A 72,089-nucleotide genomic window follows, 5' to 3' on the forward strand; every position below is an offset into this window, starting at 1 on the left:
AATTCAGATTCCACAATTAGAATAAGAGAAACCCAAAGCACATTCGGATTTCACAACAAAACAAGAGGAACTCTATGAAACTTCGGTTTTTACCGTAAGAACCCTAATTCATGAATTCAGAAACAAAAAGAAAACAAATTAGGGGAAATTTCAGAAACCCTAATTCAATTGCACGATTTGAACAATGAAACGAAAAAAAAAGAAACAAGGAAACAAATGAAATAAGGAAATTAACAAGCTCTAGAATAGTTTTCGGATTTCACAAGGAAACAAGGACAAAGAAATCAAAACACGACTAGATGATGATTTTTTTTTCTAATATAGAAACACGAATTGAAAGAAGAAACACAAAGTAAAGGATAGGCCAAACCGGATGATCCTAAGCTCTGATACCAACTGATACGAACCACACCAACATTGTGATGAAACCCGACACCAAATATGGAACAGCCACCAAGAACATACGAGATTGGAATGGAACCGCGACCCAATGCTTAGCCAAGCACGAACCTTGGTATGAGGAAGACGCCACAAACGGGGATGGAATCTGTTTGATAAGTCAGGATGAACGCCACAAGGAATCTCCTTGATAAGTTCAAAAGTTTCTTCAAGAACTCAAGAAGAAATAAACTCACAATTTCATTCAATATAATCTGCCCTTTCACATTGTTTTGGCAGTCCTTATAAGGACGAAAATTACATGAAAACAAGACCCTTGGTCTTCCTAATGAAAGCACCATAAACAAGACCTTTCGGCTCACACAACTCTTCAGCTCACACAAGTATAACAACAATAGCGTAAATAAATTAAAATGACAAATACAATAAGACTCATGAAGCTCCTAAACTCAGTCAACTTTGATGAGTAAGACAAGTCTTTGTTCTCCTTCAATGTTGACCACGGTCTCCTCTTGTTTTAGGACTTTGTGGACTAGGCTGTTAAGTTCTTCCTTGAATCTCTTGGCTCGTGCCCTCGTCACTGGACCAACTGGAACTTGACTTGATACTTGGGTCTTGGTGTCCTCATCACAAGGCTCCTGCTATCTCCGATAATAAATATGGCAACCTGGTCACAAATAAACGTATAAAGGGTTCCCGAGTCTCTGTGGATCCACGGGGATGCAATGTGCTAGAATTACCACGAGCTGGATATCCCCTCCAAGCTTGTGTTTCAACAGCTATCTAAAATTATGAGCTCACGCTTCACAACCATTGCATCATTAGCTCGTGATAAACTCAAGATGCCTTACACCATGTATGACCACTATGAATCTCGAGTTATCCACGTGGATAATAAGCAGATATCATTCTCCTTGTCCATTTCTCTGTATATTTATCTGTCAGCTATACCTGAGTTGAGTGCATGGACTCGGGCTAAAGTCAAGGCACAAAAAACTTCACCAATGAATAGTAACAAAAGGACAAATTAACTTGACCAAAATTTGTTGCTTTTATATGGTTAATAATATACTCTATTTCATCTATATGACAAATTTAATAGGCATCCCAAATATATGTCATTTTGTATAATTTTGACTATAATACCCCTTTCATTAAACTTCCCACTCTCTCTCACATTAATATGCACCCATGATTAATTTTTGTGTTCTACATCAAAAATTTAATGCTTCAAACATGCTAAATGTGTAGATCTCGAAAAAAAATATTAAGATTAACAAAAATCAACTAAAACGGATATTTAAGTAACAAGTTATGGCTCACCAAAATTTTCGTCAAATTTCAGCGGAGAGCATCGATGTACCATCGATTTTGCATCATTTTGGCCAAAAATCAAGTTTTCATGTTTGCATCGCAAGAGCATTGAAACAACATCAATTTTGTATCGAAAAAGCATCGTTTTGGAAAAAAAAAACCAACTTTTCAAGATTGTATCGATTTTTCATTGAATTTGCATCAATTTTGCATTGAAGTTGCTTAGTTTTGGCAAAAAAATTAATTTTCGTGGATGCATTGCAATTGCATCGAAGAAGCATCGAAATAACATCGTTTTCATTATTATTTTTTTGTACAAAAACGATGTTATTTCGATGTTTCTTCAATGCAATTGCGATATATCCACAAAAATTAAATTTTTTTGCCAAAATTGTGCAAATTCGCTACAAAACCTATGGAAAATCGATGCAATCTTGAAAACTTATTTTTTTTTTCAAAACGATGCTTTATCAACGCAACATGATGATTTTTCGATGCTCTTGCGATACAATCTTGGAAACTTAATTTTTTGCCAAAATGATGCAAAATCGATGGTATAGCGATGCTACATCAATGTTCTGCGCTGAAATTTGACGAAAATTTTGGTGAGCGATAACGTTTTGCATAAATATCCCTTTTGGTTTATTTTTTTTAATCTTAGCATTTTTTTTCAAGGTCTACATGTTTAGCATATTGGAAGAAACACAAAAATTAATCATGGGTGCACATTAATGGGAGAAGTGTTTATGAAAGGGGTATTTTTGTCCAAAACATAGTTGTGGGCACATTAATAGAAGAAGTGTTTAAGTTGGCATATAAAAAAAATTTCCTATGTTATGATGCGTACAACCTAAAATTTTCCTATATATGTTTGATTGTTTTTTTCTATTTCGAAAAAATAAAAAAGTATATATACATATATTTATATATAAGTATAAAACGTACCAAAAAAAAGAGATAATATATATATTTATTAGTTTTTTTTCGGTTATATATATAAACATATATACTTAACATTAAATTCAAAAAAGCTTAGTTAATTCTAATTTTATTCTCTTTTTAGTTGATTCTAATTTTATTTTCTTTTTCTTATTTTTTTTAATTTAGTGAATATTTCTAAAATTTAAAAAACAAAACAAAACAAAAATTATAAGATTGTTATTTTATTTTTATTTCATTTGAAATGACTATTTTTTTTAAATGTACTTGATAAATAATTGTTAAGTAGTTTGATTCAATTTTTTTTTTTAGTTTATTTTTATGTTCATATATTATGATTGTTTTGTTGCTTTAGGTTTCCTGGTTCAGACCTTTCTATTTTTTTTTTTGCCTTAGTTTTTCTTAGAATTTACGTCTTCCTTAAAAGAAAAAAATTGCATAAAAGTATTCATAAAATTTAGATAATAAAATGCTTAGTATTATTATGAACAACTGTGTAATATTACAAATTGTAAATATCGATATTGTTCTGTCTAGAAAGATTGGTTGTTAAATAAGGCTTCTTATAGCGTTACCCTCCACACATACCTGGGAACCTCGGGGAGTTCTGTCTAAGGCAATTGTGGGTCTAAAGCAGTACCTTGGTAACCTTCCCAACTAGCTTGGGAATATTTTGTGTGTATACCATTGCGCTATTACATTTTTAAACTTATTACTATAAGAAAGACAAGCTTGTTCTATCATAATAAGCAAATCTACTTTGTTAAAAGGTTATTTAATCGAAAAGGTTTGAATCGTGATCCTCCATACTTACTCAGTAATCTCAGGGAGTTCTAGAAAGACATTGGAGATCAACCTAAAACCTATAAATCTACTTGGGAACAAGTTTAAAAATAAATAAAATTAAAATCAAACTCAAAATAATAATTTTTTTTATCATTTCCGAGAGTGGATGAATCGTCACGAAACTTCTAGTGAAACTTCTTCCAATACATCCACTACTCCTTCTGGAACTCCTTCCATCATTCCTTCTTCTCCGCACACCTTAGTTGGGGATAATCCATTCGCAATGGCTCACAATGATGAAATCCAACCAAGAACTCTCAATGAATACCTCCTCCTACTCGGACTTCCACTCCTTCATGAATTATATTCCCTCCTAATATGCCCACATTTTGAATTTAAACCCGACATGATTAAACTCTTGCCAACATTTCATGGAATGGAAAATGAATGCCCATACGTTCATATTAGAAAATTTGAGGAGATATTTGTCACGTTTTATAACCGAGCTGAAAACATCGATTCTATGCGGTTAAAATATTTTCCCTCTTCTTGAAGGACAAAGCTAAAAACTGGTTATACTCTTTGAGACCTAGGTATATTGGAACATTAGAGGAAATGACCAAATCTTTCTTTCTAAAACATTTCCCTAGCCAAAAGACAAACAGTCTAAAATGACATATTTCCACACTTTCCCAAAAAGGCAATGAAATGTTCTATCAAGTCTGAGAAATATTCAAAGATCTGTTAAATCTGTGCCCCCAACATGGATGAGAAAAAGGGTTTAGTTAGTTATTTCTATCAAGGCCTCAAGTCGTGAACGAAAATAGGTAGAAGTGTTATGCAATGGTGAATTCCTCGAAAAAGAGCCAAATGACACTCTTGAATATCTCAAAGAAACTACAAAAAAATCCCATACCTGAACTGGTCCAAGTGCTACTAAAAGCACCAATAGACATAAACCATCCGAGATCTATCAACTTTGAGAGGAGGATAGTGTTAAGGCCTAACTCGTGATGAGGACACCAAGACTAAAGATCCAAGTCTAGTTCCAGTTGGTCTGGTGACGAGGGCGCGAGCCAAAAGACTCAGTTTAGGAGCTTGATGAGTGTTTTGCGTTTTGACATCTTGTATTTTTTGTTTAGTCTTTGTTTTTTTTTTTGTGAAAAGTCAAACACTTGACTTGTGTGAGTCCAAGAGTCCTTTTTGTCTTTAATTTTCGGTTTTTATTAGGAAGACAAAGGGTTGTCTTTAAATTTCAGTTTTCATTAGGAAGACAAAGGGTTGTCTTTATTTTTCGGTTTCATTAGGAAGACAAAAGGCTTGTCTTTAATATTTCGGTTTTTAGGAAGACAAAGGGGCTTGTATTGATGTAATTTTCGGCTATATAAGGCCTTGAAAACATTTGGAAAAATCAGATTATGTTGAATGAAAATTTGTGAGTTTTCTTCTTGAGTTCTTGAAGAGACTATCCGAACTTATCAAGGGTATCCCTTGTGGCGTTCAATCCGACTTATCAAACGGATTCCCATCCCCGTTTGTGGCGTCTTCCTCATACCAAGGTTCGTGCTTTGCTAAGCATTGGGTCGCGGTTCTTCATTCCATTTCGTGTGCTCTTGGTGGCTGTGCCATATTTGGTGTCGGGTTTCATCACAGTGTTGGTGTGGTTCGTATCAACTCGAGGCTTTGAAAATGCAGTTTGAGGTCTTAATGACAAAAAGTGGTCCAAAACCGCACATGATTGCTCAAGCAGAACCACAAGAACCTTTTTTTTTTGTTTGTGGAGGTACAAAGCATTTATCTATTGACTGCTTATCTTATAATGAAATGAGGGGGGTTTATGAGGAGAAATGCAATGCCTTAGGGGCATATAACAAGCCATTCTCCCATACGTACAACCCTGGTTGGAGAAACCACCCAAATTTCAGTTGGTGAGATTCCAATCAAGCTCATTTTTCTGGAAGCCAATGGAGAAACGAGGAACAAGCTCAACCATCAAAGGCATATTCTGAGCCTCAATACAATGATCAACCATAAAGGAATTCTCTTGAGAACACCTTTCATGAATTCTGAAAAAATTAAATGAATTGTCAATTTTCAAAATTGAATGGATCCTTGGCTAATTGTGAAAAAGGAAAATTTCATTCTTAGCCTCAATTTAATGCACAATGGCTGCATATAGCCCAATCCCCCAACTCCAATGATCAAAATGTTATAGAGGTAAATGCCAGCATAACTAGGAGTGGTAAAACTTTGGAGGATCTTTCCATAAAAACCGCTACTTGAATCACTCCAACTACTATTCCTGCAAGTGCACCACCCGACCCAATCTTCCAACTCAAACAATCAAAATGTTAAAGAGGTCAATCCTAGCACAACTAGAAGTGGTGAAACTTTGGAATATCCTTTCATAAAAACCACTACTTGAATAGCTCCAACTGTTCTTCTTGTAAGTACACCACCCCATGCTTCTACAAAAGTGCCATATCCCAAAGCTTTGAGACCTGTTGGGAAAATTCTTGAAAACCGAGCTAAAATCCTTGAGCACTTGACACAAGTGAAGATTAATCTACCTTTGCTTCACATCACAAAACAAGTGTCGACTTATGCCCAAATCATCTAGAATATATGCACTACAAAAAGAAAGCATCATGCCAAGAAAATTTCTTTCTTGACTAAACAAGTGATTGTGGTTATTGAATGAAAGTCATGCAAAAATAAAAAGATCCTAGTTGTCCCACCATTTCTTGCTAGGTTGGGACTCATGAAGTCAGCCAAACTTTAATTGATCTTGGCACGAGGGTAAATCTCATGCCTTATTCTATGTACTCGCAACTCGGTCTTGGAGAAATGAAGCTAACATTTCTTGTGCTCCAGCTAGCTGACCGCGCCATCGAAAAGCCTCAGGATATTATTGAGGATGTTGTAGTTCAAATTGAAAAATTCTATTACCCCGTAGATTTCCTTTTACTTGATACCGAGTCTGTGGTAAATATATACAGTCAAAAATTCCTATTATCATCAAAAGACCATTCCTTGCTACTGCAAATGCTTTACTTAACTGTTGGAACGGTCTGATGAAGATATCGTTTGCAAATATGACTCTGGAGGTAAATATTTTCCACATTGATAAACAAACTCGAGAGGATGACGAGTGTTATTGTAGCGTCCCAAAACTCCTAATGAGGTTTGGTACCTTAATTAGTATGTCGGGAGGGCACGATGGGTATTTATGTGAGTTATATTATTATATAATTGAGTATGCATGATTATGTGTATTAAATGTGTTTAAAGACCCGCTTTTGATAAAAAAAGATGGGCAATTTTGTAATTTTGACCTGTAGAGGGTATAATTGTAATTATTATGTGCTATGTGCATTATGAACACATTATTATGTGGTTATGTGTTATTTTCGGCATGAGTGGATCCTTTCGAGAGATTTTAGTGGAAAAGTCACAACAGAGACAAATACCCCGACACGGGTCGAGCTGGGTATTTTTGGAATTTTTCTTATTTTTGAGAGTATTAGTAAAATAAATTTTATTGTTGGAATAATTATGTTTGATGAATCATAGTAGATAATTTAGAGATTTATGGTGTAATTAGAGTTTTAAGGAAAGTGACCAAAATGCCCTTGGGTATGGTTAACAGGATAATTGAGTGGGAAGTGAAAATGGTCTTTTGACCCAAAAATTAGAGAAAAACTGACTATGTTTAGGAGTTCAGAAACACTTCACGTTTTAGGCTCTTTCTCCTTAATCCTCTTCTTCTAGTTTTTCTTCATAGCCACTTAAAAGCTTGAAGCACAGTTCAATTTTTCAAATTTAGAGATTGGTAGAGAGAATCCAAGGGTTCAAAGGAGTTTAAAGCAGCAAGGGGCTTTTGAACCCATCTAACATTTGAAAATTTAGTGAGGTACAACTTCTCTACATTAATTTTCAAGTTCAACATGTGTTCTTGGTGATTTAGGGGTTTTGGTGTTCAATATCGAAATTGGTGTGTTTAGGCTGTGTAAATGTTTATGTTAATGATAAAAACTACTTAAACTACTGAATTGAAGCTCAAATTGGGATTGAAAACATGATTTGGACTTGAATTTTTGGAGTGGGGAAATTTTTTGGTTTAGAACCCTAAACTTTTAATGATTGGTTTTGATGTATAATTTGAGGTGTAGTTGATGTCTAGATGTTGTATGTTAGCTGTATAATTGATTTTGAGGTCCAATTGTACCTATAATTTGTTGAAGATTGAGTTTTGGGGTCGTATTTTGTTTGAGAATCACAGGAAAAATATAAATTTCTAGGTTGCGATTGGCATTTCTGGGACCTGGCGCGACCGTGCTAGGGTCTGGCGTGACCACGCTAGTGCCCTACAAACCCCAAAGTTTATGAGGATGCAACACCGCCCAAGGGCTGGTGGGACTGTGCCAGGTGCCCCAAAGTGGGGTTTTCTGAATTTTGTGAGTTAGGTTCGGGATTCTTAGAATCTGATTTGGGGAGCCACTTGGGGGCTTGTGGGACGATTCCATTACCCTGTTGGACTAAAATTAGAGGTCCAGAGGGCTAGCATTTGGTGTTTGAAACCACATTTGGATTTAGTTCCTAATGAAAGAATCATTGATGTTATAACTAGGGTTTCCAAGGGACTCGGGAGAGGATCGCACTCGAGATAAGAAAACTGGCATATGCACATAGAGTAGGGCATCGACCCAATTATGTTTGAATCTGTTTATGACTGTATATCGAAATTGATTAGGGTTGAGTACCCATTTATGCATATTGATGTTTGCCATGCTTATTTATATTGAACTATGCGTGATTCATCTGCATGGGCCATATTTAGAGATAGTCATACAGAATGTAGGTCATGATGTCAGGGCCACTATGTGAGTGTTGTACACACTCGCCCGACATAGGCCATAAGCTCGGTGCCCCAGTGATGCGCTGTAATGACCCAAAATCACTAATAAGGCTTAAGGGCCTTGATTAGTGTGTCAGGAGGGAATAATTGGATTATGTGTGATTTAAATGATTAAATGCATGATTATGTGATAAGAATGCTTATATGATTATTTGGATATATGAGTTGCATGATTATGTGTATTAGTATGCATGTAGGCCCTGATTAATTATAAGAGCATATTCGTAATTTTGGCTCATTGAAGGCATAAATGTAATATTTGCGATAAATTGTTGAGATCAAATACACTTAGAATGTTTAAGGGCTTAGGTTTTAATGGGAGGGCAAAATGGTCATTTAATTAAAAAATGGATAAGTGATATTTTGCCTTTATAGACTTAGTGGAATGTTTAGAAAGTAATAGGAGCTGAAAGGAAAGAAAAGAAGAAGGAAAGAAGAGGAAAAACAGAACATTGAGCTTACCCTTTCTCTCCCATTCGGTTTCCTCATTCTTCATCATCTCTTGAGAATTTTTGAAGCTTTAACTCAAGGAAAGCTTGGGGTTGGGATCCTTGGTGAAGCTAAAGGATATAGCAGGAGTTAATTACTCAATTGAGGTAAGGTTTAAAGGTTTCTGTTGAGTTTTCTGAACATGTTAGAATTGAATTCTGAACTTGAGTTTTGGATGGAAGTTAAGGGGATTAAGCTTGAAGAATTGAGGAGCTTAAGGCTGGAAGGATACTAAGGGAAACGTAGGGTCAAATTCCCCATCAAAGGTAAGAAATTCTGAGCTTGATCATCTAAGTTGCTGGGTTAGTTCTGGTTTCTATTGATGAGTTCTTGAGTTTTGAGTTCAAATCTTATTTTCTTTGTTTGATGGTGCATGTGGCTAAGTTTTATGTTGTTGGGCTATGTGGGATGAGATGTAGGGGATGGTAAGCTCAATTTGGTGTGTGGTTGAGGTTTGGAGGGGTTTTACAGAGTTTTGGCTCGAGGAAAATCGAAGGAGAAAATCAAAGTGCTGAAGGTGTTGTAAGTAGCGCTGTAGCGCTAGCCTTAGGGCACTATAGTGCTAGGCTTGGGTTTTCTGGGGGATTTTGCTTCTTTTTGTAGTGCTGTAGCACCCACTTTGTGACAGTGTAGCGCTACCCTGCCTTCAGAAGTGGATTTTTGGGTAATTTCTTAGGGTTTTCGCCCGGGGGCTCGGGGTTTGATTCCACCACCTCGTTTGGTGGAATTAGGGCTTCCCGAGGGCTCGGGATTGGTTCCGAGGTTAGGTTACAAAATTGAAGTTTAGCGATGGTTCTAATTTATTGCTGTGACTAGGTGTACGCTAGAGATCGGACGGGATCGTGCTTGAAGGTCGGCTTCGCTAATCAAAGTTATCAGAATCAAAGGTAAGAAACTGTACCCGGTTATGTGAATATGTTGGGACTAAGAGCTCCCTATATTTGTATGTAGTGTCATGACATGGTATTATGCCATGGGGACATGTGATAAATGGCCTAAGAGTCCCATAATCAATATTTACGCACAGGGCGCCGCTCAGCCACTGGTAGTTGAGGTTAAATATATAATCATTGAGCTCGGCCTAAGCGAGTCGGAGTCAGTGGGATAATCAGAGGGTGCGCCCTAAGGGCGTCGACCCTGGACTTTGGTGTGATATGTTTATTATTGTCTAAACTGTTGAGTGCGACGAGTTTGTTATCATGAATAACTGATTGTTGGCATGTAGATTGATATCACTGTTTATGTGAGTTGTATGACTTGTTGTATATCTGATTGATGATTCGTAAATTGTCTATGCTATGTATTATAATTTTATTGCTGGGCCTTGGCTCACGGGTGCAACGTGGTGCAGGTAAAGGCAAGGGAAAAGTGGACCAGTCCTGAGTTGGAGAGCTTGAGGCTGAATGTACAAAGTTAGCTGATCGGGCAAGGAGTGGTACAGGACGGGAAAAGCCTAAATGTCTATTTTGCCCTTGGAATGGCCAGTACATGTTTATAACCTGGAATTTTTGTAAACTGTCTTTTAAACTCTATTTCTTTTGGGATCCCATGTACAAAATGTTTATCTAAATGAAATGCATCTTTTATGACCAAACTCTTTTAACCTTAGTTCAATTATAGTTTCAGTAACACGTTTCTAATTAAATGACTTGATTAGCAAGTCTTGCACCTTTATAAACACATAGTGTAACAGTCTTGGCTACCCAGGGGCGTTACATGCGCCTTGCTTGGTGCAAGCCTTGTAAATGGTTATGTCTTTGTAACGAGCATGTTTATAATATGTGATACATGTTAATTTTGGTTCACGTGTAATATGGTTATTATTGTTGATATTATGCCTTGATTGAGTTTTCTTGTTGGGCCTTGGCTCACAGGTGCTGTATGGTGTAGGTAAGGGCAAGGGGAAAGTGAATCCCAGGTAGACCATTTATAATATCAATGAAAAGTTTAAACCTTTTGACCAAAAAATTTAGCACTAAAACCTTTATTTTACATTAATTACACTTTTGAGTCCAAATGACGCACTTAACGAGTTAAGCACTATTTTAAACACACGATGTAATGGTCCTGGATTAGTAGGGCGTTATAGTCACTAAACATTTATGATTAACACTCTAATTCCTGAGAAGATTCTACTGTGAAGCAATTTTGATAATCTTGATGAAATCCTCCTTCTGTATTACAATTTTTTATCATAAAAACTCACAAAATAGAGGGAGAAAGTTTTGGAAGCCTCACTTTGAAAAGCTAGCTCATGAGAGGGCACATCAAAAACTTTAGCCGAAGATGTTCCAACTGTTTAATTTAGTCAACTACCTGAGGGTTTAAAACATCTCTTCTTGGGAAACGGTGAAATCTTTCCAGTTATCATATCATATTATCTTCAAAATTCTCAAGAATTGCAGTTACTTGGGCTAATGCAAATGCATAAATTTGTGATAGGTTGGACACTTACTAATATCAAAGGTATATTAGCCCATTAATTTTCTCCCATTGAATCAATCTGGAGGATGAGTAATGTTGGTAACAACTTACCAAGTGCGCAGCGGAGTGCTCGGTGGTGGGGCCAGGGAATAACAAAAATTTATTATATTTAAAACAACTTTTAAATAACGAATCAATTAATATACATACATTAATTCACACACATAGAAGAAGAAGAAGAATGAACTTACCAGTTGAAGCCTATCAAGTGCCCTTGTTTACTTCTCATATAATTAAACAAACATCCAATCCAAAAGCTTTGATAGAAACTAAGACCAAGTTCTTCTGAATCGTTCTCTAATCCTCAAAATGTGTGTGGGCACACAGAGAAACTATGGGTGTTTTTTGTAATTCACAAGATGTTCTCAACACATAAGATCTTGGAGTAGGCTTTGAGAAAATAGATTTTCAGATTAGAGAAAATATTACAATACTTTTTTGTCTCTGTGAAAAATATGAGAAAAGCTGCTCGAAACTTTTTCTAACTTATTATTTATATTAATTAATTAAATCAAATATAAAACATTATAATTAGTAAGATAATACTCAAATAAATAAAACAGCCAAAGACTGAGTCATGCACTTAGTTACACACAAATGACAATGCACTATTATTGGCGTGTGCCCTTAAGGTGATGAAGAGCCATGAGAGGATTCACTAGCTTTAGGTAGACCTCGAGACCTCTCTTAACAACAAGAAGATCGCCAAGGGGCAAGCCCTGGAAGTGATCCAGAGCTGCTACCAACTTCAGAGAAAAGTCGAGGTGCTCCAACTGAAGGTCAAGGGAGCTAATGTACACCTCCCAAAGTCCATGGAGAAGATGTTTTATAAGGTCTGGTGCTTCAATCATGAGGATTGACTTCTCCTTCCTGGATGTTGAGTTGTGGGGGTGGTATCGTGCCAAATTCTAGGATTAGATAGCAAATGAGCCAACCGAAATGATGGACACGACCTCAAGAGCTGGCGGGAGAGGATGGGGAGGACGAGATTTCTTCTTGTGACTAAGTTGCTGGAGCTCAGGGTTGAGGACCTCATCCATTTGTATATTTTATATGTTTGTTTTTTTGTTGGGGATATCCTTTCATTCCTTGTAATTAGGCCTTGTAGTCCGAGATAATTTTCCTGAATAGCCCTGCTCGGGGTTATTTGTCCTCACTTTATATTAACCTAACTTTGATTTTAAACCCTTTTAAGTTTTTCTACACATGCATAGTTATAGGGGGTTGCTTTAGATTGTGGTATGTGCTTAATAGACGATCGATTACTTTTCAGGTTGTGGACCTAGTTATATCTAGGATTTTAATTGCCTAGTTGCATACTTGTTAATATTAAGGGCCTCGTACCTGGTTTAGTCCAGGGGGGTTTTTATTTTTGCTTCAAATTTTCTTAACTTAGTCCATATTCAGAATTATTTTGAAAACTGGGACATTACCAAGCCACAAAATTTCCAAATTATAAGTTGCATAATTTTTTCTAAATTTTTCATAAACATCTTACTCTCGGAGGGTATATGTGTTGGTATTAAAAGTGTAAATCAAAGATATGCAGTAGAAATTGGGTTTTAACTATTTTATTAATACCAACCAATATTATACATATATAGATAAATTAAATCACATACAAATAGATTAGAGATTAACTCTTGAAGCCTATCAAGTATCCACAAATGTTTTTGTATAAATCAACGATAGTCTAAAAAAGATTTTGAAATCTCACACATTGATCTTCCAGACCAGTCCTCAAACACATCAGGACGTTGTGGGTACGTAGGATTCAAAAGGTTGACTTATGAGTCTCTAGATGTACCCAACATATTAGATCTAGATAGGTTTGATTGAGAGAAGATGTATTGAATAGTTTTTCAAGTTTAGGAAAAACTATCACTTATTTTTTTTTTCAGAGAGAGAGTCTGACAGTCTATCAAAACCACTTCTTGTTCTTCTTGAAAAGTATCGATTCTTTTCATGTTTATAAATATAATTAACTAATTTAATTATTTTTATTTTATTTAAAATAAATCTGATAAATTATAAACTATTTAATTACTTAATTTTAATCTTATTTTAAAATAGAATAATTAAATAAACAAATTATTTGAAATTCAAAATTCATCCCAGGGATAGAAAATCCCTGTGTGGGGAGCCACACTCACTGTACAATGAGTGTGTCGACCACACTATTAGGGTTATGCCTAATTTTCTCATTTGTTTATTTAATTAATATTAAAGACAATACATTTATCCCAAAATAAATATCAATTAATTCAAAATTAACTTTATCTTAAAATATCAATTTTAAATAAATAAATAAATAAATATCTTATTCTATATAAGATAATTATTAATCGCTCTTTATATTAATAAAAACATAATTAATATTTATTTTAACCTATAGATTTTAAAAATAAAAACTATATTGTTAAATAATTAATTATTCAATAATTAATCAATTGCACATAATTATCTCATAATTATTTCTTTGCCCTGGAAAATTAATTTCTTTGCAATTAAGTCATTCTCTCTACAAATCTTTCTTTTGACATCCTTACCCTTGACAATGTAGGACAGAGGTGATCTGGAGACCATGAACCTATAATACGAAGCTCCAATAAACCAGATTATTAATTAAACTCTTTAATCTAATAATCTTATTTATTAAGTCCATGATTACTCCACTATAAATATAGAATTGCACAATAAGTATTTATAGAATTATGTTTACAGAGTTTTCTCTTGTATTCCATTAATATAATCGATAAATGTAGTTTTGTCATCCATTTATTGGTTCGTTAATTAGATATTGTCAAGATTACCGTTTTACCCTTCTAATTACCTCTTGATCCTTAAGTACCATTAATGCACTTGCGAATAATTAATCTATAATTATATTATAGATTTAAGCTCAATAACTATTCAGTTCTAGTATTAACCCTTAAGGGAACCAATTTTCTATCCGTTAGGAAATTATGGATTCCATTATTATAAATCTTGTTCCCAGCCATTCATGATATTGAATCTCCTAAACAAAAGTAATTAGCCTCATTATAGTAAGAAACCTTAACGAGTAAATCAAAAGATCCAATAAACACAAACATGAGTTCATGAATACTCAAGATTTAGATTGATCTACAAATGATCATCTTTTATGATAAGAATTAAAACTTTATGTCAAACGGCAAGTTTATAAAGATAATTAATTCTCATTGGTCCTGTCATATATAATCTCTATTATACACATCACGTTTACTAAGAAGTCTATCCACATCAGTATTCTGAATCTAGATCACTCGCATCCCGTATGCTTACTAAACAGCACTAGGAACCATTCATTAAAGACTCCTTACTTTACTATTTTACTAACTATACTCTATTCATTATATATGATCTTAATTCTCTCGTACTAATACAAGATCATATTCCCATGAATGAATAAGGAATTTTCTTGATATTATTATATAATTAATTCAAACCGTAATTATAACATTCAAATATAATAAAATTGTACTTTTATTTGAATAAATAAAATATCTTTACATGCTTTTAGGGCCTTAATCCTAACAATATCCTGCTTCCCCTCAAAGAAAGTGCAGCTTTTTCCTTAATCTCATGTGTTGACGCGGTTTTTCGCCAACAGTGAATTATGTAAATAGCTGGGATAGATTAGTGCTTAATGATAAACCGTAATAAGAAAAATGATACTTAAAAATGCTAGAACACTCGTTCCTTTTTACGTGGTTCGGAGGATAAAATCCCCCTAGTCCACGAGTCTATATTATTACTGTATATCCCCCTATATTTTGACAGAGTATTTGCATTACAGAGAAAAACCCAATCCCTCCCCCTATCCAAGGTCATGGTATTTATACAAAAATGATCCATGGGTAGGCGTTGGGGTCATCACGTGAATACCAATTCCTCATGTGACCTGTCTCGCACTGATGATGAATATTACAATTTATATTAAGGTAAGGTCTAATCATTAGGTGAAACTGAACATGGGTCGTCTGGCATAATCGGACATGTGATGTCTGATCATGCACGATTATATTACGTGTCCGAGAATTCAGGGATAAACGGACATGTGATGTTTGATCACGCACGTTTACATAACGTATCCAGATTTATAAAGATCCAAGGACATGACAAATAATTAGCGTACCCCAGGCTGAGCGTAGCATCAGCTCGTGTCTCAGATGCCATGCTTCATAAGTGTTCCTAGTTTGTGCCTATTTCTTTGTACTCATCAACTCGTGCTATTTACCTGGGGAATCGCACTGTCTTTACAGAGGAAAGGTGAACTTGTGGGTCATCTATTATAGTTTTGGGCTAGACAGCTGTATCCGAACTGTCTAAAAGACTCATGCTGAATTTCACGATGTACATTTGCCCTTCAAGTCCCTGCTCATGATCTATGACGTCATTTTCTGACTTACACGGCGGGGACTTTTAAACTTCTGTCGCTATTATCCATGTTTGTCCATTACTTGAGTTCTGGACACGTGGTACGCAGCAACTGGCATCTGTTCAGGTTTCGAGGTTTGCATTAATGGTCTGGCCACCTTTTTGCCGCCGTTTTGTCTTTCGAAACATCATCCTCGGATCTTGCACTAGTTTTATCGAACGGTCCACGTCGCTTTATGCCTTTTACGTATAAATAAGGTTGGAAATTTCCAGGATTCACCACATTTCATTCGAAATCTTTCCACATCTTCTCTCTTCTACATTTTCAACCCTTCTTCTTTCTCAGAGGAAACCGAAAACCATCTGTGGCAAAAAACCTCAGAAACCCAATCACTCAGGAGTCTTCTAGGAACTCTGCCCTGCAAAGTTTACTTCTCTCAACGGAAGAACATACTGTAAGTCTTTTGGTTTTGCCAAAAAAATTTCTTTTACTGGTTTCTGGGCTTTCTTCCCCCCCCCCCCCCCCCCCCCCCTACCCCCCCTTTTTATATATATATACCATGCCTATCCGCACTCCTCCGTAGTCCATATTAGATTATTTCCCAAATGTTTTTGGCACATAGGCTTCGACTTAGGTTTATTGAGTAGGCCTTAAAATATCCCTAGAATCGTGATGTTCATAAAACTGGGTAATTTCTGGGTAAACCTGGGCTACTTACGGGGGATTTTAGGAGATACCCACTCAAGATATAGAAGATGAAAAGTTTTTAGGGTTCGAGATTAGGTTGCTTAGGGGCTACGCTTCTTGGGTGGTTTTTCCCTAAACCGCTCCCCAAGGAGGGTAGTGGCCTGATTTTCTAACACACGGATCCCTAAACATCAGGGGTCTGTTGGGAAACCTAGGCGCGTAGTGTAGGTAGCGCGTGGCATCACACCACGGGCTGAGATTACCTCAGCTCGTGTGTTAAAATCCTCAACCTTCGTGTTTCCTTGCTTTTATAACAATTCTAGGTCGCCTACTAAGTGTTCCATCGCTCTTGTTCTCCAGGCGATCTGATGGCACCCAAGAAGAACCCTCCCAAGAAGAATGCAGCTGGCTCATCGTCCCAACAAGTCAACAAGGGAAAGGAGGTAGCTCTAGAGTCCCCAATTCCTCAATTTGGCCCCACGATGGAGAAGGAGGTCGTGGTCGGACCTAATGCATTTTTTGAGGCAGAGAGAATAGCCTCCAAGATCACGACCCAAGGAAGGTTCAACAAGATAATATTGTCACACAACATTAAGGTCGGGACTGGCGTCCTCATTGCCCGACCTTCATTTGAAGGGGAATGGAGCTACGCACCACTCCAGGACGAATTCGCGGCCTGGAGTGATGAGCACCTAAAGGCAGGGGCCTTCCTCCCTCTTGATCAATACTTCGCTGATTTCCTCAATTACGTGAAGTTGGCATCGTTTCAGCTCCCTCCGAATTCGTATCGACTGCTGGTGGGGTTGAAGTACCTCTTCCTAAAGCACGAGTTGGAGGTCCCCACCCCTGCGGGCATTCTCTACTTCTTCTATCTCAAAGCCAGCCCGGATCAACGAGGGTGAGGTGACGGGTTTTACTACTTGACCCGATTCCCGAACTCGTCAGCAGTCATCGAGCTACCCAGCCATCCAAAAGACTTTAAAGATCAATTCTTTATGTCGAACAGGTTTTGCAACTGCGAACACTGATACTTCAACCGTCCTCGTAAGTCTTCTTTCCTTTCTTAGCTCGTGTAATTATTTTCATCGTTTCTAGTCTTCTCACGTGTATATTAACTGAGTAGTATCTTCGTGCAGCCATCTTTGTGAGGACGACCAAATCTGTGACCCTTGGGGGTCAATACGATACTCTCTCGAGGCTCCCGCCTATTGAGAAGGATTATCACTAGCTGGTGTCTGATGACACAATGTTGGCATGTAAGCTTATTACTGAAGGCCAGACTTTGGCCTTGAGAAGAACTCGGGCTAACTTCCCAGTTATCTGTGAGCTAGCGCCTATCCCTGAAAGGGGTGCTGAAGCCGACGAGGGTGAAGAGGAAGAAGAAGACGAGGTGCCCCTCGTGCAGAAGAGGTGAGCTCCCGAGGCTGCTCGGGACCTTGATGTAGAGCGAGCTTCATCGGGGGCAGTAGCCGGCCCCTCTGGCCAAGGTAACTCGTATCCCTTTAGGGACTTAGATATGGTTGTCGTCGACCTTAGGGTAGTTAGGTTTAACCCAAACCAGGTCATACATCGCCACCCTAATGACCCTGACCGTAACATAACCCTACTTCAGTGTGTGGATCATTTAGTGTTACATCACGACATGGGCCATCCCAGGGGGACCGTAGTTGTAGACAATACCTTATCCTTTAGGTCGGTCTTTTTTGAAGAGTACGGAACCAACCTTAGGTCGTGGGCCTCCCTGCGCCAGGGTATCCTTACCCCTGGACTTAGGCAATACATAGAGGAGTCTAGCCCTCAGATAGAACCTGATCCCGAACCTCCCCTAATCCAAGAAATTGTAGACTTAGGCTATCCCTCTCCCGTAGCTGTTCCGAGGCTGGAGGTCGTGCAATAGACTCCTCTAGCTCGGAGGGTAGGATCTTTTGTTATATTTCATATACTTTCTTATGTAAACTGATGACTTTGTACGCATACTAACGTACTTCCCATTCTTTTTCAGGTGAGGAGATGGCGCAACAAGGGGTTCCTGACATCCGCTCGATTTTCTAGGAGGGAATATTCGGCTTGGGGCCACTCGTGAAGAAGCCCTGGCTTCCAGCGAAGAAAGTGACCCATGCGGTAGGAACGACCTCGAAATATCTGGTTAAGGGGAAAGGCTAGAGCTCAACAGATCCTACTGCTGCTGCGTAAGACAAAAGGGGTCCGCCTCAACTTCGTCCCCAGTTTCAATCCACCTCTGCTCGGGATCAGGCAGCACAAGCTGATCCCCCAGCGCCCCTCGTCCCCACCACCTTTGTACGTATTCCGTTTAATGCCTAGGTCCTAGAGAAGATCCCGGACACCTTTTGGGGGACTCTCTACAAGACGGCTAACCATACGGTGGAGCATTTTTACAAGGCCAATATGAAGGACCTGAGGGTGATCGAGGAGAGAAGCCCGGAGAACGTTATGGAGTCCGCACTGGGGATGAACCTTACAGTAAGCCAATTTTCCTTAGCTAAATATACTCTTTTGATTTTATTCCAACGTGTGTCTAACTTTATTCTTTACTTTTTTGCAGGCGGTCTTGGCTCAGCACTGAAGCATAGCTCGGGCAAGGGCCATGAATGATGAGCTTCGGGCCGAGCTTCAGGTTGCTCAGATAGCCTTGAATGCTGCCCAGACTGCCCTTTCCACTGCTCAACAAGGCGAGTTGGATGCCAAGGCTGCTCTTGTAGCATCTCAAGAGAGCAAGCAAGCTGCTCTGGCTGCTATCCAGGCTGAGCTCGCGGAGAAAAAAGCCAAGTAGTTGGAGGCCGAGACTGCTGTCAAGGAGGAGAAGGAGACCTCGCTAACCTCCATGAAGAGCATGTTGTACCATTGCTGGGCCTTCAACCAGGACAGCAAATTCTCCTTCCTGGCCTCTGAAGTGTGGGATCCCTATCTCGAGAAGTTCAAGGCTTGGATTCAACAAGAGCAGTCCAAGACTGGGGAAGCCTCCATCGCTGGCGAGCAGAAGATCGAGGAGGTGATGTCCTTGGAGCCCCTGGAGGGGTTTAATTTTCTTTTGCTTTTGTTTACCTTGTATATATCTTTTTTTGTAAACACTTGTCATTTTGGCTCGGTACGAGGTTATTCTCCTCAAGACAATTTATTTATAATTCCAGTATCTACTTTTTTATCTATTCCTTGATTTTTTCTTATGTTCATGACTTGTACATTCAAAATCTTAGGAAATGACTCTTAGGTCGAGATAGATACTTTAATTTTTGTTGTAACCAAAATTGATGTTGATTTATATCCTACCTGTTAAGTATCAGGCCTTGGACCCGGTTGTATCCGAAAATTTGAATATTCCAAACTTAGTTTTTGTTAGGTTTTATTGTTATCCCGAGCTTCTGAACTGTATCTTAAATTTTGCTAACTTCCAAGTTTCGAACCTGGTTGTATCCTGGATATTTAATTAAAACTTAGTTCGTGTTAGGTTTATCGACACCTCGCGTTTTTTAGAAAAAACACTGGTTAATCAATTTTACTAACTTCCAAATTTCGGACCTGGTTGTATCCAGGATATTTTTGGACCTGGTTATATCCAGGGTTTTTGATGATTTAAAACTTAGTTCATGCTAGATCTATTGACACCTCGCTATTTTTTAGAAAAAACACTAGTTAATCAATTTCTCTAGCTTCCATGTTTTAATCCTTCTCGGGTTATATGCCCCCCAAGTAATTAGAAAGTGAACTTTCTTGGTTGCTTTGGACAAACGCTATCATCCAAACTAACACATAGATGAAACTATATGAAAAGACAAGAAATACACAATGATTCTTTTATTTCTTAAATTAAACGACTTTTATAACTAAGCCTTACATAGACGGGGTACGCTAATGATCATTGATAATACTTCTTTAGGTGCATAGCATTCTAGGTTCGTGGGATTGTTTCTCCATTAAGCCGAGCCAATTTGAAGGTTCCCTCCTACACGAACTCCACTATTTGATAGGGCCCTTCCCAGCTCGGACCCAAAGCACCGTCTTTGGGGTCCTTGCTTGCCAAAAGACCCTTCGGAGTACTAGGTCGCCTAAACCAAAGATACGCCTCCTGACCTTTGAATTAAAATAACGAGTGATTTTTTGCTAGTAATGCGCGAACTGTAGCTTCGAATCCTCTTGTTTTTCATCAATTATATTGAGGGGCACTCTAAGCAACTCATCATTTTGAAGGTCTGGAGTTTGTGCGTGGCTATCTTTGTTTCGACGAGAAGGACGACCTCACTTCCGAAAGTCAGGGAGAAAGGGGTGTGCCCCGTAGAAGTTCGGTGGGAGGTCTGGTATGCCCACAGTACTTGTGGGAGCTGCTTAGGCCAGACTCCCTTGGCCTCATCTAACCTCTTCTTAAGGCTTGCTTTGAGGGTCTTATTCACAGCCTCGACTTGTCCATTGGCTTGCGGGTAGGCAACCGAAGAGAAACTTTTAATTATGCCTTGCCTTTCACAGAACTCGGTGAAGAGGTCGTTATCGAACTGAGTCCCATTCTCTGATACAATCTTTTTGGGCAGTCCGAATCAGCAAACAATACTCTTGACTACAAATTCGAGGACTCTTTTTGAGGTGATTTTCGCCAGGGGCTTGGCTTTGGCCCACTTCGTGAAATAATCAATGGCCACCACCGCATAGCGAAGTCCTCCTTTTCCCGTGGGCAGAGCTCCAATTAAATCGATTCCCCATACCGCGAATGCCATGGGGATGAGATCATTTTCAGCTCGACTGGTGGAGCTCAGGCGACTGTGGCAAACAGCTGGCACTTGTCACACTTTTGGACATAGGAGATGGAATCCTTTGATAAAGCGGGCCAATAATATCCCTGCCTTAATATTTTTAAGGCCAAGTTTTGCCCCCCAGCATGATCCCCACAAAAGCCTTCATGTACTTCTTGCAAAATAGTTTTGGCCTCCTCTGGCAGAACAAATCGTAGAAGAGGCAAGGAATGGCCACGTCGGTACAGCACCCCATCCACGATTGTATACCTTGGAGACTGATAGAGTATCCTCCTCGCGCCTTTCCGCTCATCAGGCAACTTCCCTGCTATAAGATACTCTATTATGGGAGTCATCCAGGTCGGTCTGGTGTCGATCATCTTGACTTCCATCGTGCTTTCGGCCACGCTTGGGCTTTCTAAGAATTCCACCAGTACTATGCTCAGAGTATCGGCTTCCTTGGAGGTAGCAAGGCTCGCCAAAGCATCAGAGTTGGAATTCTGCTCACGAGGGATTTGCTTGACTAGGCCATATTCAAATTCTGATAGCTCCTTCTTCACTTTGGCTAGGTAAGCCGCAATTTTGGCTCCCCACGCTTGGTATTCCCCAGACACTTGGTTTACCGTGAGCTAGGAATCGCTATAACACTGGACGACCCTGGCCTTCAGTTGCGTCGCCACTCTAAGCCTGGCCAATAAGGCTTCGTATTCGGCTTCATTGTTGGATGCCTCGAACCCAAACCATAGCGGAGTGGAACTGGTGCCCTTCTGGAGAGTTCAAAATGATCCCAACTCCAGACCCATTTTTTTTAGATGAACAGTCCACGAAGATTCTCCACAATGCCTGTACCGTCTCTCTCAAAAGCTCCTCTAGGAATCCAGTGCATTTAGCCATGAAATTAGCCTGGGCTTGGCTTTTGATCGTAACCCGTGGTTTGTACAGTATTTCGAACTGGCTGAGCTCGATTGCCCATTTTGAAAGATGTCCCGATGCCTCAGATTTCTGCAGTACCTGCGTTAAAAGTTGATCGGTCATGACGTGGATTGAATGGGATTGGAAATACGGCCTAAGCTTCCTGGAGGCCGTAATAAGGCAGGACACCACATTTTCGATTAAGGGATACTGTAACGACCCAAAATCACCAATATGGCTTAAGGGCCTTGATTAGTGTGCCGGGAGGGCATAATTGGTTTATGTGTGAATTTATTGATATAATACATTATTATATGTTAAGAATGCCTGTGAGACTATATGAATGTTGAATTGTGATTAAATGTTATAAATGTGAGAACCACATTATTATGTGGGTAAATCTGCAGCGTGCGACCTGAGGTGATCCTAAGGAGCTAGATAGCGGGAAAAGTCACAACAGGGCTTAATTGTTGACTTTGGACAAGTCAAGGGGTATTTTCAGGAATCGGGTGGTTATTTAGATTACCGGGTTATGAAAATAAATATATGGAGATATATTTGAGGTTAGGAAGTCTACGCGGGAATATTGGGGAATTTTACCGTTTTGCCCTCGGGGACGTTTCCGGCACCCCGAGCCTCAGGATTGACTTAACGGGATAAGGATAGGTTAAAATTAAAGGAAAACAGTAGAACAAATATTAGACCAACTTATCTTTCTTAGCTCTTCTCTCTCTTTATCTTTCAAGGAAAAACACAAGGAGGAAACCACTGAAAATTTAGTGAATCAAGCTGGGAATTTCTGAGAATTGAGGTGGGGATTTAGAGGCTTAACTCAAGGATTGTCCAAGGAACATTTAATCAAGGCTAAGGTAAGAATTAAACTGTGTTTTGAAGTTAGAAACTTTGAGTTTTTGACTGAGTAATGAGATGATTGTGATATTGATGTTAAGGTTGAATTTGAGTTGGGAAACTTGGGAATTAACAGGGATTCTGCTTAGAAAAGGAGTTCAGCTGAAGAGGTAAGTTATAATTTATGATTTAGAGGCTTAAATTTGAGTTTTGCATGGCTGGGTTTTGAGTTCTTGAGTTAGAAAGTTTCAGTGATTGAAGTGGGTTTTTGATGGGTTTCTAGTCTAGTTTTTAGTTGGGTTATGTTGCTGGAATCTTGTGGGAAGTTTTTGGATAATTGAGTTGTGGAATTGGGGTTGTTTTGGGAGAGTTTACATGAGGTTTGGGAGTAAAAAATGGAGGTTTTTTTGGGCTCGAAGGGGTCGGGCCCCGGCATAGTTCTTGGTGAGCCGCGACCCTTCGAAGCTGATGGGTGCTGAGGAATGAGGGCGGGCCGTGGCATGGTCTAAGTAGGGCTGCAGCCTTTACCTGTTTTTATGCCTTGGGAGGCCTTTGGTTGGGGCCATGCCGTGGCATGGATGGATAATGCCGCAGCCCTTAAGGGATTTTGGGATTTTGAGATTCTAGGGTTGGGAATTTAACCTAGGGTGCTCGGGATTGAATCTTTTACCATGGTTGGTGAAGTTCAATGTTCCGGAGACTAGAAATTTTTCTAGAAGCTCATTTAAGATTGTTGATGGTATCCTTTATCTTGGTTGTGACTAGGTGCTAAGCTAGGGCTCGGGGATCGGATCGCACTCAAGGAGCATCGCTCGTAACTAGTTCACTTGGAAGTCAAAGGTATGAAAACTGCACCTGGTTGAATATCTGTAGCGGGACTAAGGGTTCCCTATTGTGTATGCTTAAAAAGATGGTATTATGCCATGCAAGCTAATTAGTGAACCAACGACCTAAGGGTGCCAAGGGTTACACTAGCGCACGGGGCGCGGCTTGGCCACTGGTAGCCAAGGACAGCTTATTATGCACTGAGCTCGGTTTAAGCGGGCCGGAGTCAGTGGGATAAACAGAGGGTGCGGCCTAAGTTGTCGGCCTTGATTATTATGTGATATGAATGTTATAAGTGATTGATTGCATCCATGATTCTGAATATATGCTAAATGATTATTGCGATGGTCAGCATTCTCTTATCGAGCCTCAAGGGCTCATTGTCTTTGATCTAACCATGCTTTAAAATATTTTCTTTGTTTATTGAAGGCTTCTGTTATAGCCTCTTTAGCTGCTGGTTGACTCTCATGAATGGAAATGAATTATTCTTGCATCTACCTCATGACCCCTTTCAGTTATTCAAGGTTGGGGTGTAGATCTTCCCCTAAGTCCACATGGGGCTCATTAGGCCCAAATGTGGTTGGTGGTGGCAGGTCTCCAAGAGGAGGACTTTGATGAGTGGAGCACAAAGGAGGGATCTGACTGCTCGAGGGGCGACCGTGATGTTCAGTGTTAGGGCTCCCCCTTTGTGATTCTTGACTTTGGCTTCTAGTAGTGATAGCCATTATTTCAGATGGATCTAACGAAGTAAGATCATGGATTTCAGATATCAATGAAAGAACCAAAATGTTGACCAACGTTTTGGTCAACGACATTGAGTCAATATAACGATAGAAGAAAAGAATTTAATGAATTGAAATCAAGTAAATGATACAAGGAATTTATAGTGGTTCAACCCCAAGAGTTTACGTCCACTTACACTTTATTAATCAATGAATTCTCAAGCTCAAGATCACGAAGAAATAGGGTTCAACTGAGTTTCTCAAGCCCAAGAGAAAAATATAGTTTGGTAGGGTTTTGTATGTAATGTACACACTAATTAAGCTTAGATATAATGATTATGAAAGATCTCTATTTGTAGAGTCTCTTAATGGGCTAAGGGCCTTTACAAATCAATCTAGGCCCTACACGTGTAGTGTGAGATTGTCACAACTGATTACAAATTAAAATAATACGTGAAAAATACGTTCAAATATTATTTACATAAATATCTTGGGATATTTTGCAGTATCTCGTTAAATCTGGATCTTTAGGTGAAAACATCTCATATGTTGAGCATATCTGTCTTTGAGGATCTTCAAGGGTTGGCACCAGCCTGCTTCTTCTCTTAGAGGAAACTGCAGCTCTTCGCACTAGTGATGTCTACTCTAGCAACTCCATAAGATTGTGCCAGTTATCTTCTCTTCGAGCAGACTTTTATTCTAGCAACCTCTGAAGATGGTACTAGCAATCTTATCTAAACCAGCTCTTAGAATTTGACGTCATTTATTATCATGTGTCCTCTTCAAATGCCACATCATCATGTCAAAATTTTGGTTAAACAGTGTGTGTCCAAATTTGTAACATACTTTTGGAAGTTACACATCTTACAAAATCAGTAACCATTTGTAACCTCCAAAAGATGACCTATTAATATGTAAAATAAATAGTCTATCCATTATCCCTTATATTTATAGGGGAATTTCCTGGACAGGTTTGGGTAACCATGTGAATAAATATGATGTACTTTTAATACAGATTATTCCCATTTACATTGGGATATGATTTGATAACATAATAGAATATATTCATGCTATCTCAAATAATAAATGATAAATATGCAATACAGCCTGGGCATTAATGATCGTATAAGGAGCCTCCGAGTCTCTTGGAATCCTTCAATATGCGTTTTGACTAGGTTTCCATGAGTGGAATATCTTCATCGAGTTGGTGATCAAAGATTACATGTCCCTTAGCTCGGATCAAGCTCAGAGCGCCCAAAAGAGGATCTTGCTATTATAGGTCTCGAACTGTATTGTTATCCTAAGAGGCGGTCTGATAATAACATGTATGTCATGTTGTCAAATCCCAACTCGTGCTGCCCACATCATTTTTAGCCAGATTTTCTACTTGGTTACCTTCCCACGTATTCATATGCCAGCTGTACCACAAGATAAGTGACTAGACTCGTGCTAATTTTTAGGGTACAACATTTTCCCCCCAAGCTCCTGCTCGTGCTTGATGTCGCTTTCTAACATGCACAATAGGGGCTTTAAGGATTCTTCCATTTAAAATCCTGCATGCCTACTACTCGAGTACTGAACATGTGGCAGTCTATAATTGGTGTTCGTTCATGTTTCGAGGACTGAAACAACTGTCTTGTCAACTTTTTGCCGTTGTATGGTTTATTTAATCTTAGCCTTTGCATCTCAAGCTAAACCAATTGGATGGCCCAAATTAATTCCCATAGTTTACGTATAAATAGGGTGATCAGACCTGAACCCTTACCACCTTTACATTCAAAAAGTTTCCTTTCAAATTTTTTTTTTCCCTTTCTCTTCTCAAACATCTCCCAAAAACCATCATTGCCTTTCACACTATCCAAAGCTTTCAAGGAGCTCCATGTGGACGTATCGACATTTTCTTTGAATCGATCATATAAACTAGAAGTATTTCCTCATCTGGTTTGAATCTTTCAATTCTTTATTTTCCAGTGAGCTTTTTACTTCGAAACATGCTATTTTCTCAATATCGTTTAGGCTACGCCTGAGCGTAAATAGGAAATAGGGTTAGGTTTAGACTAAATGAACGGTATTAGGCTTATTTAGAAATAAGGTATTCATAAATCTGGGCAAATTTCCTGGGTTTTACAAAGAAAATTCAACTAGTAAATCAATTAGAATACTTGTTTGGATGTAGAAGTTGAGAGGGCTTTTGGTATGGTTATGGGTAGCTTAGGGTCACGATTCCTTAAGCAGTTTTGCATTAAACCGCTTTCAAAAGAAAAGTAGTGGGTCTGAGGAGTCTGACACACGTACATCAAAGTATTAGGGAATTTCACGAATTCAAAGCGCATGGCCTAGGACCACGCGTGGAACAATGCGTTGAGGCTAGAACACATCCCAAAAGTAAACAACTTAAACCCTCGAATCTTTGTACGTATATCGCCGTATGTAGTAATTGTCTTTCATCACCATAATAGGTCGCTTTGTCGTCAGGCGAGCTAAATGAACAATACTAGGCTTATTTATAAATAAGGTATTCATAAAACTAGGCAAATTTCCTGGGTTTTACAAAGAAACTGCTACTGGTAAATCGATTAGAATACCTGTTTTAAGGCCGGGCTAAGAATAGCCCAGGAGCTGAAGGCGAGCTCTGTCCAGCGCTTCAGTGACTCCCAGCTCGTGGTAAACCAGGTTCTGGGCGAATATCAAGCACGAGGACCCAAGATGGCTGCCTACCTAGCGAAGGTAAAAGTTGAGCTGTCCGCGTTTGGGCGAGGCTCAATCGAGCAGATACCTCAGGAGCAGAACGCTAACGCAGACGCTCTTGCCAAGCTCGCCACCTCCGGGGAGACGGAAGTTCTGGGGTTAGTTCCGGTAGAGTTCTTGGAAAAACCAAGTATAGAAGGAGCCCGGGCGGAGGTCGAGATGATCGACGCTAGGCTGACCTGGATGACCCCCATCCTTGAGTATCTCAACGAGGGGAAGCTACCTGAAGGGCGTAATGATGCGCATCGAGTACTGTACCAGGCCCCAAGGTATACGTTGGTGGACGGGATTCTGTACCGACGTGGGCACTCCCTACCCCTCCTACGATGTGTTCTTCCAGGCGAAGCAAAGGCCATCCTGCAGGAGGTGCATGAGGGTTTTTGCGGAGATCACACTGGGGGGGCAAATCTTGGCCCTAAAGGTCCTGAGGCAAGGATATTACTGGCCCACTCTGTCCAAGGTTCGATCTCGTATGTCAAGAAGTGTTTCAAGTGCCAGCGATTCGCCACCGTTGCTCAAGCTCCCCCAGTCGAGCTAAAGATGATCTCTTCCCCATGGCCGTTTGTAATTTGGGGGATCGACTTGGTTGGCACCCTCCCTACTGGAAAAGGCGGGGTCCGCTACGCCGTGGTGGCGATTGACTACTTTACAAAGTGGGCTGAGGCAGAACCTTTGGCAACGATAACTTCCAAAAAAGACCTGGACTTCATGGTTAAGAGCATTATCTGCTGATTCAGGTTGCCCAAGAAAATCGTTTCCGACAATGGGACTCAGTTCGACAGCGACCTATTCACCGAATTTTGCAAAAGGTACGGAATTGTGAAAAGTTTCTCCTCCGTGGCCTATCCTCAGGCGAATGGCCAGGTCGAGGCCGTCAACAAGACGTTAAAGGTGAGCCTCAAGAAGAGACTAGACGAAGCGAAGGGGGTCTGGCCAGAACAGCTCCCCCAAGTTCTATGGGCATACCGGACCTCGCATCGGACTCCTATGGGTCACACTCCTTTCTCCCTGACCTTTGGGAGTGAGGCAGTCCTCCCTGTGGGATTAAGGTACTTTCGCATAGACTCCAGGCATATGACCAGGACCGCAACCACGAGCTACTTTGCACTTCCCTCGACTTGGTTGATGAAAGACGAGAAGATTCGCAACTCCAGCTCGCACATTACTAGCAAAAAATCACTCGTTATTTCAACTCAAAGGTCAAAAAACGCGCCTTTAGCATTGGCGACCTGGTCCTTAGGAGGGTTTTCTTAGCCGGAAAGGATCCCAAAGACGAAGTATTGGGACCGAACTGGGAAGGGCCATATCAAATCATCGACGTCATTAAAGAAGGAACTTACAAATTAGCTCGGCTTAATGGAGAGGCAGTCCCACGAGCTTGGAACACCATCCATTTGAAGAGATATTATCAATGATTCCCTTGTAAGGCCTAAAAGGCCATTTTTTATGTATTACGCAATGAGAATTAACTTTTTCGTTTATGATTGTACATATTTACAAGTGTAATCTCAAGTAACCACGAAAGACCCTTTCCCAGTTACTTGGGGGGCATATGGTACCTGGATATAACCAGGTCGCCTTAAAGACTTAGAAGTTAATTCAAATCAATTGATCGTTGTTTTTCTTAAAAAACGCAAGATATTGATAAAGGATTAACATGAACTAAGTTCTATCCTGGATATAACCAGGTCACAAAACTTAGAAGTTAATTTAAATCGATTGATCGTTGTTTTTCTTAAAGAGCACGAGATATTGATAAAAGTTAACGCGAACTAAGTTTTCAAATTAAGTTCCTGGAAACAACCAGGTCATAAAACTTAGCAGTTAATTTAAATCGATTGATCGTTGCTTTTCTTAAAGAGCACTAGATATTGATCAAAGTTAACACGAACTAATTTTTCAAATTAAGTTCCTGGAAACAACCAGGTCATAAAACTTAGAAGTTAATTTAAATCGATTGATTGTTGCTTTTCTTAAAGAGCACGAGATATTGATAAAAGTTAACACGAACTAAGTTTTCAAATTAAGTTCCTGGACATAACCAGGTCATAAAACTTAGAAGTTAATTTAAATCGATTGATCGTTGTTTTTCTTAAAAAGCATGAGATATTGATAAAAATTAACGCGAACTAAGTTTTTTCAAAATAGTAACTAAAGTGCGTAAAGACAAAAGGAAATAAACCAATTAAAAATAAAAATTAATTGTCTCGAGGTGGAAACACCTCATGCAAAAGTTACACAAAAAAAATTGAGAATATTAAAGGAAAGGATGCAAAAGAGGAAGGCCCTAAGCTCCGCCAGGCTGCCCCGTGGAGGTCGCCGTCTCGCCCTTCTGCTCAGCTGCGCCGGAGACTTCCCCGGTCTCGGAAGGTTCTTCTTTCTCGAGGCAAGCTTTAAACCCCTCCAGCAAGGGCTCCCAGACGTCCTCTCCCAAGAAGGAGAAATCACCGTCCGAGTTGTAGACCCAGCAGTGGTAGAGCATGTCCTCCATGGCGGTGCTGGAGGCTGCCTTCTCGGCTTCCAGGGCGGCCTTGGCCTCCTCGGCCCCAGCCTTCACAGTGTCTAGCTCTGCCCGCGCAACGGCGAGGGCGGCTTTGGTTGCCTCGACCTCTTCAAGCTTGGGACGGGCTTCTTCCAGCGCTGCCTGCGCAACCGCCAGTGCATCCTTAGCCTCCTACAAGGAAGTCTGGTGGGTGGCCACAACCGCCTGATGCTCACCCCTCATATCCTCAAGTTGGGCCTTGATCCGGGCTATGCTCCTGTGAAGGGCCAAGGCGCTCTGCAAAAACGGAGAGGCAACTGCCTTAAGAAAAAGAGAAGGGAGAAAGGAATAACAAGGCATGCTAATCAAAGATCAGAAAAGGATAAGGTCGGCTTACTGTTAGGGCCATGCCCAATGAAGATTCCAGCATGCCCACCGGGCTCCTTGTTTCGATGGCCCGCAGCTCCCTCTCGTTGAAGCGGTAGAAGTGGCTGACAGCGTAGTTTGCCGTCTCATACACCGTCCCCTGAAAGACATCTGGAATCTTCTCCAGGTCTTGGGGGTCAACCAGGATGTGCACCTCGGGAGGCGTAATCGCCAAAACCCCGGGCTCCGTCCCTGTGTCTCGGATGAAGGCCGGAGCTCGCGGAGGGGGTGGGGGCATGCTCCCCCCTGCAGCAGGAGGTGCAGTTTCCTCGACCTGGGCGGCTGGGGGCTGCTATTTCTCCTTTGTAGGAGACTTTTTTGGGGTCCCGGTGGCTTTCTTCGCCATCCGGAGCTTCTTCATTTTGGGCCCAGAGGCCCCAGCTGGGGATTTCCCCCCGGCGAACACAGCCCGCAGATTTTTTCCCCCAGACTGAGACATCTCCTCTGTCAAAACAAAGTTATGGTTAGTACACAAGTTAGCAGTCATGCAAAAACAAAAACAAAGCGAAAAAATACGAAATTCAAGTATATATATGTGCTAAAGGGAATCCTACCCCCCGAGCTAGAAGAAGAATCTATGGTTACGACCATCGACCCCAGAGCTTCCGCGGGGGAATCTAAGGCAATTATTTCTCAAGCTGGTGCAGGTTCTGGATCCGAGGCTGTCTCAGGACTAGACTCTTCTACGATTGCCTAAGACTTGGAGCTTCGACACCCCCTGGAGTGATGGCCATGGGGAACTGGGTTAAATAATAGAACCCGTCACCTCGCCCCCGCTGCTCCGGGCTGGCCTTGAGGCAGAAGAAATACAGAATGTCTGCGGGAGTGGGGACCTCCCACTCCTATTTCAAGAACAAGTATCTTAACCCCACCAACAAACGGTAAGAGTTGGGGGGGAGCTGGAATGGGGCCAACCTCACATAGTTGAGGAAATCGGCGAAGTACTGGTCCAACGGGAGGAAGGCCCCCGCCTTGAAATGTTCGTCGCTCCAGGCCGAGAACACCTCATCAAGCGGCGGGCAACTCCACTCGCCTTCTAAGGGAGGTCGGGCAATCACGGTTCCTCTCCCCAGCTCGATGTTATGGGAGAGGAATATTTTGTTTACCCTCGCCTGGTCAGTGATCTTCGAGACGATCCTCTCTGCCTCAAAGAATGCGTCGGGGGCCTCCTCGAGCTCCCATTCCACTGCTGGCCCGAAGTTGGGAATCGGGGATTCAGCCATTACCTCATTTCCCTTGTTTTGTTGGGAGGACGAGCTGCCTACAGACTTCTTGGGAGCATTCTTCTTGGGTCCCATCTGGTCGCCTAGCGAACAAAAAGAAGAAATTTTAGAAGAAGGCGACCTAAAAATGGAGAAAAATCTGAATGTGTTTCCTTGACACGAGCTGAGGTAAGCCCAGCCCGTAGAGAGTGAGACCACGCGGTTCTATGAACACGCGCCTGTGCTCCCAACAAATCCCCGATTACTCGGAATTCGTGTGTCAGGAGGGTCAGGATAGAATTTGCCTTGGAAGGAAAGTTTCAGTAGGCAAGAGAGGCAAAACCGCCTATGAAGCGTGTCCCCTAAGCTACCCGGTTTTGCACCCAAAATACTGGGTACTTTAAACCAGCATACCTAAAATCCTACCCATAAAATTTCCCCAGAAAACGCACCCTATAAACAATGCTCCTAAGTGGTTTTCTACTGCAAACGATACCCTAATCTAAAAGGCTTTTACCCTTCATGCCCACAAAAAACCAACAAAACCTTGCATGTGGCTACAGTATATTTACCTAAGCTACAGTGAAAAATAATTTCAAAACATGCACATGACTTACAGAATGTTCTGGTTGAGAAGAGGATGAAGGGATCGCCTGGGTTGGGGCTTCTTCGGAGTGGTTGATTCCAAAGCTTTGAAGGGGCCCTTACACCTGAACTTCTTGAGTGCTGGGAATGGTAGCCAGAAAGAAGAGGGTTTTTTCTTTTGAAAATGAAGAGAGAAGAAGAGGAAAATTTCTGAAAAATTTCAAATGAACGGGTGGCCGATGCGTAAGGTGGCCACCCCTTTTATATACGTGAAGAGCCACGTAAGGAGGGCCGTTGGATTACCCTGATGTGGGATCCAAGGCTCTCCACTCGAAAGATGAAATGACGGCTGAATATAGGCTAGGCCATTAAATACGGTTCTCGGAAGACGTACCGTCACCAACCACGATGTTCCACGTATTCGGCGCCTGCGTAATATGTGGAATATGAAAGAGTTCATGGGGAAGCCTAAAAGCCCCTATTGTGGCCCTATGCGATGTCGTGTACCACGAGCAGGGGCTTGGGGGGCAAATGTACGCCCTGGTTTTCCCACGGGCTGTTAGCAAGCTGAGATACGGCCTAATCATGTCTACCACGTGGACATCCCCAAGCCCGGAGCTGCCACTCGAAAGATCCTACCTCCTCAGCTCGAGGTAGCCTAAGGGTTCGCCAAGATTAGACTGAGTTTGGACTTTGAAGGCCACAGGTCGAGGGAGGCATCCAGCTCGCGATACGAGCTAGAGTTGGAGGCTGTGACCTTTTATAAAGTCAGCCACGCAAGGTAAACGTGCATATATCAGACATCACGTGTCTGATATATCCTTGACTTCTCAGACACGCAGCATGAACGTGCGCATTCTGGCACCCACGACTGGGTTGGTCCGTGCGGCCTATTATCCCCCTTACCTATTGATTAGACCACACTTCATGTGTCAGGTTTTAGGAATTAATCATAAATGTCACAGAGTTGACATGATAGGTAAGAAGGTAACGGGATGACCTTCTTACCAACTCCCAGGTGCCCTCTCCTATAAATATGGAGACCCTGGGAGTTGCAATGGGTTGGATTCTATTGTGTAAGAAATACCCTGTAAAGAATACCAAGCATATAGCAATAATATTGACTGGTGGAGTAGAAGGATTTTAACCTTTGAACCACCTAAAAACGTAATTGTGTCACCAGCCCATTTCTAAAAAGATCATTCATCTATTTCGATTCAACATAAGCACTAATCCCTTCCTCTTATTTTCTTAATTACCTGTTGGCGAAGAACCCATCAACAGGACCTAACACCCAACTCAGGGTGAGTCAAGGGGTATTTTGGGTATTTAGTCAATTATCGAGTTATCGGGTAATGGGAATGGATATTCCAGGATATATTTGGTATTAACAAGATTAGGAGGGAATTTTTGGAAGTTTTGACCATTTTGCCCTCGGGGATGTTTTTGGTACCCCGAGTCTCGACATTTACTTAGAATTACTCAGAGCTTAAGTACCCTCACAATTACACAAAACAACAAAAAAAATAGTGAAACACGTTCTCCCTTTTCTCTCTCTCGGCTACACACTTTTTCTTCATATTTCATGAGAATTCTTGTAGTTTAAGGAGAATCGAGGCTAGTTTAGGCTCGAGATTGCTTGGGGAAAGACTCACCATTGATTGGGGAAATAGAGATATTGATTTCCAATGCTAAATCTTTGTGTTTTCTGATTTTTAGTTGAGTTTTTGGAGTTTAGAAAACTCAGCTCTGATTTTGGGATTTGAAGGGGTTTGTGGCAAGCTTTTTCTTGGGTTTTGTTGGGTTTGAGCTACTGAGTTGATTGGGGGCTTTACTTTTGAGTTTTAGCTATGTTGGGACAGGTTTTTGGAGGGATTTGATTGAAGAAAACGAAGAAAAAAATAGGGTTTTCATGTCGAGTCACAGCCCTGTTCTTGGGGCCTCGTGGTTTTCTTGAAGGTTGGGAGAATGAGGTGCCTAGGGGCCATTTGAGCCACGCCGCCTGCTAGGGATCGTCGCGAGTCAGGTTGAAGTAGAGGGGAGCTTCGACTCTCTAACTTGGGGTGGGCCGCGACGCCTTTGTTTTGAGCCGCGACACTTAAAGGGTTTTGAGCCCCGGTAGGGTTTTTGAGTGCGAGAACTCAAACCTAAGGGCTCGAGATCAATCCTACTACCTGGTTTAGTAGAATTCGATGTTCCGGAGGCTAGGACTCCAACCAAAAGCCTTTATTCGCTTGTTTTGATGAGATTCTCTATTTGGTTGTGACTAGGATATCGCTAGGGGCTCGGAACCAGGATCATGCTCAATGGTCGTTCTTAATACACTTTGCACTCGAACCTAAGGTAAGAAAAGTGCACCCAATACATGAAATATATGATTAGGGATTAGTGTGATTGTTGGTTACAATTATGAATAGGGCTCGGCCCCTAAAAATGAACGTGAATAAGGAAACACTTGAATGCTCTGTGTCTGGATAATTGTTTAATGAATGCTTGCCTTGTTTTCATAGGTAGGGTTTGATCTCTATTAATGTGTTTGTGCTTGATTGGTTAAGATTCCATGATTTATATGCATGCATAAATGTATTGTCTGAAGTATGCTTATCTATATCTGTATCTACATCTGTATCTGATTGTCTGGTTATCTGATTGTCTGATTAAAGTCTTGATTTATTGTTCAAGGGCAGCAATAGCGCGCTGCGCACTGTTTGAGAGGCTTAGGCCCAATTAGGAATGTACTATTATGTTAGCCGACCCAATGGTCATTGAAAAACAATGTGCTTGGCTAGCTCTATGGCTAGTTATTCAGAGCTAATGGTAAGGGCCCCAAGTGATTCCATCATCACATAGTTAGGGCATAGGGCCACAGGTTGACTCTATGGTCAACTATTCAGGCCAGCGAGCCCCAGAATGATCCAATGATCATTTATTATGTAATTGTATGCATGCATGAGTAGGTTATTACTACTAGGCATGCTAGATATGTATTTACTATTCATCCATATGTTTAAGTTTTCTTGTTGAGCCTTGGCTCATGGGTGCTATGTGGTGCAGGTATAGGGAAAGGAAAGCTAGACATGCCATGAGTTGGAGAGGTTCGAAGGCAGCGTGTACATATGCCGTTTCTCATCCACCATGGCCAAGGGTATTTAAGAGGAACTAGGGATGTATCCCTTATTTTGCCGCTTAGGCCTGCTGGTTGTAACTTTTGATGTGTATACACCCTTTTAAATGTTTGTTTGTAATATTTTGGGATCCCATGTACGTATGAAATGTTTCAATGAAAAGTCATTGTTTCTTTGACCAAAATTTTTAACCCTAACCCTTGAAATCAACCTTAGTTACATGTTTATGTCCAAATGATTTGATTAGCAAGTCTGACACTATTTAAAGTGCACAGTGTAACGATCCTGGATTAGGAAGACATTACAACTTGGTATTAAAGCTGCCAAGGTTTAAGGGTTCCTGAAGACTTGCTGGGCATGTACATTTGCCACTAAAGACAAGCTTAACTTAGGGTTCGGTAACAATTTATGTGGTTATGTGTTTAACTACTTAAATAAGATATAAATGTCTTATTTGTATGCCTATTTGGGGTGCATGAGTATTCTGATAGGGCCTGACCCTTGACTATTGCATGAATGATAAAGAACATGTCTACTAGCATTGTTATTTCTTGTGAATGCAAAGGAACTGCTTATTAGCGTTATTTTATGGACATGTAGGTCAGGACGCGCTTATCAACATTGTTATTTGCATATAGGGCCAGGAAATGTTTATTAGAATTTCTAATAATGGCAGGGATTAAAGAACATGCTTATTAGCATTGTTATACATCTATAAATGTCTAAACATGCTTAGTTGCATCGTTAATTGCTTATGAATGCTAAAAATGCTTAACAGCATTGTTATTTGTTGATGAATATCAGGAAGTGCTTATTAGCACCATGATTGAGTGTATTATGTGTTGGGATGCTTATTAGCATTGCATCTCTTTTGTTTGCTCGATCTTGGACCATCAAGCGGCAAGGGGTATAGTTATTACTTACCTAACAACCAATTTAATCACTGTAGAACGTGTTCGTTATTAAAGTGCTTCATCGAAGGTCAAAGAGGTTGGCTAGCCAAGAGATACAGGCCATGGAAGAGAATGACCAGGGCTAGGCCCCACCGCCAGCTCCAAAAAACTGGCAACATGTGCTTGCTGATATGCAAGCTATGTTACAGAGGCAGGAAGATGAGATTCACCTCTTGAGATAGTAGCAGGTTCTAGCAGGGAATCCACAGCCCACAGTATCGGCAGTGTCACAGCCAGAGGTACCAGCGGTAGTACAGCCTCAGGCAAGGGGAGATAGATGGAAACCCCATATGAGAGGTTCTAGAAACATCACCTTCCTATTTTTGAGGGCAGCTCAGACCCACTGAGGGCTGAGCATTGGATGACTATGATAACCACCATCCTAATTTTCATGAGGGTAGGTGGTAATGAGACAGTGGCCTATGCCACTTACATGTTTCGGGAGGATGCCCAAATATGGTGGGAGGTCGTATCCTAGACCAAGGAAGTAAACACTATGGAATGGGGAGAATTTAGAACTCTTTTCAATGAGATGTACTACAACGACGCAATTAAAGCGTCCAAGGCTGAAGAGTTCAACAAGTTACTTCAGGGTAACACGACAGTGACTGATTACGCCTTGAAGTTCGAGAGATTGGAAAAGTTTGTCGGGGATCTGGTACCCACTGATGATAGCCCGAGATGTTCGTATTAATACTATGCCAGGGGTGACTACCTATGCACAGGTTATGGAGAAGGCGCTTACAGCTGAGAGCGCAGAGAACAAGATTTGGCATGAGAATGCAGCCAAAAGGGATTGTAGGAGGCCGAGACCTCCATTTGCAGGCTTTGGTAGGGGTGAAGGCCCTAGTGAACAAAAGAGAAAGACTCCAGATATAGTTTCAGCTCCAGGGCCAAATAGGAGGCCACGTGGCATACAGATAGGCCGCCAAGGTGGCGGTGTGACCTGGAAGGCATTCCTAGAGTGTATCCCATGTAGGAGGTGCCATATTGGGGAATGTCAGGTGATGGCCTGCTTCGTCTGTGGGTCTATGGGACACTTGAAGAAGGACTACCCAAAAGCTAGAATGGAAGAGCACAAGTAGGTGGACAACCTGACACTGGCTTGAGTGTTCACCTTGACCCAGGCAGAGGTCGAGACTAGTCCCTCGGTGGTTACAGGTTAGATTTCTAGCACTGAGACTCTTTATACGGTTTCGATTGATTTGAGTTCTACGCACTCTTTTTTTGCTAGTAGGGTTATAGATGGATTGTGTAGACTGTGTTACTTTTATCCTATGGGTTTGGTACTATACTGCCTACTGGGGAGTTAGCGATTTCCAGGAGATGGGTTAGATCACTACAAGTGATAGCGGATGGCAGGGATTTTTAGTTGACTTGGTAGAGTTGGTTATGACTGACATTGATATAATTATGGGTATAGAATGGTTAGAGAAGTATGGGGCAACGATAGATTGCAAGAAGAAGATGGTAACCTTTGATCCTGAGGGTGAGGACCCCTTTGTGTTCGTTGGCACTGTGCATGGACCTAGTATACCTATGATATCTGTACCTAGAGCTAGAGACTTATTGCAGGGGGGAGGCAAAGGGTTTTTTTAGCTAGTGTGGTGGATACCACTCAGGTCGTGCCAGTGGGACCAGGACAGACCAGATTAATTTTTGAGTTTCTCGATGCGTTTCTAGAGGATCTGCCAGGGTTACCTCCACACAGGGAGAAATATTTTGTGATTGAATTGGCCCCGGGGAAAGAGCTAGTGTCTAGGCACCTTACATGATGGCTTCAGCAGAGCTGAAGAAAGTAAAGGTTAAACTATAGGAGTTACTAAACTTGATTTTAGCAGGCCCATTATCTTGCCATGGGGTGCACTAGTTCTCTTTGTAAGAAGAAAGATTGTTCTTTAAGGATGTGCCTCAACTATAGAAAACTGAACAAGTTGACTATCAAGAACTAGTATCCTCTACCAAGTATTGATCAATTACAAGGTAAGATGGTATTCACCAAGATAGATCTTCGATATGGTTATCACCAGTTGAGGATCAGGGAGGAGGATATACCGAAGAAAACTTTTCACACCAGGTATGGGCATTATGAGTTTTTGGTGATGTCATTTGGACTGACTAATGCCCCAACAACATTTATGGATCTGATGAACATGGTGTTCAAAGATTTCCTGGATCGGTTTGTGATCGTCTTTATCGATGATATACTGGTATACTCTCAGTCAGAGACAGAGCACAAGCAGCACCTCAGATTGGTACTACAGATGATGAGAGAACACATGTTCTATGCAAAATTGAAGAAATGCGAGTTCTGGCTGCCACAGGTGACTTTCTTAGGTCACATAGTCAGTAAGGACGGGATTATGGTGGTTCCAGCAAAGATTGAAGCAGTCAGAGATTGGCCAAGGTTGAAGAACGCTTCAGAGATCAGAAGTTTCTTGGGACTGGTAGGTTTTTCCAAGATTGTGTCACCGCTGACGGAGTTGACACACATGAATCAGAGGTTCATATGGTCAGACAGGTGTGAGGAAAGTTTCCAGAGACTGAAGAAGAGTTTGATCACCGCGCCAGTTCTGAGTCTTCCAATATATTAGGACAAGTGTGTGGTTTATTGTGATGCCTCAAGGCAGGCCCTAGGTTATGCCCTTATGTAGACACGGAAGGTGATAGAATATGCATCATGTCAACTGAACACATTATCTAGAACCTGCAGCAATAGTTTCTGCACTGAAGGTGTGGCGGCGCTACTTATATGGTGAGAAGTGTGAGATATACACGGATCACTAGAGTTTGAAATACTTCTTCAACCAGAAGGATTTGAACATGAGGCAAAGACGTTGATTAGAGCTGGTGAAGGATTATGATTGTGAAATCCTCTACCACACAAGAAAGGCCAACGTGGTAGTAGATGCCTTAAGCCAAAAGGGTCCGGGACAGTTGTATAGTGCCAGGCAGTTATCCAGGGAGTTGACTGACAATGTGACTAGACAAGGAATTGAGCTAGTGGTGGGCAAGTTAGCCAACATCACCCTGCAATCTACTCTTTTGGATAGGATTAAGGATAAGTAGTTATGTGACCCACAGTTGGGGAAGATCAGAGGAGATTTCCTAGGTTGAGTAGCTAGGGACTACACAGTGTCACACATGGGCTAATTTAGATATAAGGATCGGATTTGCTTTCCGATGGACACTGGAATCAGATGGGAGATTTTGGATGACTCTAAAACTACCCTTTATTCTCTAGATCCAGGCACCACATAGATGTACCAGGATCTGAAAGTTTTATATTGGTGGTCTGCGATGAAGAGGGATGTGACTGTGTACATGGCAAGGTACCTGACCTGTCAGCAGGACGAGGCAGAGCATCTGTAACGACCCAAATTTCCTAATAAGGCTTAGGACCTTGATTAGGGGGCCAGGATGGAAAATTATTGAATATGTGATTATATGATATTTATGTGTATCAATATGTGATTATGTGGGTTATATTATAGTATGACTTGATATGCATGTTTAGGTATATTAAATATGCATGTGGGCCCATTTCTGTTTAATTGGGTAATTTTCATAATTTGGCCCGTTATGGGTATATTTGGGATATATGTGGTATGTGTGTGGTCCTTCATTATTATTTGGTTCTCCTTGGGTTACTCAGCACGAGACGATCCTAGGAGGCAAGCTAGTGCGAAAGAGGCTTATTAGCCGGAGGATTTAGTTGGGAAACGGCTTAATCAGAGGTAATCCATGTGTTTAATTTCTATGTTTTTAAGGTTTTATTGGATTTTATGTTTTGATGAGTTTTTGGATTGTTTGAGACTTGGGTTTTATTGGTTTTGGATAATTGGGATGTTTGGGAACTTTGATTTTGGGATTTGGATGAGTATGGATAGGTTTTTGGAGGATTTTAAATGAGAAAAAATGTACAAAATGGTTGGTTTCATGCTCTAGTCGGGACCTTGTTCTAGCAATTCGTGACCGGGATGAACCAAGAGCCAAGGAGGCTCTGCCTGGGGGGCGCACCGCGACCCAAGAGAGGCCAAGTCACGGCCCGCACCATAAAACCCAGGAAAATGCTCCCTGACTTGGGGCAAGTCACGACCCTTAGGCCAAGTCGCGACTGGCTTGTGCATTTTTGCCCAGATTTGGTTTTTGGCCATGGGAACTTAATTCTAATGGTCTGGGATCGATCCTACTACCCAGTTGAGTAGGATTCGACGTCGCGGAGGGTTGGTTTGGTTCTGGAAGTATTTATCTACTTTGATGAGGTTTTATATTATGGTTGTGACTAGGTTATCGGTAAGGGCTTGGAAACAGGATCGTGCTTGAGGGTCGTTTATTGGTAACCTGTGCTTGGACCAGAGGTAAGAAAATTGCACCCAGTATGTGATGCATGTGATGCATGCAATATATGTGATTATGGCATGGAATGAAGGTGAAATATGGAATTTTCCAGAGCTTGAGTCTCTGTAATTGTGCATGATAATAATTACGCTTGTGATTATTAATTAAGAATGTTGAATGCCTTATTTGAATATTTGACATATGATATATGTCTGTGTTTTATTACATCATGTAGGAAGCACTGATTTATTAGCCAGGGAACGACAATGGTGTCAGTATTGATTGTGAAGCTGTGACTTATTAATCAGGATCGACAGTAATACTGAGCACTGGACGTATGGCATTGGCTTATGAGTTAGGAATGGTATTAGCGTGTTTAACGCAAGCTGAAATGATTAGATCTAATCAACGTGAGCATCAAATGCTTGACCGACCTATAGGTCGAAGAAATCTAAAGCGCTTGTCTAGTCTAAAGGCTAGTTACATTGATGAGGACACCAAGACTCAAAATCCAAGTCAAGTTCCAGTTGATCCAAGCCAAGAGGGGAGGAATGATGAGGACACCAGTTTGGGAGCTTGATCAATATTTAGCTTCTTGTAATGAGTCTTTTTATTTTTAATCACGTTTTTTAGTCTTTGTTTATTTTGTGATAAGTCAAACACTTGACTTGTGTGAGTCCAAGAGTCTTTTTTGTCTTTAATTTTCGGTTTTAATTAGGAAGACAAAGGGTTGTCTTTAAATTTCGGTTTTCATTAGGAAGACAAAGGGTTGTCTTTATTTTTCGGTTTCATTAGGAAGACAAAAGGCTTGTCTTTAATATTTCGGTTTTTAGGAAGACAAATGGGCTTGTATTGATGTAATTTTCGGCTATATAAGGCCTTGAAAACATTTGGAAAAAATCAGCTTTGGATGAAATGAAAATTTGTGAGTTTTCTTCTTGAGTTCTTGAAGAGACTATCCGAACTTATCAAGGGTATCCCTTGTGGCGTTCAATCCGACTTATCAAACGGATTCCCATCCCCGTTTGTGGCGTCTTCCTCATACCAAGGTTCGTGCTTTGCTAAGCATAGGGTCGCGGTTTACCATTCCAAATTTCGTGTGTTCTTGGTGGCTGCCATATTTGGTGTCGGGTTTCATCACAGTGTTGGTGTGGTTCGTATCAGTTGGTATCAGAGATTAGGATCATCCGGTTTGGCCTATCCTTTTTTTTTTTCATTTGTGTTTTCTATTCAATTCGTTTTTCAATTCTGAAATCAAAAAAAAAAAAAAAAAAAAAAATTATTCATCATCTAGTCGTGTTTGAGTTCTTTGTCCTTGTTTATTTTTTTTCTTGTGAAATCCGAAACTACTATAGTTAATTTCCCTATTTCAATTGTTTCCTTGTTCAATCATTCCCTTATTTCCAAAGTTTCCATTATTTTTTTTTTGTGAAACCCTTGAAATCCGAAACTAGTCTACACAAAGTTTCAATTCCTTTGTAATCGTGAATTAGGGTCCTTTGTAATCCCCTATTTTGTTTTCTTTTCATTTCTGAAATCATGAATTAGGGTTCTTAACGTGAATTAGGGCTTTGATATCTTGTTCTACGTGTGGAATCTGACTTTGCATTGGTTTTCTCTTGTTCTTATTGTAAAATCTGAAATTGGGTTTGAGATTTCTCTTGTTCTTATTGTGAAATCTGAATTGGGATTGAGTTTTCTCTTGTTCTTATGGTGAAATCTGAGTTGGGATTGAGTTTCTCTTATTCTTATGGTTAAATCCGAATGTGGGTTGAGTTTTCTCTTTTCTTTTTTTGTGAAATCCGAATCTGCATTGAGTCTCTATTGTTTCTCTTGTGAAATCTGATTTGTTTTGTTTTCGAATCGTCCTTGCATTTGAGAAATCAAAGAAAAAAAGAAAAGAAAGAAGAAGAAAACCAAGAGGATCCGAATTCTAAAAAAAAAAAAAATCTTGTTCCAAGAGTCTGGAAACCTGTCTTAAAATTTTTTTGTTCTATTCTTGTTCCCCCATGGTCTAGAGGCCTTTTTGCCAAAACCCCACACAAGTGTTCCAAAAATCATCATTTTTCATCAGTTTTTCTATGTTCGTTTGGTTTGTTCTAGTTTGATTTGCTACTTGAATCCTCCATGATATTGTGGATTAGTTTTGAAAGAACTTAAAGAAGAATACGAGTGGAAAAAGGCAGAGGTGTGAGCCTATTAGAGGGTAAAAGCCATTGAAATTGAGTGAAACACGAGGGGATTTGAGTGAAAATATTGTTCGAGCGAAACACGTGAGGGAGTGTGGTGAGGTCTTTTCTCCATATTATTCTAACCTTATTTTGCAGATTTCCATCATGGCACAAAATCCAGAGAAAGATGCAAGCAATGATATTCCGCCACCTGAGGTTCCGAATCTACAAATGCAAGCATTAATTGGGGAGATGCGAAGGATGATGAGGGCGGAGTGTGAGCAGATACATGAGAGGTTGGATAGGGTAGAAGAGGGAACGCAATGGAGGGCACGGAGGAACAGGGTGCAACAACGGGCTGTTGAGGGTGAAAGAGAGTTTGATGGGGGCGATTTAGAGGAAGAATATGATAGGATGTCAGAAGGTAACCATAGGAGGTATGGCCGAGATAGAGAAGCTAGGAACTGGGTAGACAATAATTTGGGAAATATCAAGATGAGAATCCCCGCCTTTCAAGGCAAGAGTGATCCTGAGGCATACCTTGAGTGGGAGAAGAAAATGGAGTTGGTTTTCGATTGTCACAACTACTCTGACATGAAGAAGGTAAAACTAGCTGTCATTGAATTTACTGATTATGCTATTGTTTGGTGGGATCAGTTGTGCATCAATAGGAGGCGAAATGGAGATCGTTCCATTGACACTTGGGAGGCTATGAAGAGGGTGATGAGGCAACGGTTTGTACCATCTCATTATTATCGAGATCTATACCTTAAGTTGCAGGGTCTTCGTCAAGGTTCCAAGAGTGTTGATGAGTATTACAAGGAGATGGAGATGTCTATGATTAGAGCCAATGTGGAAGAGGACCGGGAGGCAACCATGGCAAGGTTTTTGAATGGCTTGAACCGAGAGATTGCTAATCCAATTGAGCTACACCATTATGTGGAATTGGAAGATTTGGTGCATATGGCAATCAAAGTTGAGAGGCAGCTCAAGAGGGGTAGTACAAGTGCAACACCTTGGCGGTCGAACTATCCAAAGAAGGAAGAAGACCAACCTACTTCATCCTTTACACCAAAACCAGCCACGACCCGTCAAGGTAAAACAGCCCCTACTTCGTCCCATTCTAGTGAGATAAAATGTTTCAAATGTCAGGGGCGAGGACACATAGCTAGCCAATGTCCAAACAAGCGAGTTATGGTAATTCGGGATAATGGGGAGATAGATTCCGAAGAGGAAAATGATCTTGATGACATGCCACCATTGGAGGACGCTTCTATGGGTGGTGAGGAGTTTGGGGCAGAATCTGGTGAGATGCTTGCACTAGTCACACGACGAGCCTTAAATTTGCAAGCAAAAGAAGAGGAAGAAGAGGTGCAGCGGGAGAACATCTTTCACACTCGTTGTCATGTGAAAGGCAAGGTATGTAGTGTGATTATTGATGGAGGTAGTTGTACTAACGTTGCTAGTTCTTCCATGGTTGACAAGCTAGGGCTCCCAACGCTTAAACATCCTTGTCCATACAAGTTGCAGTGGTTGAATGATAGTGGTGAAGTGAGGGTTACAAAACAGGTGCTGGTATCATTTCGAATTGGCAAGTATGAGGATGAGGTATTGTGCGATGTGGTTCCCATGCAAGCTGGACACCTCCTTCTAGGAAGGCCTTGGCTATTTGATCAGCGAGTCCAGCATGATGGCTTCACCAACAAGTACTCATTCACGTTCCATCAACGAACAATCACTCTAGCTCCATTGACGCCAAAGCAAGTATATGAAGACCAAGTGAGGTTGCAAAAATTGAGTGATAAAAAAAAATTGAGTGAGCAAAAGAAGGAGAGTGAAAAGATGAATGAGAGTGAGAAAAAAGAGAGACAAAGAGAGAAAAGGGTCGAATCAAGTGAGAGAGAAAAGAAAGAGAAGAGTTCGATCAATGAGGGAAAATTCGAGAGAAAACAAAGTAATTTTTATGCAAAAAAAAGTGAGGTTAAGAAGGCTCTTTTAAACACTAACCAACTTGATGCTAACAAGGGTCGTCACAAGCAGGTTTTTGATCCCGGTGATTGGGTATGGTTACACATGAGGAAAGAGCGATTCCCAGCACAAAGACGTTCCAAATTGCTACCTCGAGGAGATGGGCCGTTTCAAGTGCTAGAAAGGATCAATGACAATGCCTACAAACTCGATTTACCAGGTGAGTATACTGTTAGTGCTACTTTTAATTTTTCTGATTTGAGTCCTTTTGATGCAGGTGATGATTTGAGGTCAAATCTTTCTCAAGAGGGGGGGAATGATGAGGACACCAAGACTCAAAATCCAAGTCAAGTTCCAGTTGATCCAAGCCAAGAGGGGAGGAATGATGAGGACACCAGTTTAGGAGCTTGATCAATATTTAGCTTCTTGTAATGAGTCTTTTTATTTTTAATCACGTTTTTTAGTCTTTGTTTATTTTGTGATAAGTCAAACACTTGACTTGTGTGAGTCCAAGAGTCTTTTTTGTCTTTAATTTTCGGTTTTAATTAGGAAGACAAAGGGTTGTCTTTAAATTTCGGTTTTCATTAGGAAGACAAAGGGTTGTCTTTATTTTTCGGTTTCATTAGGAAGACAAAAGGCTTGTCTTTAATATTTCGGTTTTTAGGAAGACAAATGGGCTTGTATTGATGTAATTTTCGGCTATATAAGGCCTTGAAAACATTTGGAAAAAATCAGATTTGGATGAAATGAAAATTTGTGAGTTTTCTTCTTGAGTTCTTGAAGAAACTATCCGAACTTATCAAGGGTATCCCTTGTGGCGTTCAATCCGACTTATCAAACGGATTCCCATCCCCGTTTGTGGCGTCTTCCTCATACCAAGGTTCGTGCTTTGCTAAGCATAGGGTCGCGGTTTACCATTCCAAATTTCGTGTGTTCTTGGTGGCTGCCATATTTGGTGTCGGGTTTCATCACAGTGTTGGTGTGGTTCGTATCATACATAGAGCTAGGGCCAAAAGGTTCAGGTGACTGAAACGTCACATGGCTTAGGGAGCGGATCCCCAGAGAGAGACTTATTAGTCATCTATTCAGGAGTGACTTATTAGTCATCTATTTAGAGAGTGACTTATTAGTCATCTATTTGGAGAGTGACTTATTAGTCATCTACCCAGAGAGACTTATTAGTCGTCTACCTCAGAGAGACTTATTAGTCGTCTGCCTCAGAGATAGACTAATTAGTCATCTATGCAGAGATAGACTGATGAAGACACCAAGACTCAAAATCCAAGTCAAGTTCCAGTTGATCCATGTCAAGAGGGGAGGAATGATGAGGACACCAGTTTAGGAGCTTGATCAATATTTAGCTTCTTGTAATGAGTCTTTTTATTTTTAATCACGTTTTTTAGTCTTTGTTTATTTTGTGATAAGTCAAACATTTGACTTGTGTGAGTCCAAGAGTCCTTTTTGTCTTTAATTTTCGGTTTTTATTAGGAAGACAAAGGGTTGTCTTTAAATTTCAGTTTTCATTAGGAAGACAAAGGGTTGTCTTTATTTTTCGGTTTCATTAGGAAGACAAAAGACTTGTCTTTAATATTTCGGTTTTTAGGAAGACAAAGGGGCTTGTATTGATGTAATTTTCGGCTATATAAGGCCTTGAAAACATTTGGAAAAATCAGATTATGTTGAATGAAATTGTGAGTTTATTTCTTCTTGAGTTCTTGAAGAAACTTTTGATCTTATCAAGGAGATTCCTTGTGGCGTTCATCCTGACTTATCAAACGGATTCCATCCCCGTTTGTGGCGTCTTCCTCATACCAAGGTTCGTGCTTGGCTAAGCATTGGGTCGCGGTTCCATTCCAATCTCGTGTGTTCTTGGTGGCTGTTCCATATTTGGTGTCGGGTTTCGTCACACTTGTTGGCGTGGTTCGTATCAGTTGGTATCAGAGATTAGGATCATCCGGTTTGGCCTATCCTTTTTTTTTTCATTTGTGTTTTTCTATTCAATTCGTTTTTCAATTCTGAAATAAAAAAAAAATATTCATCATCTAGTCGTGTTTGAGTTCTTTGTCCTTGTTTATTTTTTTTCTTGTGAAATCCGAAACTACTATAGTTAATTTCCCTATTTCAATTGTTTTCTTGTTCAATCATTCCCTTATTTCCAAAGCTTCCATTATTTCTTTGTGAAATCCCTTGAAATCTGAAACTAGTATACACAAAGTTCTTTAATTTTCGATTCTTTGTTCAATTGGTACGTTTGAATTAGGGATGTTGAAAATCCATCTAATTTTTTTTTTCTGAAAACGTGAATTAGGGCTTTGAGTTTTTCTCTTGTTCTAATTGTGGAATCTGAATTTTCATTGAGTTTCTCTTGCTGTTTTGTTTTGAAATCCGAATTTTGCCTTGGGTTTCTCTTGTTCTTGTTGTGAAATCCGAAATTGGAATTGACTTCTCTTGTTCTTAAAAAACTTTGTTCTATTCTTGTTCCCTATGGTCTAGAGGCCTTTTTGCCAAAACCCCACACAAGTGTTCCAAAAAATCATCATTTTTCGTCATTTTTCACCAGTTTTCGTCGGTGTTCGTTTGGTTTGTTTGGTTGAATTTGCTGCTTGAATACTCCATATTACCGTTGGATTAGTTTTGAAAGAACTTAAAGAAGAATACGAGTGGAAAAAGGCAGAGGTGTGAGCCTATTTGAGGGTAAAAGCCATCATTGAGTGAAACACGAGTGGACTTGAGTGACAAATTTTTGAGTGAAAACACGTGAGGGAGTGTGGTGAGGTCTTTTCTCCATATTATTCTAACCCTATTTTGTAGATTTCCATCATGGCACAAAATCCAGAGAAAGATGCAAGCAATGATATTCCGCCACCTGAGGTTCCGAATCTACAAATGCAAGCATTAATTGGGGAGATGCGAAGGATGATGAGGGCGGAGTGTGAGCAGATACATGAGAGGTTGGATAGGGTAGAAGAGGGAACGCAATGGAGGGCACGGAGGAACAGGGTGCAACAACGGGATGTTGAGGGTGAAAGAGAGTTTGATGGGGGCGATTTAGAGGAAGAGTATGATAGGATGTCAGAGGGTAACCATAGGAGGTATGGCCGAGATAGAGAAGCTAGGAACTGGGTAGACAATAATTTGGGAAATATCAAGATGAGAATCCCCGCCTTTCAAGGCAAGAGTGATCCTGAGGCATACCTTGAGTGGGAGAAGAAAATGGAGTTAGTTTTTGATTGTCACAACTACTCCGACATGAAGAACGTAAAACTTGCTGCCATTGAGTTTACTGATTATGCTATTGTTTGGTGGGATCAGTTGTGCATCAACAGGAGGCGGAGTGGAGATCGTCCTATTGACACATGGGAGGCAATGAAGAGGGTGATGAGGCGACGGTTTGTACCATCTCATTATTATCGAGATCTATACCTTAAGTTGCAGGGTCTTCGTCAAGGTTCCAAGAGTGTTGATGAGTATTACAAGGAGATGGAGATGGCTATGATTAGAGCCAATGTGGAAGAGGATCAGGAGGCAACAATGGCAAGGTTTTTGAATGGGTTGAACCGAGAGATTGCTAATCCAATTGAGCTACACCATTATGTGGAATTAGAAGATTTGGTGCATATGGCAATCAAAGTTGAGAGGCAGTTCAAGAGGGGTAGTATAAGTTCAAATCCGAGACAAATCCCACAAAATTCAAGTGCAACACCTTGGCGGTCGAACTATCCAAAGAAGGAAGAAGACCAGCCTACTTCATCCTTTACACCAAAACCAGCCACGACCCTTCAAGGTAAAACAGCCCCTCCTTCGTCCCGTTCTAGTGAGATAAAGTGTTTCAAATGTCAGGGGCGAGGACACATAGCTAGCCAATGTCCAAACAAGAGAGTTATGGTGATTCGAGAAAGTGGCGAGCTCAATTATGAAGATGAAGATGCTCTTGCTGACATGCCACCATTGGAGGACGCTTCTATGGGTGATGAGGAGTTTGGGGCAGAATCTGGTGAGATGCTTGCACTAGTCACACGACGAGCCTTAAATTTGCAAGCAAAAGAAGAGGAAGAAGAGGTGCAGCGGGAGAACATCTTTCACACTCGTTGTCATGTGAAAGACAAGGTATGCAGTGTTATTATTGATGGTGGTAGTTGCACTAACGTTGCTAGTTCTTCCATGGTTGAAAAGCTAGGGCTCCCAACGCTTAAACATCCTCGTCCATACAAGTTGCAGTGGTTGAATGATAGTGGTGAAGTGAGGGTTACAAAACAGGTGCTGGTATCATTTCGAATTGGCAAGTATGAGGATGAGGTATTGTGCGATGTGGTTCCCATGCAAGCTGGACACCTCCTTCTAGGAAGGCCTTGGCTATTTGATCGGCGAGTCCAGCATGATGGCTTCACCAACAAGTACTCATTCACGTTCTGTCAACGAACAATCACTCTAGCTCCATTGACGCCAAAGCAAGTATATGAAGACCAAGTGAGGTTGCAAAAATTGAGTGATAAAAAAAAATTGAGTGAGCAAAAGAAGGAGAGTGAAAAGATGAATGAGAGTGAGAAAAAAGAGAGACAAAGAGAGAAAAGGGTCGAATCAAGTGAGAGAGAAAAGAAAGAGAAGAGTTCAATCAATGAGGGAAAATTCGAGAGAAAACAAAGTAATTTTTATGCAAAAAAAAGTGAGGTTAAGGAGGCTCTTTTAAACACTAACCAACTTGATGCTAACAAGGGTCGTCACAAGCAGGTTTTTGATCCCGGTGATTGGGTATTGTTACACATGAGGAAAGAGCGATTCCCAGCACAAAGACGTTCCAAATTGCTACCTCGAGGAGATGGGCCGTTTCAAGTGCTAGAAAGGATCAATGACAATGCCTACAGACTCGATTTACCAGGTGAGTATACTGTTAGTGCTACTTTTAATGTTTCTGATTTGAGTCCTTTTGATGCAGGTGACGATTTGAGGTCAAATCTTTCTCAAGAGGGGGGGGGGGGGAATGATGAAGACACCAAGACTCAAAATCCAAGTCAAGTTCCAGTTGATCCATGTCAAGAGGGGAGGAATGATGAGGACACCAGTTTAGGAGCTTGATCAATATTTAGCTTCTTGTAATGAGTCTTTTTATTTTTAATCACGTTTTTTAGTCTTTGTTTATTTTGTGATAAGTCAAACATTTGACTTGTGTGAGTCCAAGAGTCCTTTTTGTCTTTAATTTTCGGTTTTTATTAGGAAGACAAAGGGTTGTCTTTAAATTTCAGTTTTCATTAGGAAGACAAAGGGTTGTCTTTATTTTTCGGTTTCATTAGGAAGACAAAAGACTTGTCTTTAATATTTCGGTTTTTAGGAAGACAAAGGGGCTTGTATTGATGTAATTTTCGGCTATATAAGGCCTTGAAAACATTTGGAAAAATCAGATTATGTTGAATGAAATTGTGAGTTTATTTCTTCTTGAGTTCTTGAAGAAACTTTTGATCTTATCAAGGAGATTCCTTGTGGCGTTCATCCTGACTTATCAAACGGATTCCATCCCCGTTTGTGGCGTCTTCCTCATACCAAGGTTCGTGCTTGGCTAAGCATTGGGTCGCGGTTCCATTCCAATCTCGTGTGTTCTTGGTGGCTGTTCCATATTTGGTGTCGGGTTTCGTCACACTTGTTGGCATGGTTCGTATCATAGACTTATTAGTCAACTATAGAGAGATAAACTTATTACTCATCTATACAGAGATAGACTTATTAGTCATCTAGATAGAGAAAGACTTATTAGTCATCTACCTTAGAGAGCAGGACTCCACAATCATTTATCTGTACCTGCCTGCATGTATGAATACGGTTATTACTGCTAGGCATGCTTATTATGATTTGGTGACATATTATTATCTACTTATAAGCATGTGTTTGAGTTTTCTTACTGAGTTTCAGCTCATGGGTGCTATGTGGTGCAGGTAAAGGAAAAAGAAAGTTGTACCATCCTTGAGTTGGAGAACTTAGGTGACGATGTGTACATATGCGGTTGCTCGACCACCACGACCGAGGGTTTGAAGAGGAACTAGGGTTAAACCCTATTTTGCCGCTTAGGTTGGCAGGTTGTAAATCTTTTATTGTAATTAACCTTTAAAATATATTTTGGGATCCCAATGTATACAGTAAATGTTTTAGTGAAACTTTGTATCCTTAACCCAAAAAATTTAACCTTAAACCGTTAATCATATTTAGTTACACGATTATGGCCAAATAACTCGGTTATCGAGTTTAGCAATGTTTAACATGCACAACTTGGGATCAGAGCGAGCCATGGTTAAGGGTTCCTATAGACAAGCTGGGCATGTACACTCGTCACTATAGACAAGCTTCAGTGAGGGTATGGTGACTATTTATGTGGTTATGTGCATAACTGCTTAAATAGAATGAAAATGCTTTACCTGCATATTGTATTAGGGAGCATGAGATTCTGATAGAGCTTGGATCTTGATTATTGATATGATTATATGATTACCTGCTCAGTGAATATATAAATGTGTTATTTGCATGCTGGAAGTGAAAGCATGGTATGTATGTTTGAAGAGTAGGGGTTATGAATTGATGTATGAATGCTATAGGAATGTGTTTTAGTACTGCACTGGTTGTGAATGTAGTGTGGTATGATTGTTCCCGTGGGGAAGGCTTTTGATATGCTCATCATGGTTAATGGGTCAAGTTATTGACTGCAGATTCAATTAGCAGGTATGTATCCAAGGAAGATAATGAGACCTGGTAGTGGTTATACCAAGGATAGGAATTACAGCCAGGATTTGAGTTCTTCACCTGCACCTCAGAATTTCCAGCAGGTTTTTACAGATATGCAATGAAGATTGTAGAGGCAAGAGGAAGAGATTAGGTGTTTGAAACAGCAGCAAGTTCTGTCAGGGAACACCTCTTCCTTTGCTATGCCAGGAGTGGCACCAGTATTGGCTCAGCCTAGGGTTGAGAACAGGTGAGAATTTCTCTGTAGAATATTCCAGGAATATTACCCTCCAGTTTTTTAGGGGGGCTTAGATCCATTCAGAGCTGAGCAATGGATGGGCATGATCACTCTATTTTCGACAGTATGGGGGTGGTAGGTCACGATAGGGTGATTAGTGCTACATATGTATTACGGGATGATGCTCAGACATGGTGGGAAGTAGTATCCTAGACAAGAAATACAATTGTGATGGACTGGAAAGAATTTAGGCAGCTGTTTAATGAAAGATATTACTGTGATGCAGTCAAGACTGCTAAGATGAATGAGTTTCTGAACCTCATTCTGGGAAATGCAACAGTAACAGAATATGTTAACAGATTCGATGGGTTGGCATGTTTTATTTTGATATGGTACCCACGGATGTGGCTCGGAAGGAAAGGTTTATCCAAGGATTGAATTCCAGAATAGCTCATGGCATTAGAGTTGCCCCAGTGCATGAAATCTCTACCTACGCTCAGGTGGTAGGAAAGGCTCTTGCTCTTGAGAGCATAGGAAATCAGATTAAGAAGGAGAGTGCCGGAGAGCACGGAGCTTAGACAGTTACACCTCCGTTTATTGGATCGAGCAAGAACAAGAATTGGAGACTTTACCCAAAATGCGCTCGATGCAAGAGGAATCATCTAAAGGAATGCCGAGCAAAGGCATGTTTCTTTTATGGAATGGTTGGGCATCTCAAGAAGGATTTCCCAAGGTGAGGGAAGGATGAGAAAAAGGGAGCAGACAGCTCGACTCCATCTCGAGAGTTTTCTCTAACGCAGTCAGAGACTGAGACTGAGACTGAGGCTGGTTCCTCAGTGGTGGCAGGTCAGCTTTCTAGTTCTGGTTTTTGTATTATGCTGACTGGTTTTGGTACCATGTTATTCTTTGCTTGTTGCATCTAGAGAGGCATAGATTTGATTTGTAGATTACATGGTTATGTTGTGATAAGAATGTGATACTCTATTGGTAATTTTAAAAGATGAGTTGGATTATTGTGGAGAGAGGACTCATCAGTTGATTTGATAGGGTCGGTTATGACTAACTTCAATATGATCCCGATTATGGATTGGTTAGCCAAGTATGGGGCAATGATAAATTGCGAGGAAATGATAGTAATCCTTGGGTTTGAAGGCAAGAAACCCTTGTATTTGTTGGCATTGTGCATGGATCTTGTATGTTTATGACATCTGTATTTAAAGCTAGAGATCTATTGCAGGAGGATGCATAGAATTCCTAGCTAGTGTGGTGGATACCACTTAGGTTGTGCCATTGGGATCAAGACAGACTGGATTTGTCTTGAGTTTCTGGATGGCTTTCCAAGGGATTTTTCAGGATTATCTTTAACCAAACAGATAGAATGGTAATTGGATTGGTGCCAGGGACGGAACTAGGTCTAGGGCACTGTATTGAACGGCTTCAGCAGAGCTGTAAGAACTAAAGGCTCAGTTATTGAGTAAGATGGTATTCTCCAAGGTGTATCTTTGTTCTGGTTAGTACCAGCTGAAGATCAGGGAGAAGGAAATGCAAGAACTACTTTTATATTAGATAAGGGCACTAGGAGTGCTGAGTTATGTTTCGATGGATTAGATGAACAAAGTATTTAAGGATTATCTTAATTGGATCTGTGATCATCTTGATTGACAGTATTGTGGTATATTCTCGGTTGAAGATTTGCCAAGGTCAAGGAACGCCTTAGAGGTCAGGAGTTTCCTTGGATGGGCAGGATATTACATGTGCTTTGTTGAAGAGTTATGAGTCTTCTTACAGATCAGAACCAGTTTATAAATTATTATGAGACCTCATTGTGAGGCAAAAGTGATTGCCCAAGCAACATGTTAGTTGAAGGGTGTGACCAGAACTAGAGTAGAGTTACTGGTGGGTCAGGTGGCCAACATTACATTTGATTTTACTATTTTAGAGACGATTAAAGGAAAACAGTTAAGTGAACCCATAGATGGGAAAAATTGAGGGGAATGTCTTAGCTAGATTAGCTAAGGATTATGTAGTGTCAGGTATGAATTTATTGTGGTATAAGGATAGAACTTGGGATTCGATGGACAATGGGATTAAACGAGGGATTCTGGATGAATCTCATATTACCTCTTATTCTCTTCATCCAGAAATCATGAAAGATGTATTAGGATCTGAAAGCTTTATAGTGGTGGCTTGGGATGGAGAGGGACGTAACGAAATACAGGACAAAGTTCTTAACCTGTTAGCAGGTCAAAACAGAGTATTAGAAACCAGTAAGGCCATTACAGCCTTTGTGTATTCCATAGTGGAAGTTAGGAAACATCACAATAAGTTTCACCGTGGGGCTACCCAAGATAGTGGGTCAGCATGATTTGGTTTGGGTCATTATGGACCAGTATACAAAGTCAGCTCACTTCTATTAGTAAGGACAAGTAACACAGTTGATCAGTATGCAGATCTTTATGTGAGAGAGATAGTACGCCTTCATGGAATTTGAGGTCTATCTTATTAGATTTAGACCCTGTTTTTACTTCCAAGTCTTAGGGAAGGTTGTAGAAGGCGATGAGGACCCTTCTTTTACTTCCAAGTCTTAGTATAGTTTATTATCCCAAACTGATGGTAAATCAAAGAGAGAGTTATCGAATTATTGGAGAGGCACCTTATGAGATGATGTATGGTAGGGAATGTATATCTCCCATTCATTGGAATTAGATGGGTGAGATGTTATATCTGGAGTCTGAGGTAGTTTAGAGAAGCATTGAGGCTATTGAAAAGGTTAGAGCTCGGATGCTCGCTTCTCAGAGTAAATGGAAAAATTATCATAATCTGAAATGTAGGAACATGGAGATCCAAGTGGAAGACTGGATCTTCCTTAGATTCAGGTTGAGCCCTAGATTATTAGGACCGTTTGAAATCTTGGATATGATCAGTCAGGTTGCATTTGGATTGGACATAGTTTTGGCACTATTGGCCGTATACATTGTATTTCATATTTCCATGTTGAGGAAACATGTGTTGAGTTATGAGAATCTGGAAAAAGAGGTTAAGTTGTCCAGTAAAGGGTAGCTAGCTCAGATATGAGAAAGAAATAACAAGGTTCTGAGAGACAAAGTTATACCTTGGGTTAAGGTATTATAAAGAAACAGTAGGGTTGAGGGAGCGACCTGGAAACTGGAATTAGATATGTGGGATTGATATTCCGGGCTACTCAGATAAAATTTTGAGGACAAAATTTCTGTAAGGAGGGAATAGTTGTAACGACCCAAATTTCCTAATAAGCCTTAGGGCCTTGATTAGGGGGCCAGGATGGAAAATAATGAAATTTTGTGATTATATGATATTTATGTGTATCATTATGTGATTATGTGTGTTATATTATAATATGACTTGATATGCATATTTAGGTATATTAAATATGCATGTGGGCCCATTTCTGTTTAATTGGGTACTTTTCATAATTTGGCATGTTATTGGTATATTTGGCTTATATGTGGTATGTGTATGATACTTCATTATTATTTGGTTATGCTTGGGTGACTCAGCACGAGACGATCTTAGGAGGCAAACCAGTGCGAAAGTCACAACGGGATCCATACTTGAATCGGAGTGAGTCAAGGGGTATTTAGCACATTACAGGGATATTGGGTGATGGGAATATATATTTGATGATAAATTGGGAGCTAGTGAGATCAGGGGAAATTCTATGAATTTTGAATATTTTACCCCGGGGGGAGGAGGCGTTTTTGGGACCCCGAGCATTAGGAATTGCTTGAGGTTACTTAAGCTTGAACTAACCTATCAGAATTATAAAAGAATGTTCAGAATGTTACTCTCCCTCCCGTTCCCTTTTCGACAACCGTTCACATTTTCAAAGGAAACTCGAGTTTTAGGACTCGGATTCAAGCAAGGATTGAGGCATAGCAATTCTAGGGAAGATTAGAAGCTTATTAGTTGGAGGATTTAGTTGGGACACGACTTAATCAGAGTTAATCCAAGTTTTAAATTCTAAGTTTTTAATGTTTTTAAGCTTTGATTGGATTTTATGTTATGATGAGTTTTTGGATGGTTTGAGACTTGGGTTTTATTGGTTTTGGATAATTGGGATGTTTGGGAACTTTGATTATGGGATTTGGATGTGTTTGGACATGTTTTTGGTGAATTTTGAATGGGAAAAAATGTAGAAAATGGATGGTTTCGTGGTCAAGTCGCGACCTTGTTCTAGCAAGTCGCGACAAGGATGAACCAGGAGCCAAGGAGGCTCTGCCTGGGGGGCGTGCCCCAAGAGAGGCCAAGTTGCAACCTGCACCCTGAAACCCAGACAAATGCTCTCTGACTTGGGGGCAAGTCGCGACCCTCAGGGCCAAGTTGCTACTGGCATGTGCATTCTTGCCCAGATTTGGTTTTTAGCCATGGGAACTTAATTCTAAGGTCTTGGGATCGATCCTACTACCCAGTTGTGTAGGATTCGACGTCACGGAGGCTAGGTTTGGGTCTGTAATTATTTATTTACTAATTTTGATGAGGTTTTATATTATGGTTGTGACTAGGCTATCGGTAGGGCCTTGGAAACAGGATCGTGCTTGAGGGTCATTTATTGGTAACTTGTGCTTTGACCAAAGGTAAGAAAACTGCACTGATTATGTGATGCACGTGATGCATGCAATATATGTGATTATGGCATGGCATGAAGGTGAAATATGTACTTTTCCAGAGCTTGAGTCTCTGTAGTTGTGCATTATTATAATTATGCTTGTGATTATTGATTAAGCATGCTGAATGCCTTATATCTGAAAATTTGACATATGATATATGTTTGTTTGCATTACCTCATTGAGGAAGCACTAACTTATTAGTCAGCGAACGACAGCGGTGTTAGTATTGATTGTGAAGCTATGACTTGTCAATCAAGATCGGCTGTAGTATTGAGCACTGGTCGTATGGTATTGGCTTATGAGTCAAGAACGATATTAGTATGTTTAATGGTAGCTGAAATTAGTAGAACTAATCAACTTGAGCATCAAATGCTTGACCGACCTATAGGTCAAAGAAAATTAAAGTGCTTGTCTAGTCTAAAGGCTAATTACATAGAGTTAGGACCAAAAGGCTCAAGTGATTGAAATGTCACATGGCTTAGGGAGCGGATCCCTAGAGATAGACTTATTAGTCATCTATTCAAAGAGTGACTTATTAGTCATCTATTCAGAGAGTGACTTATTAGTCATTTATATAGAGATAGACTTATTAGTCATCTACCTAGAGAGACTTATTAGTCGTCTACCTCAGAGAGACCTATTAGTCGTCTGCCTTAAAGATAGACTTATTAGTCATCTACCTCAGAGAGCAGGACTCCACAATCATTTATCTGCACCTTCCTGCATGCATAAATAGGGTTATTACTGCTAGACATGCTTATTATGATTTTGTGACATATTATTATCTGCTTATAAGTATGTGTTTGAGTTTTCTTGTTGAACTTTGGCTCATGGGTGCTATTTGGTGCAGGTAAAGGAAAAAGAAAGCTGGACCATCCTTGAGTTGGAGAGCTTAGGTGATGATGTGTACATATGCGGCTGCTCGACCACCATGGGCGAGGGTGTAAAGAGGAACTAGGTTTAAACTCTATTTTGTCGCTTAGGTCGGTTGGTTGTAAATCATTTATTATAATTAACCTTTAAAATATATTTTGGGATCCCAATGTATACAGTAAACGTTTTAGTGAAACGTTGTATCTTTAACCAAAAAATTTAACCCTAAACTGTTACTCACATTTAGTTGCACGATTATGGCCAAATAACATGGTTAGCAAGTTAAGCACTGTTTAAAATACACAACGTAACGGTCCTTGGGTAGTAGGGCATTACAGCATCAGAGACCAATAGAACTACTGTAGCCTCTAGATATCCCAGAATGGAAGTGGGAGGACATGACGATGGATTTCGTAGTAGGATTTCTTAGGACAGTGAGCCAACACGATTTAGTGTGGGTCATCATGGATCGATATACGAAATCAGCTCATTTTCTGTCAGTGAGGGTGAATTACACGGTTGACTAGTATGCAGATCTCTAAGTGAGAGAGATAGTTCGCCTTCATGGGACTTTGAGGTCTATCGTGTCTAATAGGGACCCTATCTTTACTTCCAAGTTTTGGGAAAGTTTGCAGAGGGCGAAGAGTACACAGCTGAAGTTCAGTACAACTTATTATCCTTAGACCTATGGTCATTCTGAGAGGACTATCCAGATATTGGAGGACATGGTGAGAGTGTGTGTATTGGACTTTGAAGGGTCCTAGAGTAAATATTTGTTTATGATAGAGTTTTCCTATAATAACAATTACTATTCAGCTATTGGAGTGGCACCTTATGATATGTTGTATGGTAGGAAGTGCAGATCGCCCATTCTCTGGGATGAGCTCGATGAGTGGAAATATTTGCGTCCTGAGGCAGTTTAGAGGACCACTGAGGTTATCAAAAACATTAGAGGTCAGAGGCTCGCGTCTCAAAGTAGACAGAAGAGTTATTCAGACCTAAAGTTGAGGAACGTGGAGTTCTAGGTGGGGGATTATATCTTCCTTAGGGTTTCACCACTAAGAGGGGTAAAGAGATTTGGGAAGAAGGGCAAGCTGAGCCCTAGGTTCGTTGGACCATTTGAGATCCTGGAGAGGATCGATCAAGGGGCCTATAGGTTGGCCTTACCCCCTGCACTGTCTAGTGTGCACAACGTATTTCATATTTCCAAGCCGTGGAAGTATGTATCAGATGCGACTCATGTATTGAGTTACAAGGATCTAGAACTAGAAACAGATTTAGCCTATGAGGAGCAGTCAGTTCAGATTTTAGATAGGAAGGACAAGGTCCTGAGGAACAAGACTATACCTTTAGTTAAGGTATTGTGGAGGAACAACAAGGTCGAGGAAGCGACCTGGGAGCTGGAGGCAGATATGTCGAATAAGTATCCCAAGCGGCTCAGGTAAAATTTTGAGGATGAATTTTTGTAAGGAAGGGATAGTTGTAATTCCCCAAATTACCTAATAAGGCTTAGGGCATTGATTAGGGGCCAAAATGGCAATTAATGAGAATTGTATGTGTATGTAATGTGTATGCATGTAATTATGTGATTGAGTGAGTTATACGATAATATGACTAGATATGCATGTTTAGCTGTATTAAATATGTATGTGGGCCTGTTTATTATTAGAAGGGAAATTTTGGTAATTTGGCCCGTTATGGGTATATTTGACATATATGTGATATATGTGGATATATTTGGGTTACTCGGCACGAAAAGATCCAAGGGAGCAAGTTAGTAGGAAAGTCACAATGGGACCTAACACCCGACTCAGGGTGAGTCAGTGGGTATTTTGGGTATCTAGTCCATTACCGGGTTATCGGGTAATGGGAATGAATATTCGAGGATATCTTTGATATTAACAAGAATAGGAGGGAATTTCTGGGAGTTTTCGGTACCCCGAGCCTCAGCTTTTACTTAGAATTGCTTAGAGCCTAAGTACCCTCACAATTACACAAAACACCAAAATACAGAGAAACACGTTCTCCCTTTTCTCTCTCTCAGTTATACACTTTTTCTTCAAATTTCTTGAGAATTCTTGCAGTTTAAGGAGAATCGAGGCTAGTTTAGGCTCGGGATTTCTTTGGGAAAGAATCACCATCGATTGGGGCAATAAAGGTAACAATTTCCATCCCTAAATCTTTGTGTTTTCTGATTTTCAGTTGAGTTTTTGGTGTTTAGTAAACTCAGCTTTGAGTTTGGGATTTGAAGGGGTTTTGGCCAAGCTTTTGCTTGGGTTTAGTTGGGTTTGAACTACTGAGTTGATTGGGGGCTTTACTTTTGAGTTTTAGCTATGTTGGGATAGGTTTTTGGAGGGATTTGGCTTGAAGAAAATGAAGAAAAAAAGGGTTTCCATGTCGAGCTGCGACCCTGTTCTTGGGGCACTACGACTCTCTTGAATGTTGGGAGAAGGAGATGCCTACAGGCAATTTGAGCTGCGACGCCTTCTAGGGAGGGTCGCGACACTGGTTGAAGCAGAGAAGAGCTTCGACTCTCTGACTTGGGGTGGGCCACGACTCCTTTGTTTTGAGTCGTGACGCTTAAAGGGTTTCGAACCCCAGTAGGGTTTTTGAGAGCGGGAACTCAAACCTAAGGGCTCAGGATCGATCCTACTACCTCGTTTAGTAGAATTTGATGTCCCAGATTCTAGGACTGCAACAAAAGCCTTTATTCGCTCATTTTGACAAGATTCTCTATTTGGTTGTGACAAGGATATAGCTAGGGGGTCGGAACCAAGATCATGCTCGAGGGTCGTTCTTAATATACTTTGCACAAGGACCTAAGGTAAGAAAACTACGCCTAATATGTGGTATATATGATTAGGGCTTGGCCCAATTGTTAGTTACAATTATGAATAGGGCTCGGCCCCTTAGAATGTGTTGACGGTGAAATCTCGTCAACGATATAAGGTTAGAAAACTAAGACTATATTGCCAAAGGTATCTCAGAAGAAGATGGAGAAAACTTGAAAGAGTAAATATGTAGAACTGCAATGGAGTCGAAATTGTATATTACTTAACAGCCTTGGCATACAATCAATTTTCCAACCCCTTTTCTAGAGGGGTGATGATATATTTATACTGGAGCTCTAATGGCTCCCATACATTGTGGTCCCAGGGGACAAGATTGTACATAGGTACCTTGTCAGAGTAGGGGCACAGGTCGTGGTGGAGCAGAAGGTTATGGTGTCGCCCTGGTACATAGTCAGAGGTATGCATGTAGTGCTTCCACTCTCTGTACAAATCCGTACCTCCACTACTTGTAGGACACAGATGTCAGAGTCATGCCTATGCCCTTTTTCAGGGTTGTACATCCGTGCTTGTACATTTATCTCATCCCTAGTGGTCCCCTTTACCTAAATATCTTCTCTAGGTTTCTTTGTATTTTAGTAAGTGTCGATCCATACTTCTTTTATCCCGTCCTTACCTTTAGGTAGGAGGCCTGGAAATAGGCATGTACGAGGCTTGGGGATGGGTCTCACAAGGCAAGACCCTTGGTGCCTAAGCGAGTATCCAGGCATGACTTGGGCATTCACGAGGCATGGGGATGGGTCTCACAAGGCAAGACCCTTGGTGCCTAAGTGAGTACCCATGTGTGACCCAGGTATTCACGAGGCTCGGGCATGGGTCTCACAAGGCGTGATGGGGTTGCATGAGGGCCACAAGACGGTGGTGGCACGAGGCTCCTTAGCGTGGTCATACCTCGCGAGACGCACACGAGCGTGGTGAGGTGTGTCTTGCTGTGCGAGGCATTGGCGCGCATCTGGGTCGCGAGGCGCGCGGGTGAGGGCAGCCTCGCATAGTGAGACCCTTGTGGCCTTGGCAGGCGCATGCGGGGGAAGGGCAGCCTCGCATAGTGAGACCCTTGTGGCCTTGGCAGGCGCATGCGGGGGAAGGGTAGCCTCGCATAGCGAGGCCCTTGTGCGTGGTCGGGGGGTGCATGGCGCGAGGCCCTTGATGCGCCTGCCCCCTTGTGACGCGTAGCTTGGCCTCTTAGCCTAGCAAGGCCATACTTCATAGCCCACAAGGTGATGCTTCCCTTGGGATAATCTCCCGGTTTCACAAGACTTACAGGTCTAAGCCTGATAATGTGACTAAGTGACCTATAGCCTTGTATTTTAACCATTTACTGGGGATTTTTTTCTTGGTGGATTTTTGGCATCCACACTTGCCCCCCAGTCTATAGGGAGGCCTTTAGGTGTTCCTGTAGACTCTTCTCTTCCTTTTTATTTTTTATCATATTTTGTTTTGTTTTTTTTTTGTTTTTTTGTTCGAGGTCCTTTGGAGCCCACGCGAATGTGGGTTCGATAGGTCTCTCTTTGGTGCACCTTGGTTGTATCTATAAGGATATGTTGACCCTTTGGGTTCTAGCTATCCTTTTATCTATTTTTGCGCGCGCTTATTATATCTAGCGAGAAGCGTCCTTCTCGTCATTAGGCATAGTACTATTTTTGCAAGCGTCTTCTTTGAGACCATTTTTGCAAGCGTCTTCTTTGAGACCCTTTTTGGAAGCGTCTACTTTGAGACCCTTTTACTAGCATCTACTTTGGAGACCCTTTTCTCAAGCGTTCATTTTTGGAGACCCTTTTCTCAAGCGTCTATTTTTGAGGTGTTCTCCCCTCGGGTCAGGACTTTCATGGCTAGATGGTCTTCGTTCAATCTCAAACTTGGTCAGCGACCCCTCTAGCACGACGCCCCCTTCTATATGGAATCTTCAGACGTACAGGTAGTAGGGCAACTGGAGGAAGGTTCGCTTTCTTCCACATAGAAGTTCTTATGGCCCTCTTCCACACGTATGTACTTCTGTGCTCTCTCTCGAAGTCATCCAAATTCGTAACTTCTCTTTTGAGCATGTTCCCCCACAACTTACTTCCTGGACGAACTCCGGCTGTAATAGCCATCTTGTGCTCCGCTTTGGTTAAACCTCCCACCTTTGTTGCTTCTATACTGAACCTATGGATGTAGTCCTTCAGACTTTCATTCTCGCCTTGTTTTATGTTAGCGAGGCTGGTAGTTGGCATGATGTAATCACACGCTGCATGGTGTTGCTGAAGAAATTCATCAGAGAATTGTTGCCATGACTCGATTGTTCCTGGCCTTAACCTCCTGAACCACTTGTACGCCACTCCTTTAAGCGTAACGATGAAGCAATGACACTTTGCCCTGTTGTTGACCCCTCTTAACCTCATCAAGTTATTGAAGGAGTCTAAGTGATATTTTGGGTCTGTAGTACCCTCATACGGAGTCATGAGAGGCTCTCTGAAGTCAGTGGTGATACGAACCACACCAACATTGTGATGAAACCCGACACCAAATATGGAACAGCCACCAAGAACATACGAGATTGGAATCGAACCGCGACCCAATGCTTAGCCAAGTACGAACCTTGGTATTAGGAAGACGCCACAAACGGGGATGGAATCCGTTTTGATAAGTCAGGATGAACGCCACAAGGAATCTCCTTGATAAGTTCAAAAGTTTCTTCAAGAACTCAAGAAGAAATAAACTCACAATTTCATTCAATATAATCTGCCCTTTCACATTGTTTTGGCAGTCCTTATAAGGACGAAAATTACATGAAAACAAGACCCTTGGTCTTCCTAATGAAAGCACCATAAACAAGACCTTTCGGCTCACACAACTCTTCAGCTCACAAAACAAGACCTTTCGGCTCACACAACTCTTCAGCTCACACAAGTATAACAACAATAACGTAAATAAATTAAAATGACAAATACAATAAGACTCATGAAGCTCCTAAACTCAGTCAACTTTGACTCGCGCCCTCGTCACCAGACCAACTGGAACTAGACTTGGATCTTTAGTCTTGGTGTCCTCATCATTCCCCCCCTCTTGAGAAGGATTTGTCCTCAAATCTTCACCTGCATCAAAAGGACTCAAATCAGAAACATTAAAAGTAGCACTAACAGTATACTCACCTGGTAAATCGAGTCTGTAGGCATTGTCATTGATCCTTTCTAGCACTTGAAACGGACCATCTCCTCGAGGTAGCAATTTGGAACGTCTTTGTGCTGGGAATCGCTCTTTCCTCATGTGTACCCATACCCAATCACCGGGGTCAAAAACCTGCTTGTGACGACCTTTGTGAGCATCAAGTTGGTTAGTGTTTAAAAGAGCCTCCTTAACCTCACTTTTTTTTGCATAAAAATTATTTTGTTCTCTCTCATCTTCCCTCATTGATCGAACTCTTCTCTTTCTTTTCTCTCTCACTTGATTCGACCCTTTTCTCTCTTTTTTCTCACTCTCATTCGTCTTTTCACTCTCCTTCTTTTGCTCACTCAATATTTTTTGATCTCTCAATTTTTGCAACCTCACTTGGTCTTCATATACTTGCTTTGGCGTCAATGGCGCTAGAGTGATTGTTCATTGACGGAATGTGAATGAATACTTGTTGGTGAAGCCATCATGCTGGACTCGCCGATCAAATAGCCAAGGCCTTCCTAGAAGGAGGTGTCCAGCTTGCATGGGAACCACATCGCACAATACCTCATCCTCATACTTGCCAATTCGAAATGATACCAGCACCTGTTTTGTAACCCTCACTTCACCACTATCATTCAACCACTGCAACTTGTATGGACGAGGATGTTTAAGCGTTGGGAGCCCTAGCTTTTCAACCATGGAAGAACTAGCAACGTTAGTGCAACTACCACCATCAATAATAACACCGCATACCTTGTCTTTCACATGACAACGAGTGTGAAAGATGTTCTCCCGCTGCACCTCTTCTTCCTCTTCTTTTGCTTGCAAATTCAAGGCTCGTCGTGTGACTAGTGCAAGCATCTCACCAGATTCTGCCCCAAACTCCTCATCACCCATAGAAGCGTCCTCCAATGGTGGCATGTCATCAAGATCATCTTCCTCTTCGGAATCTATCTCCCCATTATCCCGAATTACCATAACTCGCATGTTTGGACATTGGCTAGCTTTGTGTCCTCGCCCCTGACATTTGAAACATTTTATCTCACTAGAATGAGACGAAGTAGGGGCTGTTTTACCTTGAGGGGTCGTGGCTGGTTTTGGTGTAAAGGATGAAGTAGGTTGGTCTTCTTCCTTCTTTGGATAGTTCGACCGCCAAGGTGTTGCACTTGAATTGTGTGGGCTCGGTCTTGGCTTTGAACTTGTACTACCCCTCTTGAGCTGCCTCTCAACTTTGATTGCTATATGCACCAAATCTTCCAATCTTCCTCTTCGGAATCTATCTCCCCATTATCCCGAATTACCATAACTTGCATGTTTGGACATTGGCTAGCTATGTGTCCTCGCCCCTGACATTTGAAACATTTTATCTCACTAGAATGGGACGAAGTAGGGGCTGTTTTACCTTGAGGGGTCGTGGCTGGTTTTGGTGTAAAGGATGAAGTAGGTTGGTCTTCTTCCTTCTTTGGATAGTTCGACCACCAAGGTGTTGCACTTGAATTGTGTGGGCTCGGTCTTGGCTTTGAACTTGTACTACCCCTCTTGAGCTGCCTCTCAACTTTGATTGCCATATGCACCAAATCTTCCAATTCCACATAATGGTGTAGCTCAATTGGATTAGCAATCTCTCGGTTCAACCCATTCAAAAACCTTGCCATTGTTGCCTCCCGATCCTCTTCCACATTGGCTCTAATCATAGCCATCTCCATCTCCTTGTAATACTCACCAACACTCTTGGAACCTTGACGAAGACCCTGCAACTTAAGGTATAGATCTCGATAATAATGAGATGGTACAAACCGTCGCCTCATCACCCTCTTCATAGCCTCCCAAGTGTCAATGGCACGATCTCCATTTCGCCTCCTATTGATGCACAACTGATCCCACCAAACAATAGCATAATCAGTAAACTCAATGGCAGCAAGTTTTACCTTCTTCATGTCGGAGTAGTTGTGACAATCAAAAACTAACTCCATTTTCTTCTCCCACTCAAGGTATGCTTCAGGATCACTCTTCCCCTGAAATGCTGGGATTCTCATTTTGATATTCCCCAAATAATTATCTACCTGGTTCCTATCTTCTCTATTCCCACCATACCTCCTATGGATACCCGCTGACATCCTATCAAACTCATCATCAGAAACTACCCCTTCTAAAGCCCCTTCATTCTCATCCTCCCTTTGGTGTACCCTACCCCTCCTTGGTCTCCGTTGTGCCCCCTCTTCTACCCTATCGAACCTCTCATGTATCTGCTCACACTTCGCCCTCATCATCCTTCGCATCTCCCCAATTAATGCTTGTATTTGTAGATTCGGAACCTCAGGTGGCGGATTATCATTGCTTGCATCTTTCTCTGGATTTTGTGACATGATGGAGAATCTGCAAAACAATAAGGTTAGACAATTATAGAAAGGACCTCATTGCACTCCCTCACGTGTTTCACTCAAAGAAAATGGTCACTCAAGTACACTCGTGTTTGCACTCAATGATGGCTTTTACCCTCAAATAAGCTCACACCTCTGCCTTTTCCCCCTCTATTTTCTTCTTTAAGCTCTTTGAAAACTAATGAAACGGTGATATGGAGGTTCAAGCAGCCAATTCTACCAAACAAATCAAACGAAAACCGATGAAAAAGTGGCGAAAAATGGTGATTTTTGGAACACTTGTGTGGGGTTTTGGAAAAAGGGCCTCTAGACTATGGGGAACAAGAATAGAACAAAAAATTTTAAGAAGGGTTTCCAGACACTTTTTTTTTTTTTTTTTTGCTCTCGGATCCCTTCCCTTTCCTTTGCCTTTTTTTTTTTTTTTTTTTTTTCTACCTCTCAAATTTGAGAAACCAGATACCAATTTGTAAAGGAAAAAAAATGAATACCAATAGCCAACCCGAAACCCAAACAACTTGTGTTACCAAAACAGATTCAAGAACAAACTATTATGTGATTCAAGAATACCCCCAATAGCATGAACACCAATCTGTGGAGACCAATACTTCCAAAAACAATCTGTGTACATGCCCAATAACAGAGAACCAATATTCCCCAACACCAATATTAGAGATCCAAACAACTCGTGGCACCAAAACAATCTCAGATTTCTCAACTAGTAAAGAAAATAACACAATCAATCCGTGGCACTAGAGTAATTTCAGATTTCGTCAAGAAACAATGGGAACAAGGAAAAACAAATGAATAGAAAACAAAACAGATTAAGATATGAATTGAAATCAAAACAAATTCGGACTTAGCAATATCAAACAGATTCAGATTCAAGGGATTTCACAAGGAAAAGAAAAAAAAATTAAGGGAAAGATTGAGCAAGGGAACAATTGAATTTGACAACAAACAGATTCAGATTTTTGAATTGGAAATAAAAAGAAAACAGATTCGAATTTCACAAGAAGATCAAGGACAAAGAACTCAAGAATATGACTAGATGATGATGATATTTTTTTTCTTCAGAAAAGACCTAATATTGAAATAAACGAATTGAATAGAAAACACAAATGAAAAAGGATAGGCCAAACCGGATGATCCTAATCTCTGATACCAACTGATACGAACCACACCAACATTGTGATGAAACCCGACACCAAATATTGAACAGCCACCAAGAACATACGAGATTGGAATGGAACCGCGACCAAATGCTTAGCCAAGCACGAACCTTGGTATGAGGAAGACGCCACAAACGGGGATGGAATCCGTTTGATAAGTCAGGATGAACGCCACAAGGAATCTCCTTGATAAGTTCAAAAGTTTCTTCAAGAACTCAAGAAGAAATAAACTCACAATTTCATTCAATATAATCTGCCCTTTCACATTGTTTTGGCAGTCCTTATAAGGACGAAAATTACATGAAAACAAGACCCTTGGTCTTCCTAATGAAAGCACCATAAACAAGACCTTTCGGCTCACACAACTCATCAGCTCACAAAACAAGACCTTTCGGCTCACACAACTCTTCAGCTCACACAAGTATAACAACAATAACGTAAATAAATTAAAATGACAAATACAATAAAACTCATGAAGCTCCTAAACTTAGTCAACTTTGACTCGCGCCCTCGTCACCAGACCAACTGGAACTAGACTTGGATCTTTAGTCTTGGTGTCCTCATCAAGTGGGCATTTGCTCAGCCTGAATCTCCCTTGTGAAGGGTGAGTCACGGTCGAATTCTTCGTCATCCATGTGCCCCCCAAGTGCAGTGGTGATCTTGCCTCGAGGGCTTCGCATTTTGGTGTCTAGTCCTCTCCTCTTTTTGCATAAGGAGTTTTGCGGGTTCTCGGGCTGATCCCTTGCCTTGGTTGTGTCCCTCGGGGGAACCGCGGGGGGTACGTCTCTTGCTTCTGACCTCTCCCCATGGAGCTCTTTTCTTAGGCCAGGGGGTGCCTCTTTTGAGGGGACTTCGGCCTCATTCTTACGACCATCACCTTCCCTCCGCCTTTGCTCCTGGGGACATTTAGTTGGCCTAGGTCCTCCCTGGTACTTCGTCTGGGGGGTTTTACTAGTGGAAAGTTGGGTTCCCCCATCGTCTACGGGGACAATGATTTCCCCTTTTTCATGCTCCTTCCCTTTACGCTTAGGGAGGGGTATGCTTGACTTCCCTTGCAGTAGGTCGTTTAAAACCTCCTGCATGTTCTCTATCGCGGTTTCCAGCCTTCGAGTCTTTTTATGCAACTCGTGAATCTCATCCTTGTAGAAGCACGTCCTTGAGCTGGAACTTACTGAGCGTACTTCGAGACCCTTGCCTGGCCAGTGCGTCGAGGGACCGGGGTCTTGGTGGCCTGAGCGTGGTGTCAACGGGGGCAGGTTATGTGGATACACTAGTGGCTCTGAATGACCTCCGTCGGGCTGGATAGCTGGGGACGATGCTTCCCTCTCCTCCCCTGGGGGAAGAGGTTCTTCCGTTCCACCTCCATGCTCGGGCGGAGGGGGGTCTTTCTTGGAAGCCCTCTGCTCTACTTCGTCTCGGCGAACCTCAACCTCTTGTATTTTCCATAGGCGTTTTGAACGTCTTAGCATCTTTCTTTGTTGGAAGTGATGGAAGAACACCGGCTTGAGGCTTGTTCTTCCCACAGATGGCGCCAAACTGTTGATGGTGAAATCTCGTCAACGATATAAGGTTAGAAAACTAAGACTATATTGCCAAAGGTATCTCAGAAGAAGATGGAGAAAACTTGAAAGAGTAAATATGTAAAACTGCAATGGAGTCGAAATTGTATATTACTTAACAGCCTTGGCATACAATCAATTTTCCAACCCCTTTTCTAGAGGGGTGATGATATATTTATACTGAAGCTCTAATGGCTCCCCATACATTGTGGTCCCAAGGGACAAAATTGTACATAGGTACATTGTCAGAGTAGTGGCACAGGTCGTGGTGGAGCAGAAGGTTATGGTGTCGCTTTGGTACATAGTCAGAGGTATGCATGTAGTGCTTCCACTCTCTGTACAAATCCGTACCTCCACTACTTGTAGGACACAGATGTCAGAGTCATGCCTTTGCCCTTTTTCAGGGTTGTACATCCCGTGCTTGTACATTTATCTCATCCCTACTGGTCCCCTTTACCTAAATATCTTCTCTAGGTTTCATTATATTTTAGTAAGTGTCGATCCATACTTCTTTTATCCCATCCTTACCTCCAGGTAGGAGGCCTGGAAATAGGCATGTACGAGGCTTGGGGATGGGTCTCACAAGGCAAGACCCTTGGTGCCTAAGCGAGTATCCAGGCATGACTTGGGCATTCACGAGGCATGGGGATGGGTCTCACAAGGCAAGACCCTTGGTGCCTAAGTGAGTACCCATGTGTGACCCAGGTATTCACGAGGCTCGGGCATGGGTCTCACATGGCGTGATGGGGTTGCATGAGGGCCACAAGACGGTGGTGGCACGAGGCTCCTTAGCGTGGTCATACCTCGCGAGACTCACACGAGCGTGGTGAGGTGTGTCTTGCTGTGCGAGGCATTGGCGCGCATCTGGGTCGCGAGGCGCGCGGGTGAGGGCAGCCTCGCATAGTGAGACTCTTGTGGCCTTGGCAGGCGCATGCGGGGGAAGGGCAGCCTCGCATAGTGAGACCCTTGTGGCCTTGGCAGGCGCATGCGGGGGAAGGGCACCTCCCATAGTGAGACCCTTGTGGCGTTGGCAGGCGCATGCGGGGGAAGGGCAGCCTCGCATAGTGAGACCCTTTTGGCCTTGGCAGGCGCATTCGGGGGAAGGGCAGCCTCGCATAGTGAGACCCTTGTGGCCTTGGCAGGCGCATGCGGGGGAAGGCCAGCCTCGCATAGTGAGACCCTTGTGGCCTTGGCAGGCGCATGCGGGGGAAGGCCAGCCTCGCATAGTGAGACCCTTGTGGCCTTGGCAGGCGCATTCGGGGGAAGGGCAGCCTCGCATAGTGAGACCCTTGTGGCCTTGGCAGGCGCATGCAGGGGAAGGGCAGCCTCGCATAGCGAGGCCCTTGTGCGTGGTCGGGGGGTGCATGGCACGTGGCCCTTGATGTGCCTGCGCCCTTGTGACGTGTAGCTTGGCCTCTTAGCCTAGCAAGGCCATACTTCATAGCCCACAAGGTGATGCTTCCCTTGGGATAATCTCTCGGTTTCACAAGACTTACAGGTCTGAGCCTGATAATGTGACTAAGTGACCTATAGCCTTGTATGTTAACCATTTACTGGGGATTTTTTTCTTGGTGGATTTTTGGCATCCATAGAATGAATATGAATTATGTTACACTTGAATGCTCTATGTGTGGATAATTGTTTAATGAATCCTTGCTTTGTTTTCATAGGTAGGACTCGACCCCTTTAAGGAACATGGTTATTACTGTGTTTATGCTTGATTGGTTAAGATACCATGATTTATATGTTTGCATACTTGTATTGTCTGAAGTATGCTTATATATATGTATCTGCATCTGTATATGATTATCTAGTTATCTGAATGTCTAATTAAAGCCTTAATTTATTAGTCAAGGGTGAAAATAGTGCGTTCCGTGCTCGTCGAAAGGCTTAGGCCCAATTTTGAATGTACTATTACGTTGGCCAACCATATGTTCGTTAAAAAACAAAGCGCTTGGCTACTCTATGGCTATTTATTCAGAGCTAAGGGTAAGGGCCCCAGGTGACTCCATGGTCACATAGCTAGGGCATATGGCCATTGGTTGATTCTATGGTCAACTATTCAGGGCAGTGGGCCCCAGAATGATCCAATGATCATTTATTTGTAATTATATGCATGCACGAGTAGGTTATTACTGCTAGGCATGTTAGATATGTATTTGGAATCTGTAATTAATGTTCATACACATGTTTAAATTTTCCTGCTAAGCCTTGGCTCATGGGTGCTATGTGGTGCAAGTATGGGGAAAGGAAAGCTAGACCAGCCATGAGTTGGAGAGCCTCAGTAGAGGCGTGTACATATGCGGCTGCTCATCCACCATGGCCGAGGGTATTTAAGAGGAACTAGGGCTGTATCGCTTATTTTGTGGCTTAGGCCTGCTGGTTGTAACTTTTGATGTGTATACACTCTTTTAAACGTTTGTTTGTAATATATTGGGATCCCATGTACGTATGAAAATTTTCAATGAAAAGTCAATGTTTTTTTTTACCAAATTTTTTAACCCTAACCCTTGACATCAACCTTAGTTATACATTTATGATCAAATGACTTGATTAGCAAATCTAACACTATTTACATGTTACATGCAGGTAAGAGCTAGGAGATGTTGGACAAACAATGAGTTTGAGATCTTCAGGGGCAGCGTGGACATAGGTAGCCTGCTCGACCACCATGGTTGAGAATTCTTTGGGAGATGTAGGGTTTACTGTTTAGCTGCTTAGGTCGGCTATTATGTACCTTGTTTATTCTTCTTTTATATTAGTTATATACTATTTTTTTAGGATCCCGTGTATATACCAAATATTTTAAAGAACAGTTGCAATCGTTTGACTAAAAACATTTATTCCAAATTTTTAATTAACCCTAATTACGCGTTTTAATCTAAACAACTAGCTTAACGAGTCTGACACAATTTTAAACACACAGTGTAACGGTCTTGGTTTAGGAGGGCATTAAAACTTGGTATCAGAGCTGCTACTATTTAATTATTCATGAACATTGGCTAGGCATGTACACTCACCGTTAAAGAAAATCATTACTCATGGTTGGGTAACCAAGGATCTGAATATATGTTAATTGCTTGACTGAAATAGATATGTTGTATTTGCATGTTAGCATAGGAAGCATGAAATATACTAACATGGCCTATCCCTTGACTGCTATGTTTATATGAAAAGGCATGCTTATTTGCATTGCTATTGTATGTTAGCGCTTGCTTATTAGCATTGTGGTTTCATGTATTTTCTTAATCATTGGTCTTGGACCGTGGGGTGACTTATAAAACACGTTATCATTGCTTGATAAGTCGAGTCATTGATTGCAGATATACTTAGAGAGTTATGCCTCTAAAGGCAATCAATTCGATTAGTTGGCGCTGAGATCGAGGCTAGAGATGAAAATCAGGGTCAGAACCCTCCGCTTGCCCCTTAGAACTAGCAGTTGGTACTTCCTGATATGCAATCCATACTTCAGAGTCAACAGGATGAAGTCTGGTTACTGAGACAGCATGTTTCGCAAGGCTGGCCTAGTGATGCCACTGGTGATGGTACCAGTGGTATAGCAGCTAGAGGTTGAAAAAGGTGGAAACCGTTGTATGAAATATTTAGGAAATGGCACCCCCCAACCTTTGAGGGAAGTCCAGATCCACTCATGGCTGTGCCTGACTACCTCCATCAAGGATTTTTGAAGGGTGGTAGGTAATGACAGAGTGGCTTACGCTACATTTATGTTTTGGGACGATGCTTGAATCTAGTGGGAGGTGGTGTCCCAAAAATGAATTTTCACTACTATAAGTTGGGATGAGTTCCAAGACATATTTAACCAGAAATACTACAGTAATGCAATTAGAGTGGTGAAAATGAATGAATTTACTGGTTTGGTGCAAGGCAGTATGTCAGTCACCAAGTTTGCCTTGAAATATGATAGGCTGGCTAAATTTGCACGTGACTTGGTGCTATAGACGCAGCCAGGCAGGATAGATTTGTTAGGGGGCTGAGTACTATGATATTCCGAGATGTTCAAACTACGTCAGTACCTGGGGAAACTACTTATGCCCAGGTGGTTGAAAAAGCCCT

Source organism: Humulus lupulus, chromosome X, assembly GCF_963169125.1.
Source record: "Humulus lupulus chromosome X, drHumLupu1.1, whole genome shotgun sequence".
Taxonomy (NCBI): Eukaryota; Viridiplantae; Streptophyta; class Magnoliopsida; order Rosales; family Cannabaceae; genus Humulus; species Humulus lupulus.